General features: G+C 43.8%; 1 protein-coding gene and 1 pseudogene across 5 annotated transcripts; both read right to left on the reverse strand.

Annotated features, from left to right (window-relative positions):
• Positions 1-15,481: 15,481 nt before the first annotated feature.
• LOC136449966 (thiamine pyrophosphokinase 2-like) lies at positions 15,482-33,522 on the reverse strand. Of its 5 annotated transcripts, none has more exons than XM_066450206.1 (7): positions 33,503-33,522; positions 25,714-25,925; positions 25,529-25,625; positions 24,200-24,272; positions 16,646-16,747; positions 16,258-16,504; positions 15,482-15,900 (listed from the first exon to the last, which is right to left on the reverse strand). In XM_066450206.1, the coding sequence occupies exons 2-7, from the start codon at positions 25,871-25,873 to the stop codon at positions 15,779-15,781; spliced, it is 801 nt and encodes a 266-aa protein (XP_066306303.1). In that variant the 5' UTR covers positions 25,874-25,925; positions 33,503-33,522; the 3' UTR covers positions 15,482-15,778. The 5 variants fall into 5 exon arrangements, with proteins under 5 accessions (XP_066306303.1, XP_066306300.1, XP_066306301.1 ...); XM_066450203.1 differs by lacking the exon at positions 33,503-33,522 and adding an exon at positions 26,911-27,047; XM_066450204.1 differs by lacking the exon at positions 33,503-33,522 and adding an exon at positions 26,845-26,916.
• An 11,834-nt stretch (positions 33,523-45,356) lies between these two features.
• Positions 45,357-46,684, reverse strand: LOC136454640 (pollen-specific leucine-rich repeat extensin-like protein 1; annotated as a pseudogene).
• Positions 46,685-72,089: the final 25,405 nt, after the last annotated feature.

A 72,089-nucleotide genomic window follows, 5' to 3' on the forward strand; every position in this document is an offset into this window, starting at 1 on the left:
GGCCACAAATAAAGCAGAGGTCGCTTACTATAGGTGACATGTAGGTCAAGGCAATGCAGGTGAGCCTAGCCATATGAACGAGGAGGAAGAGAATGTGTTCTTGTCTTAGGCCACAGATGAAGTGAAGGCCGCTTACTATAGGCAAAAGGCAGATCAAGGCAATGTAGGTGACCCTAGCCATAGCAACAGGGTTGTGGTAGAGGATTGGTACCCAGACGATGAGTTGCTTACTCAGTGTGTTTCTGACTGAGGGTTTTTTATTGTGCCGTCTGTTAGTTCCATGGTTTATTAATGATCAATGTAGCTATATACTAGAACTTTCATTGTGTTGTCTTGTTTTCCATTTGAACTATTGATGTATTGTACCCATGTATCATGTACTTGGATTACCCATGGTCGATCTTAAGTGATCCCATCCATTTGACACCCTCCGACCTAGGTTTTGCCACGCCATAGCCCACGGCACGGCACTGACACGCCAAGGCCCACGGCGCGGCAGGACCTAGACGTAGATAGAAGCCGACCAACCTCAATTGCAATTGAACAGGAGCTGCTGTCAGTGATGTAAACAACTACAAGTGCTGCCACGACGCATTAAAACGAATATGAAGCAAATAAATGGAGTTCGTGTGCAAGTTGACAAGTTGCCACATAACATTTTTATTGGTTCATGAGTCTGCAAGTTTCAGCCAACAATATTCGTTCGACATAAGTTCGACATAACTAACTAAGTCCCAGGAGTGTAAGGATCCCTCAGAAGCCTCTGTCTCTTCATATTTGTAGGCAACACAGTGAGAGTGTAGCAAACATCAGTGTGGGGCCTCAAAGGAGGTAAGGGCACCTCTGCGTCGGTGTCAGTCAAGAAGTGTGCTCAGTGCGAGTTGTCGTACTCCACCTCAAGAAGGGGTACAACTAGTGCTGCGTGGGAGGGGCCATCCTATTACAAATTGATAAACAAAGGGTTAGAGTATTCAAATTAACAATATTCAAATTAGCAAAGCACATGTATATATTCAAAGTAACATTAACAGACATTAAACAACTTCACTAGGAAAATAAGCAACTTCTATGTATAAACATGATGCCCTCATCTTCTATGCCTGCTAGCCTTGTGACCAGGGTCTTTGCAAATGGAGAAAAGATTCCTGCCACGGGTCTCGTTGAAGTCTCCCCCTCCGTACATGTCTTTGCCTTACCCTCTCATAGCATCCATGTCCCCCTTGGGTCGCTTCTTCTTCCTCCTATCCTTCCCTACCTTCATTAGATCCGGATGCGGCACATAGTCATAACCATTATAAGGTGGCCACTATGTCGGGTCAAGGTATGGCTCGAAGCTCATCTCTCAAATACTAACGGTGTTCGAATGGAGATACAAGGGTGACATATATGGCAGATCCTCAAAGTTGTACCCACGAACCCTACAGGCCATGATCATATGAGAGCAAGGGGCATGCATGATCTGTGGGACATTGCAACTGCACTCTACCTTTTCAAGATCAACTCGGTAGTTTCATCCACCATAATGTTCGCCGCCCAAGCTTGTGCCACCCTTGCCCCGTACACTAAAGATATGGCAATAGGGTCCATATGGCTCGACGGTGTGCTGCTTGGCCAACTCCTCGACCTCCTTCAAATGTTCTGCTCTGGCCTTTCCAAAATGCCCTTGCTCAGCTATATTCCTCTACGCAAGTTCCCACCTCTTGACAAAATATTTGTTGCACTTATGAAAGGAGAACTCAATAATTCAAGACACAGGCAATGATCAAACTCTAGTGAATACATAGATGAAGGACTCCGGGGAGTTAGTGGTCATGATGCCATACCTGAAACCCCCCTCATCATATGCTAACGACCACTGAGCCTTTTGTTCCATCTGTGCCTCTAACTAGGACTTTCTCGCTTCATTTAGCATCTTGTCTAGTTCTCTCTTTGTGTCCTTGAACTGGTGTTCTGTACGTACACAACATAGAGCATTTACCTTGTCACATACCTCCTGCTTCCTCTAACGCCACCAAAAATTAATGACAAAGTGTCTCATGCACCATCTATGCACTAGAGGTGGGAACCCATCTATATGCTCAGCTACAGCATTAAGAAGCCCTAGGTGATGGTCCGAGATCAAACATATAGTGCAAGATGGGCCAAGCACTTGTACACATAGAAGTCGCATGAACCATGACCATGATTCATTGTTCTCTCCCTCTACCAAAGCAAATGCCATGGGTACTATCTAGTCCTCAAGATCAATAGCAGCAGCCATCATCAAGGTGCCCCTGTACTTTCCTATCAGGAAAGTGCCATCAACAAGTACGACTGGCCGATAAAACTAGAATGCATGTTCTGTTTGTGCGAACGACCAGAACACACGATAGAGGACATGCCTCAACGGGCCTCAAAAACACATCCCTATGGTGTCCATAAACCATTTCAAGCCAAGGTTGTAGTAATGCATTGCACATAAGATGTGGGGCACCTTATTGTACGCTTCCTCCCAACTACCCCATCGAATCGCCAGGGCAATCTGCTTAGCACGCCAAGCCTTTTCATACGTCACATCGTACTTAACGAATCTAGATATGGACTGTTGTAAAGAAGACACCGAAATGTCGTTATTGTCATCAACGAGCCCCAATATACAATGGGCAAGGTAACGTGCAGTGAGCTGCTGATGATTTTCTTTCCCCCTATTTGTTAGGCAAGTGTGGGGCTCGACAACTTTACTTATCCTCCACTTGCCATCACTCTGTCTCTTTCATGCATTTAACCTCTACATACAACCATTTTTGGACATCACATGGTACCTCAACTCCTGGTCCAAATGAATGACGCTGTACAGCCTATGGTGATACACAGCATAGTCCTGAAGGAAGAGCTTCATCTTTGACATTGTATTGAATATCATCCCCTTCCTAAGGGTTTCTTTCTCATGGTCATACAATGATTTCCTACACATCTGGAAACCGGTGTCACAAACTGCCATATCTATCATGCTAACATCCCTATAGTTTGGAACGCCCCTGAAAGGTATGTTCATTGACCTTAGTTGCTCAAGCTCAGTCGCTGTGTAAGGTGGTGGTGGAACATACTGCTGCACTTCGCTAATTCTACCCCATGAATCATAGGGGATATCATCTGCTAGCAAATCTGTGACTAGTCTACCCTAAGCCTCGATAGCATGCAAAACCTCAGTTGGTACTAGTAAAGGCATACCATGAACAGGTACTGGAATGGCATCAACTGGTGTGGGCATAACATGCCTATCTCCCTAGTCACCATCTGAATTGTCTAAATCACTGCTAACTACATCACCGATCCTATCCTCCTCCTCCTCCTCCTCTTCCACTAGGAGGAGCTGCCCCTCGGTTTATGCCAACCAGAGGGACATGGCGGAGACTGAGGAGGCGAAGGCGTCAGAGAGGCCGAGGAGGCTGAGAGGCAGGCCTAGGCGGGAGCCATTGACTGACCATGGGCGTAGCTCCTCACGTGACCCTGTGCACGACGACGACCTTCAGCACATGGTGGACAGGGACAGGGGTCCATAGATGGAGGATGAGGAGGCGGTTCTAGCGATGGAGGACGAGGAGGCGGCGACGGTAGGGGGTTCCACTTCTTCTGGTACATCGAAGCCCTACCAGCGAGGTCCCACAAAGCTCCCAAAGCGACCGATACATGTTGAGAGGCGCCCACTGATTGCACCCGAGGGCGATAAGTAAGTAACTTCATATGTTCTTCATTTGATATGTTGAAAAATCATAATAACAACTAATAACTATTGTGGACCACTTGTGCAGGAACTGGGTGCTTGTGGACCAGGCGGCCCCAGCACGCAATGTGAATGGCATCCTAGGACTTCTGTGCAAGGAACACTTCCCTGGCCTGGTTAGGAAAGGAGATCAGGATTGGGAGCCGGCCTGGACGTTCGACCACTATGCCCTCATGCAGGATGCTCTAGATCATAATGGCATCCACTGTAGAAACAAGGTAGATCGAGTGATTAGGGAGTTGTGGGTAAGTCTTTCTTGCACTACATTCCTCAATTCCTCGCATTCATTGGACATTCTTGAAATAAAATAATGGATACCACGTGTCTTTATGCAGGACTTCTTCAGAATCAAGGAGGGACATGAGGAAAGTGCGTATCAGGTGGCTTACGCTTCCTGTAAAAGGCGTGTCATGGACTTGCACTACAAGTCCTGCATCTAGGCCCACATAGACTACAACGCCAAGTTCCTACTCAGGCGTGTCAACAAAGAGGAGGCAAGACGGATGACGCTGACAAGGGAGCAGTACATATAGGTAAATACAAAACATGAATATTCATTTCTTTTGAGATTAAGTATGCCTAATTTGATCTTCTGATATGTCGTCTACTTGATGTCCTGTAGGCGATTCCAAGCTGGTGCGCCACCCACCCCGATTGCTGGGAATATATTGTGGACACCTGGTTGGACGGGGACTGGCAAAAGAAGCATGAGGAGGCCCGCGACAGGCGTTTATAGATGCTAGGTGTACCTCACCATTAGGGCAGCCATAGCCTCAGCAAATATGCAAAGGCATATGTAAGTCTCCGCCATTGCTCTAATCTAGCCGTGCTCAATTCTGCATCATTTCTAACCACATGTTGTTGTCTTTCTCATAGTCGGATGCACACGGTGGCCAGCCAGTTGGTCAACTCAAGGCATATGCTCTGGCTCACATGGGCAAGGCGACGGCCGACATCGAGTATGACCCAGATGCCCCAGTTGAGGCGTACACCAACTCCAGCATCCACACCCGCCTCTCTTCATACACAAAGGTGGCAAGGTCAGTCCATGGGCTGGGCTATGATCCGAGAACCGAGGAGCGCCTTGATCCTCAGCTTGTGATGAGGGTGAGGGCAAGGCAAAAGCATGGGCGGTTCTGGATTGGCGACGGTGTCCTCGACATGGCCTCTACTCCTCCTCTCCACCAGCTCCGAGCAGCGAGCACGAGCTCAAGCGTGCCCATACGCCAACGGCCGACCGTGGTGTCGGCACTCTAGGTAAGCATTCCTGTTTCATTCATCGTTCTTTGACTTTTACATACTTTATCTATGCATTATTGAAACATTGGGGTCAAATGCTGCAGGCCCAGGTGCAGGAACTGTAGGCCGAGCGGCAAAGGCTACAGGCTTTGGAGGCCCAGCGGGAGCAAGATCAGTGGCAGATGGCCGAGATGATCAAGTTCATGCAGCAAATTGGCCGGCAACAAGGTTGGGCGATCCCATAGACGCTGCTTGCTCCAGATCCACCTCCACAACGTCCTGATTCTACCCCGGTGAGTATAAGTACGAAGTTTTACTTTCTATGTTGAAACTTAGAGAAACCTAGTGAAACCTAGAGAAACCTAGTGGTGGTGGTGGTGGTGGTGGTGTGGTGGTGGTCATGGTGGTGTGGTGGTCATGGTGGTGGTGGTGGTGTGGTGTTGGTGGTGGTGGTCACGGTGTTGTGGTGCTCATGGTGGTGGTGGTGGTGTGGTGGTGGTGGTGGTGAAGTGTTGGTGGTGAAGTGTTGGTGATGGCGGTGATGTGGTGGTGGTGGTGGTAGTGGCGGATATTTATCTTGCATATTTATCTCTTCTCTTGTCGCTCACGTGCAATCTCTTCTATTTTATGCTGCATCAATCGGGGGTGGCGTCGAACCACCTCGGAGGGTCGCCGGGATCGCACTTTGGGCCATCCCAACCTGGACCGTCGCCGTGAGCTTCAAATGGCAGCTGTTGTGATATAATGCACTTGTGAACTTTGTGAACTATGCTTGTGTGTTTGGACTTTGGACTTGGGAGTCGAGATTGTGATACTTGTATGCTATGTTTGTGTTTGTGGTGGATTGTGATATACATTTGTATTATATATATATTTGTGTGATATATAGTTGTGTTATATATATATATATATATATATATGATGTATATCTTGTTTGCAATGATGGAAGACTAGAAATCAAAAAAAATGAATTTTTTTCACTTCTTTGCCGAGTGTCATGACCATGACACTCGGCAAAGCTGGGAATCTGGGACACTAAGCTTCCCAGCTTTGCCGAGTGCTATGGTCAAGGCACTCAGCAAAGAAAATTAAAAAAAACAAACTGCTTTGCCGAGTGCCTACCTACAACACTCGGCATAGAAAATCCAAAAAAAAAGAAAACAAGCTTTGTCGAGTGCCAGATGCGACACTCGGCAAAGCATTTTTTTAAAAAAATAAAAAACACATTTCTTTGCCGAATGCCGACGTGTGGCACTAGGCAAAGGGGCCGTCACCGTGACATAGCCATCACGGTGGCTTTTCTTTGCCGAGTGCCGTCGTGGCACTCGGCAAAGAAGCCTTTGCCGTGAGGGGATATGCCGACAGCTCTTTGCCGAGTGCAGCACTCGGCAAAGGCTTTGCTGAGTGCAAAGCCTTCTTTGCCGAGTGCAATTGCACTCGGCAAAGCACGCGTGTGCTGTAGTGATAGCTTGTATAACTATCGTACGTACGTGCAAACCCTTTGCATATATCCTGATAATCATGTAGGCTCTTAATCATCATTATGATATGATTCAAGTTGTATTTAAGTGTTAAATTCAATTGAATGTATGTTCCTTTTGATTTAGTCATCACTAGAGTTTTAAATTAAATATTGATGTTCTATTGGGGGAGTAGGGATCATATTTAATTTATGGCAGTTTACTGCTACTCCCTCCGTTCCTTAATATAAGCCATATAGTTTTTAGCACCAATATTAACGCACGGCTTGGGGAAGGATGTGAGACTGAGAAAAAAAAGGAAAATCAGGCCATCTTCTCTCTCCCAATCAGATTGCTTCCTAAATCTAAGGAATTGGTTGGGGCATGTGCTATGTACGATGGAAATGTTTTCCAAACTAATTGGCGTGGGAGCAGATACGTATCTATATTTTAAAATTTTCTTTAGAAATCTATATGGCTTGTATTAAGGAACGGAGGGAGTATTAGGCAATATCTGAATGTGGCTCATGCATTATGGCAAGTTTATTGCGAGATTCTAGTGTCTTGAGCATTCGTGGGAAGCGGAAATTACCTTTTTGACATTAATCTGTCCTTTAGCATCGCTGCATAAAATCTCTCTTATATTTTGACTTGTTTCCATTTTGTCTGATCAAAGACTAGAGTCTTTCATTTTTCCAACTAATAATGTATATGGCCTACTTCTTACTTTTATAATAAATTTATTTGAAGATACAAATACTGATACTATTTTTTATATAATAACTAGTCAAATTTAAAAGAGATTGACTTCTCATCTAGGGCTTTGCCGCTCCGCTTTGGCCCTAGGTGCTACGGCTGGCCAGTGGCCAGTAGCCAGTAGCCAGTAGCCAGTAGCCAGACAGGGGACGGGCGGACGCCGCCGGTGGAGGCACGGAGCGCCCAACACGGGGCGCGGCAGCGCCAGCAGCCAGGATATCGGCCACGCCCACTAGGCCTACTGCCTGTAGTGTGTGTTCAGCGGCGGATCTATAGGGGGGCTCCAGCCCCCCCCCCCTACAGCTGGTGCATCAATGGAAATATGGAGAAAGTGAGGGAGAAGAAGAGGTGGAGGAAAGAAGAAAAATTAAGAGAGAGAGAGAGGAAGAAGAGACCAACCCCTTCAATCATGTTCTGCACCGCCACTGCGTGTGTTTGGTGAAGGATTTAGTTAGTTACCGATTTGGATTTTGAATTTAGGAATTTGAATTGTGCTAGTGATTTTTATTTAATAGTGTGCATATATTTTTTGTGTAGATTACCCTTGGTTAATTGGTTTGCAAAATGAAGAAGAAATCAGTTGATTTGAAGAGTTTGTTCAGCAAAGACAAGAAAGGTAGATTTCTCTCACACCATCGTGGATTATAAACTGGAACAGTATTTTTCTCTCATACCAAACCAGCCAGTAGTAAATAATCCACGATCGTTTACGACGAAACGAACAGGTTGTTAGGTTCCACATCACTGCCAGTTACCGTGGGCATGGGTAGTGAGGCCCAACCTCAAGATCCGATTGTTCTATCTATTGTCCCATCTTCCACTCAAAAAAATCTATTGTTCCATCTATTTTGTAAGTTTCTTTTATTAGTTTATTACTTATTAGTTTGTTTCATACTTCCATGTCTAACTTATGTATGAACAACTTGTTATTTCGTTATTTTTGTGACTTTAATTATGGTAAAATACTACTATGAACTATATTTAAAACTTATTATGCTGCTATGCATTGGATTTTTTTCTAGAATGTTGGATATAATATGCGCTTGGCCCATATAATATTTAATAAATCAAATAAAACTCTATGGTACGTAACATTAAGTGTTGTATGGCTTAATACCATACGGGATTTTGACTGAACGCTGACTCGGCTTATATGGTTGGAAATTATTCATCTAAATTAAGAAGCTGAGAAAAGAATAAAGGCGTGCCACACGCGCGCGCGCCGCCGCCACAGGCCAGGCCGGGCCGAGGCCGTGCCGGACGATGAGCGGGCGGGCGTGGCCAGTCTTTTGCCACTTAAATCCACATTATAACGGGAGTTTCGCTCTTTGATGGTGTAGGCGAATAGACTGTGTCAGTTACCGTCCCTTCCGCTTCCTGTCTCTTGGGATTCTCCGCTGCCTTCGTCTCCTTCCCCGGTCATAGCCATATATCCGTAGTTCTCCGTCAGTTCAGCCCCTGTCTTCGCAACAAATCCACATTATCACGGGAGTTTCGCTCTTTGATGGTGGAGGCGAATAGACTATGTCAGTTACCGTCCCTTTCGCTTCCCATCTCTTGGGATTCTCCGTTGCCTTCGTCTCCTTCCCCGGTCACAGCCATATATCCGTAGTTCTCCGTCAGTTCAGCCCCTGTCTTCGCTGCCTTCGTCTCCTTCCTCGGTCACAGCCATATATCCGTAGTTCTCCGTCAGTTCAGCCCCTGTCTTCGCAACCGTTCCCGAGAGACTCCAAATCTCCATAGCCTTCTGTCTTCTCCATCCCGTTCCTCTACGCGCACGGAGTAGTGGGAGAGCAGGTGCCTCCGGAACTCTCATCCGCCAGAGAACCTTGCACGGGGTGATCCACGACTGCTCGTCTAGATCCCGTCTCCTTCCCGGTGATTGTCTGGGGAACATCAAGGTGTCTTCTTCATGATGATCCATTCGTGGGACTGCACTGCGAACATCTTCTTGCATCGACTATGGTCCGCGACTTCGAGCAACGCACTATATCGACTAGTGCGAATGGAGCCTCCGATGCCCTCGGCATGGAACCCTCCGCTAGGTACAGTCTAATCTCTGTGATTTTTGTACTTTGTGTTTTTACTGTATTCACCAGTATATCATCTCTGCATGATGTAGTGTTCATAAGAAATATACACATGCACATATATGTCGTCACAAACCTGCTGATGTTATTTTTCTAGATTAAACTGATAATGAAATTGTCTAAATTCCTAACAATCCAAAAACCTAATGTTAGGCAATTTTCTGTCAGTGGTTTTGCTGCTGCTTTGAAGCCAAATAATTTTGATGGCAAGAATTTCATGATGTGGCGTGCCAAGATGGTATTGTGGTTGACTACGATGAACTGCTATCACGCCGCACAGGGGAAGCCTGAACAGTTTACTCCTGAGGAGGAGCGAAAGTTCTTGGCTATCGATAACCTATTTCGAGGCGCCGTGATTAGTGCACTTCATCCCAAGTATGAGAAAAACTACATATCTTGCACATCAGGCAAAAATTTATGGATGCTCTTGAGGCAAAGTTTGGGGTTTCTGATGCTGGCAGTGCGTTGTACCTTATGGAGCAGTTGTATGACTACAAAATGGTTGAAAATCGTTCTGTGGTCGAACAGGCTCATGAGATACAGGTGCTAGTGAAGGAACTAGAACATTTCCCATGTCTGTTGCCTGACAAGTTTGTGGTCGGCGGTATAATCGCTAAGCTGCCACCTTCTTGGAGGGATTTTGCTACTTCCCTGAAACACAAAAGACAAGAGTTTAGCATGGCTGAGCTTATTGGATCTCTTGATGTTGAGGAGAGGGCGAGAGCAAAAGACAATCGTGGAAAAGGAGTTAAGTCTTCCGTAGCCAATATGATGCAGAAGAAAAACTCATTTGTATCTCGTAATAAAAAGAAGAAGAACATGCAAGAGAACAACAATGCAAAGCCTAAGCAGACTACATAGTTTAAGAAGAAAAACAACAAGAAAGGTGGAGGATGCTTTGTTTGCGGGAGTGATGAGCATTGGGCAAGTGTGTGCCCAGACCGCAAATATAAGCAAGAAAAGTAATCAGCAAACATGGTAATTAGCGAGACTGGAGGAGAAACATCTGGGTATGGTAATTCTTTACCTTTTATTCTTTCAGTTTGTCTTTCCCTGAGTGGTGGATGGACAACAGTGCTAATATTCATGTGTGTGCTGATGTTTCTTTGTTTATTTCCTATCAGGCCAGCAGGAGTGGAGCCTTGCTGATGGGAAACGGTTTGCATGCGCGTGTTCTTGGTGCTGGTACGGTCGTTCTGAAGTTTACTTTGGGAAAGACGGTGCTATTAAAGAACGTGCAGCATGTCCCCTCCATCAAAAAGAACCTTGTTAGCGCTTCTCAGATGTGTCGTGATGGCTTTAAAATTGTGCTTGAGTCCAAATGTGTTGTGTCGAGACATAGAACATTTGTTAGAAAAGGTTATGATTGCAGAGGCTTGTTTTGCTTATCTTTGCTTGATAATGTGTGTAATAAAGTGGCGAACAATGTTAATGTTTCGGATGAGTCGAATATATGATATTCATGACTTTGTCACATTAATTTTGACTGTCTCACGCAGCTTGCAAATCTAAATTTAATCCCAAAATTTAACTTAGTCAAAGATTCTAAGTGCCAGGTGTGTGTGCAATCAAAACAACCGCGCAAGCCTCACAAGGCTGCTGAGGCGAGGAACTTGGCACCATTAGAACTCGTTCATTCTGATTTATGCGAAATGAATGGCGAATTGACTAAAGGCAGTAGACGATACTTCATGACATTTATAGATGATTGCACTAGATTTTGCTACGTGTATTTATTAAAAACAAAAGATGAAGCGTTGCATTATTTTAAAGTTTATAAAGCTAAGGTAGAAAATCAACTTGAGAAGAAAATCAAGCGTTTACGGTCCGATCACGGGGGAGAATATTTGTCAAATGAATTTTCTGAGTTTTGCACGGTGCATGGAATTATTTATTAGAGGACGCCACCATACTCACCACAGTCCAATGGGATTGCAGAGAGAAAGAACCGCAGTCTAACTGATTTGGTTAATGCCATGTTGGAGACTGCGGGACTATCTAAGGAATGGTAGGATGAGGCTATATTGACAGCATGTCATGTCCTAAATAGAGTGCCCACAAAAAACAAAGAAATCACACCATTCGAGGAATGGGAGAAGAAGAGATTAAATCTCTCTTACCTACGAACTTAGGGTTGTTTGGCAAAGGTGAATATGCCAATAAACAAAAAGCGAAAGCTTGGACCAAAGATTGTTGATGGTGTCTTTCTTGGTTATGCCATTCACAGCGTGGGTTATAGATTTTTAATTATAAACTCTAGTGTTCCTAAGATGGTTGTTGATACAATCATGGAATCTAGAGACGCTACATTTTTTGAGAATGGGTTTTCCATAAAAAATGCACCTAGCACAACTGGTCATGAATTTATAATTCCCCATGAGCATAAAAATTTTATTCCGATAGAACAAATTGAGGAACCCTATGTGCAAAATCCTGAGGAGGATGACACTATAGTCACCAGGAAAAGCAAGAGACAGAGGACTGCAAAGTCTTTTGATGATGACTATATTGTGTACCTTGTGGATGACACACCAACGACCATTGAAGAGGCATATTCCTCTCCTGATGCTGATTTATGGAAGGAAGCAGTACGGAGTGAGATGGATTCTGTTATGTCTAATGGAACTTGGGAAATAGTTGATCATTCCTATGGGTGCAAGCCTATAGGTTGCAAATGGGTGTTTAAGAAAAAGCTCAGGCCTGATGGTACTATTGAGAGGTACAAGGCAAGGCTTGTGGCCAAGGATTATACTCAAAAGGAAGGTGGGGATTTCTTTGATACTTATTCACCGGTTGCCCGATTGACCACAATTTGAGTTTTGCTTTCCCTGGCAGCCTCTTATGGTCTTATCGTTCATCAAATGGACGTGAAGACAGCTTTCCTAAACGGAGAGTTGGAGGAGGAGATCTATATGGATCAGCCTGATGGGTTTGTAGCAAATGGTCAAGAAGGCAAGGTGTGTAAATTATTAAAGTCATTATATGGCCTAAAACAAGCTCCTAAGCAATGACATGAGAAGTTCGACAGAACTTTAACATCTGCTGGCTTTGTTGTGAATGAAGCTAACAAATATGTGTACTATCGGTATGGTGGGGGTGAAGGAGTCATTTTGTGCTTATATGTTGATGACATACTGATCTTTGGATCCAGCCTCAAAGTGATCGAGGAGGTGAAGGAATTTCTATCTAAAAATTTTGAGATGAAAGATTTGGGAGAGGCTGATGTTATTCTTAATATCAAGCTTCAAAGAGAAGGTGATGGTGGGGTAACTCTGTTACAAACCCACTATGTGGAAAAGGTGTTGCGTCGCTTTAGGTTCAGTGACTGTGCACCTGCTCCTACACCTTATGACCCTAGTGTGCTATTGAGGAAAAATCGAAGAATAGCAAGGGATCAGTTGAGATATTCCCAGATCATTGGTTCGCTCATGTATCTTGCCAGTGTAACAAGACCTGACATCTCATTTGCTGTGTGCAAGCTGAGCTGGTTTGTGTCAAACCCGGAAGATGATCACTGGCGTGCTCTTGAGAGAGTAATGCGCTATCTAAAAGGGACCATGGGCTATGGTATTTGTTATACTAGACATCCAAAAGTGCTGGAAGGCTACTGTGATGCCAACTGGATTTCTGATGCTGATGAGCTTTATGCCATAAGTGGATATGTGTTTTTGCTTGAAGGTGGTGTTGTTTTCTAGAAGTCTTGCAAGCAGACTATCTTAACGAAGTCTATAATGAAAGCAGAACTCACAGCATTAGACACTGCTGGATCTGAGGCTGAGTGGCTTCATGATCTCCTTATGGATTTACCGGTTGTTGAAAAACCCATACCGGCTATTTCTATGAACTGCGATAACCAGACTGTGATTATAAAGGTTAACAGTTCTAAGGACAACATGAAGTCCATAAGACATGTTAAGAGATGACTAAAATCTGTCAGAAAATTGAGAAACTCCAGAGTAATAGCGTTGGATTATGTTCACATGTCTAACAATCTAGTAGATCAGTTCACTAAGGGTCTGTCACGCAACGTGATAGAAAATGCATCGAGAGATGGGTTTGAGATCCACTTGAAATTTACTATAGTAGTAACCTGTTCTACATGATCGGAGATCCCGTGAAGTAGGATGGTGAAACAAGCTAGTAGTAAATTGTGAGGAAAGATCCTTAGTAAGACTCATTTTTGATACATATCTTTCCTTTCTATAAGATAGGCTGGCTTTTGCCTTAATGTGTTCCAAGTGGCTTGTCAAAGCAAAGATATTGTCCTACAGAACATCTTTTGAGGAACACACCTATATGAGTCAGACTGTTGGTCATAGTCTATGAGATTTGGATGATCTCTAAATACTCATGAAAGACACTGAAGTATGACTTTATGCTTCAAATAGAGGGGATGCCTTTTGCTGCCCAGTATCAGCTAAGGACTTTACTGACATTCATCTTGCACAAAACTGTCAATTCAAGGCTTAGTCTATTGTTTAGTTGTGACTGAGTGAAACTATTGTTCTAGATGGATGTTCAACTTAACAGTCTCTATCGAAACACTAGTATATAAAAGAAATGTGGTTCTAAGACTACTTTGTTATAAACCCTAAAGTTTGGTGAGGATTGTTGGATATAATATGGGCTTGGCCCATATAATATTTAATAAATCAAATAAAACTCTATGGTACGTAACATTAAGTGTTGTATGGCTTAATACCATACGAGATTTTGACTGAACGCTGACTCAGCTTATATGGTTGGAAATTATTCATTTAAATTGAGAAACTGGAAAAAGGATAAAGGCGTGCCACACGCGCGCGCGCCGCTGCCGCCGCCGACCGGGCCGAGCCGTGGGCGTGGGTGTGGGCCGTGCCAAGGCAGGCGGGCGGCGAGCGGGCGTGGCCAGTCTTTTGCCACTTAAATCCATATTATCACGGGAGTTTCGCTCTTTGATGGTGGAGGCAAATAGACTGCGTCAGTTACCGTCTCTTGGGATTCTCCGCTGCCTTCGTCTCCTTCCCCGGTCACAGCCATATATCCGTAGTTCTCCGTCAGTTCAGCCCCTGTCTTCGCAACCGTTTCCAAGAGACTCCACATCTCCGTAGCCTTCTGTCTTCCCTGTCCCGTTCCTCTGCGCGCACGGAGTAGCGGGAGAGCAGGTGCCTCCGCAACCCTCGTCCGCCAGAGAATCTTGCACAGGGTGCGCGGCGATTAGGTTTTTGGGGAACGATCCGCGACTGCCGGTCCAAATCCCGTCTCCTTCCCGGTGATTGTCTGCGGAACGTCAAGGTGTCTTCTTCCTGGTGATCCGTTCGTGGGACTGCACTGCGAACATCTTCCTGCATCGACTGTGGTCCGCGACTTCGAGCAACGCACTATGTTGACTAGTGCGAATGGAGCCTCCGATGCCCTCGGCATGGGACCCTCCGCTGGGTACAGTCTAATATCTGTGATTTCTGTACTTTGTGTTTTTACTGTATTCACCAGTAGTGTTCATAAGAAATATACATATGCACATATATATCGTCACAAACCTGCTGATATTATTTTTCTGGATTAAACTGATAATAAAATTGTGTAAATTCCTAACACAGAATTGGGAAACTCAAGTTCAGAATCCTCTATCCGCCGCTGTACGCCAGAGACAAGAGATTGACGAAGAGATGAATCCAAGATGAAATGACCCTCTACTCTTTAGCGGTGTGAGAGGCTCTTGTTGTAGCGGCCACCCAGGACATGACATTGGTCGTTTCCTTTGCCCGATAGTCGTAGCAGTAGCAGTTTTCTTATTTTTCTTCTTCTCTGCAGTGTGTGGTGTGTTATGTTTTTATTTGTAAAGGTTGGGTTTTTTTTCTCCCCTTCTAATAGATTTGCTCAGCAATTCTGTTGCTGAGTTTTTGAAAAAAAAAAGTTTACCCTTAATCTATTTTTCCTAACTAGATATTACAATTCCCTGACACCGTAAAATTTCTCAAAAAGAAAAGTAGGTAAGACCAAATTCTATCGTAAGCAATTAAGTATGTACTCCCTCCATTCCAATTATAAAGAGATTTTGGCCTTTTTAGACATGGTTTTCATTATGCACTTACATATACATTATATCTAGATGCATATCAAAAGCAATAAAGTGAGTAGCATATAGCACTGTACCCAATTGCCAGACTCATTATCACAACAAAATCCAACCAAACAGTGTGAACTGTTGAGAACTCTTTTTATACAAGAAACCCCCTTGCAAATACAACAATACAGTCATACAACTAGAGAGGAAACTACCATCATGCCTGCTTGTGTTATTCACATAATTCATCAGCAGTTCAAGATCGTGCTAGACATCCTATCTGATGATAAGACTTCATCGATTAGTCATCAGACGATATTTATTTACCAGACACACAACTCATAAACACAAAAACGGCTGTACAGGAGCTTGGTTGCCACTTGACAGGAAAGAGAAGGAAAAAGGATAACTATGTAGGAACTGTTTATGTCAGATTTCGCAGAGAAATTGTCCACAAAAGATCTGCATCAGATTCTACAGTTACCTTCTCCGACTGCACAATGTTGGATGTGCTTATCATGCTCCCAAATCTCATCTTTGATTCACCTGGAAGCGGGGAAAAGAATCAATACTACCTTTGATCTTAGTGGTCCAAATATAAATGAAACAAAACAAAAATCCTACTCTGTTCATGTACATCCCCCATGAAAACTGAGAGGGAAACTGATCATTACGGAATTAGATGCTTATGTAAATGTCAGCAAAGAGTATTCAATTTTGCACTAGATTAATATTTCATGAATAAACTTGATTTATATGTACTTCATTTTATTTCGTCCATTAAATCTTCAGTGTTTCCACACAATCTACATTAATTTGTTTTGTTAGATAAGTCCAGTAATCCGTGCAGTTCAATCCAGAACTTCCACAAGTTTATGACCAACAGAGCAAAAAGAAATTTACTTAGATTCCATTTCAGGCCAGTAGTTGTGGTGCTTGTTGATGGTGCTCCAACAGGAAAAAGCCCACAATGGGGTCCTTCAACAGACGACTCAATATAGAGCTCATGGTGATGTGTTCTCGGAAGAAGTCGAATCAAGCAATCATCTGATAGGACAATCCTCATGTCCGAAAACAGATACAGAACATTGATATTTGCCGCCTCATGATCAAACCTTCCACCTAGTGCTCCAGTAACAAGCACACAGAGCTACAGTATTTGATGGGAAAAGTAAGTTCCATTGCCAATGAATTTTGTACAGATGTGAGTCTAATATTGATAGAAAATATCAACAAGTAGGAAAAAGAAACAAGAGAAGTATCAAGACCAAATAATGCGATTGCTACTTACATTGGGTTTTGCATGATCAGGCGTACGATGATGGATACGAGAAATACATTTGTGTAGATCTGTTGTCTCCTGGTTATGTGTCTTATCAGAAATTTTGGATCCCTGAAAATAGAAGTTTACCAAAACCATGACATCCTGATAACATTTACAGTATAATTCATCAACTGGTAATAGATTCAAATTCTACACAGAACGACATGTGAATACTTGATTGTAAAATTTAGATGCCAAAGTATATAGTCAATAACTGACCAATAGCCAGCCAAGTACTTCAATGAATGAATAAAGTTTGTGTGCAGTATTGTTCAACATTTAGTAAAATCAAAAGTCTAGTCAAGTTCACCTTAAAAGTTCAGTTGATTGTTAAACACTTCAGGGAAAGTTCATATGTATGGAAACTAGAGTAATACAAAGAAAGGCCATGCTTTTGTTAATGCAGTATTTTATTATTTCAAACAGACATTTAGCAGCTCATTTCAGTTCAAGTATGCAATATATAGAAGCATAAAATCATTTATTTGTTCAGCTTTGCCAAGCTCTTAACCAAATTATTGGCTAATCGATTGGCAGGTCAATTAAACCAAGTGGTATCTCCTAATCAAAGTGCCTTCATCAAAGGGCGCTTCATACAAGATAATTTCATGTTAGTGCAGCAGATGGCGCGATTTCTGCATCAACAAAAACAGCCCCGTATTTTACTGAAACTTGACATTTCAAAGGCTTTTGATTCGGTCGCTTGGCCCTTCTTACTTGAGGTCATGCAACACTTGGGTTTCGGACAAATATGGAGGGACATCATCAGTGGACTGCTATGCTCTTCCTCTACTCAAGTGCTTTTGAATGGGCTCCCCGGTGAGCGAATATCTCATTGGCGAGGATTGAGACAAGGTGACCCCCTATCTCCAATGTTATTCATTTTGGTCATGGATGTGCTGGGGCATATGATTTCAAAAGCAGCTGAGCTAGGCTTGCTGCAACCATTATCAAGATGTGCTTTGCAACATCACATCTCAATGTATGCGGATGATGTGGTTTTATTTCTTCATCCAAATGCCGCTGATATTGCTGTCACTATGGACATCCTTCAGCTGTTTGGTGCAACATCTGGGCACAAGACTAATCTACAAAAAAGTAACATACTTCCTACGGATGTGGTGAACAAGAGATTGAGGTTGTGCAACAGCAACTCCCTTGTGCATTATCTGATTTTCCATGCAAATATCTGGGTTTACCCCTCTCATTGTGAAGATTAACAAAAGAGCATGTTCAGGTCATCATTGACCGAATAGCTGATCAACTACCGGGATGGAAAGCGGACTTGTTGACACGAGCTGGGAGGCGAATCCATGTGCAGTTTGTTCTTACTGCGATGCTCATTTATCTTGTGATGGCCATATTGATTTGCCTCAATGGGCCAATAAAGCGATTGACAAAATCCGAAGAAGCTATCTGTGGAGAGGGCGCAAGGAACCACGTAGAGAGCATTGTCTTGTGGCATGGGAGATAGCTTGCTCTCCAACTGAACTGGGTGGGTTGGGCATTTCCAATCTCAGAAATCTTGGCTGGGCGTTATGCGCAAGATGGCTCTGATTACAGAAAAAGGAGCCACACCGCCCTTGGTTTGCACTGTCTATACAGGTACCTTTTCAGGTTCAGAAGCTTTGTTCAATGGCAATTATTTCAGATGTTGGCAATGGTGAGAATACTTTGTTCTGGACTGATAGGTGGCTTCATGGGCATTGCATTAAGGATCTTGTGCCTCGACTCTTTGCTGTGATTCCGCAGAGAAAGAGAAAGTTGCGTACTGTGCAGCAGGCTCTAACCAACCGGACTTGGGTCTCGGACATCCAAGGTGCTCACACAGTGGGGGTCATCATGGAGTATTTTCAGCTCTGGGACCTCCTCTATGATTTTGAGTTACAACCTGAGGTGGAGGACAGGACTCTCACATTTGGAAATTATCAAATAGTGGACAGTACTCCACCAAATCCGCATATGATAGCTTATTCATGGGGAAAATTCTTTTTAGGCCATGGGAAAGAATTTGGAAAACTTGGGCGCCAGCTAAATGCCGATTCTTCCTATGGCTTGTAGCGCACAAGCGTTGCCGGACCTCAGATCGGCTTGCACGACGAGGACTGCCTCATCCTGAGAAGTGTCCACTTTGTGATCAAGCAGATGAAAGCATTGATCATCTCCTAATCGAATGTGTATTTTAAAGGAAATTTTGGTACTATATACTGAGACAGGTCGGTCTCCGCTCTCTAGCTCCACAGCCTTCTGACACTTCATTCGATGATTGGTGGGAAAAAGCAAGTGCAGCAACTTCTGGTTTAACACAAAAAGGTTTGAACTCCCTAATAGTTCTGGGAGCATGGATAATTTGGAATCATCGCAATAGCTGCGTCTTTGATGGAGCAATTCCTAACATTGCTGAAACCTTGAAGTTGGCCGGTGATGAGTGTCGACGGTGGACAATGGCTGGGGCTCGTGGGCTATCCCACTTGACTGCCCCTGCCAAAGCTGTTAGTTGATTTGTTGTAGGTGCAGGGTCGCTTTTTCTTTCTTTACCGGCTCAAATGTATCTTATGAGATAAAGATAAGTGTGTGTGGGTGTGTGTTGTACTAAGGGTTCTTTACCCCCTATTTCTTCTTAATATAATGAAGCGCAGCTCTCCTGCGTTTTCGAGAAAAAGAAAACAGAAAGTTTGTTGACATAATAACCAAAACAAATGACATTTCCTCCAGAGTCACCAAGCCAGCATCCATTCTGAGCTCTGACTATAGTCAGATAGGACCACGCAGAGGATCCTAAGGTGTACATAACGATAAAACAAGCTTCCATTCATAGGATTTCAAATTTCTGTAGTAAATATAGCAATTTGATTGAAGAGCCAGTCATTGACAGTGACCGATGGGCTCCTTGAGAAGTTAAGGATTAGTATTTTGTTTTCAAATAAGATGCCATCCACATTAGTCAATTGCCTGGTGCAAAGTTGATTTTAATTCTTTTTGCTGTCCATGAGTACAACAACAACAACAACAAAGCCTTTAAGTCCCAAACAAGTTGGGGTAGGCTAGAGTTGAAACCCAGCAGAAGCAATCAAGGTTCAGGCACGTGAATATCTGTTTTCCAAGCACTCCTATCTAAGGCTAAGTTTTTGGATATATTCCATCCTTTCAAGTCTTCTTTTATTGCCTCTACCCAAGTCCACTTCGGTCTTCCTCTGCCTCTCTTCACGTTACTATCCTGGCTTAGGATTCCACTACGCACCAGTGCCTCTGGAGGTCTCCGTTGGACATGTCCAAACCATCTCAACCGGTGTTGGACAAGCTTTTCTTCAATTGGTGCTACCTCTAATCTATCACGTATATCATCGTTCCGAACTCGATCCCTTCTTGTATGACCGCAAATCCAACGCAACATACGCATTTCCGCGACACTTATCTATTGAACATGTCGTCTTTTTGTAGGCCAATATTATGCACCATACAACATAGCAGGTCTAATCGTCATCGTATAAAACTTGCCTTTTAGCTTCTGTGGTACCCTTTTGTCACATAGGACACCAGATGCTTGGCGCCACTTCATCCACCCTGCTTTGATTCTATGGCTAACATCTTCATCAATATCCTCGTCTCTCTGTAGCATTGATCCTAAATATCGAAAGATATCCTTCCTAGTCACTACTTGACCTTCCAAACAAATATCTTCCTCCTCCCGAGTAGTAGTGCCGAAGTCATATCTCATATACTCAATTTTAGTTCTACTAAGTCTAAAACCTTTGGACTCTAAAGTCTCCCGCCATAACTCCAGTTTCTGATTCACTCATGTCCGGCTTTCATCAACTAGCACTACATCGTCCGCGAAAAGCATACACCAAGGAATGTCCCCCTGTATGTCCCTTGTGACCTCATCCATCACTAAGGCAAACAGATAAGGGCTCAAAGCTGACTCTTGATGTAGTCATATCCTAATCGGGAAGTCATCCGTGTCTCCATCACTTGTTCGAACACTAGTCACAACATTGTTGTACATGTCTTTAATGAGTTCGACGTACTTCGTTGGGACTTTATGTTTGTCCAAAGCCCACCGCATAACATTCCTTGGTATTTTATCATAAGTCTTCTCCAAGTCAATAAAAACCATGTGTAGGTCCTTCTTCTTCTCCCTATACCGCTTCATAACTTGTCTTATTAAGAAAATGGCTTCCATGGTTGACCTTCCGGGCATGAAACCAAATTGGTTCATAGAGACCCGCATTATTGCTTTCAAGCGATGCTCGATAACTCTCTCCCATAGCTTCATAGTATGGCTCTTCAACTTAATTCCCCGGTAATTAGTACAACTTTGAATATCCCCTTTATTCTTGTAGATCGCTACCAATATACTTCTCCACTCATCAGGCATCTTGTTCGATCGAAAAATATGGTTGAACAGCTTGGTTAGCCATACTATAGCAAAGTCCCTGAGGCATCTCCACACCTCGATTGGGATACCATCCGGTCCCATCGCCTTACCTCCTTTCATTCTTTTCAACGTCTCTCTGACCTCAGATTCTTGGATTCTCCGCACAAAACGCCTATTGGTGTCATCAAAAGAGTCATCCAACTGAAAGGTTGTGTCCGTATTCTCACCATTGAACAATTTGTCAAAATACTCTTGCCATCGATGTCGGATCTCATCCTCCTTCCCCAAGAGATGCTCCTTTTCATTCTTAATGCACTTAACTTGGTTGAAGTCCCTTGTCTTTCTCTAACGAACCCTAGCCATCCTATAAATGTCCTTCTCTCCTTCCTTCGTACTCAAATGATGGTAAAGATTCTCGTACGCTCTACCCTTTGCCACACTTACAGCTCGCTGTGCAGTATTCTTTGCCACCTTGTACTTCTCTATGTTGTCCACACTCCTATCATAGTACAAGCGTCTATAGCATTCTTTCTTCTCCTTAATAGCATTTTGGACTTCCTTGTTCCACCACCAAATATCTTTAGCCTCGCCTCCAGTTCCTTTGGTTACTCCACACATCTCTGAGGCCACCTTCCAAATGTTAGTTGCCATCTTCTCCCATATGTTGTTTATGTCCTCTTCTTCCTTCCAAGAGCCCTCTTTGATAACCCTTTCCCTGAATACCTCTGACGTCTCCCCTTTCAATTTTCACCACTTTGTTCTTTTAATCTTAGCTTGTTTATCCTTATAGGCACGCACCTGAAAACGAAAGTCTGCCACTAAAAGCTTATGTTGAGAAACAACACTCCCCTGGTATCACCATGCAACCCAAGCATGCTCGTTTGTCATTTCTTCTTGCGAGAACAAAGTCAATCTGGCTAGAGTGTTGTCCGCTACTGAAGGTCACTAGATGAGATTCTCTCTTTCTAAAGAAAGTGTTGGTTATCATCAGGTCAAAAGCTACCGCGAAGTCCAGAACTTCCTCCCCCTCCTAATTCCTACTACCATACTCAAAACCTCCATGAACTGCCTCGAAACCTACGCTTGTAGTACCTACATGCCCATTAAGATCTCCTCCTATAAAAAGCTTATCACTACTAGGTACAGCTCTAATCAGACCATCTAAGTCTTCCCAGAACTATCTTTTAGCACTCTTGTCGAGGCCTACTTGGGGGGCATACGTACTAATTACGTTAAGATCATATCACCAATGGCAAGCTTGACTAAGATAATCATATCTCCTTGCCTTCTCACTCCCACCACACCATTCTTGAGGCTCTTATCAATCAAAACTCCTACTCCATTTCTATTCGCGGCTGTCCATGAGTACAATGGTGCATTAAAAGGTGTTAGGATAAGTGATAGTACTACTGCATGTGTAATTCTTACGGGAGTTACAACTAACTTAACATCCAGTATGAACTGATTGCAATGCAGAAACCTGACTAGGATGATCAGGTAAACACAGGCACAGTCCTGGGGGCGGGCGAGAGGGGTGGCCGCCCTAGGCCCCTGAGCTGTCAGGGCCCCCAGTATGTATACGGTATTCGATCGTCCATTATGACTGCATGCATGCCCGTATCCCGGCGCCTCCCGCAGACTTTTGCATGCTCACAATATTTGGAATAAAAGTGACTGCATGCAGGTATGTATTTTTGGAATAAAAGCCTGAGAGAAACAAGGCATCCCTAGTAACAGTATGCTTTGCCCTAGTTTTCAATTACTAAATATATTTTAAAAATTTCAGCACACGTCTTCTATACACGATGCTGTTAGTAGGTAGAAAATACAAAGAGGGAAACAAGTGATCACACAGAGGCAGTGTTTTCAGATCGGACGACTAATCGTGATTAGTCGTCCTTATCGTAACCAGGTGCTCGATAAGGGCCCTCGAATAGTTTAGACCGATTGGAAAACATATCGTCCGATAAGTTGCGACTAATCACGATTAGTCGTCCGATCAGACTAGCCGGACGACTAGTTCGGGGGAGGGAGAATTTGTCCCAGCTAAAGAATTCGGCCCACCTGGCTACTGGCCCATTAGGGTAAGAAGAGGAGTGAGTGACCTAGTGGGAGTTGCAGCCGCATTTCTAGCTCCAGCTGCTCTCTCTCGCAGCCGCTGCTCTCTCTCGCAGCCGGCGGCGGCCGGCCTCTGGATCTCCCTCGCCGGCGTCCACAGCTCCGTTCGCGCCTCTCGCCGGCGTCCGCAGCTCCGCCCACGCCTCTCGCCGGCGTCCGCAGCTCCGCCCGCGCCTCCACCTCCGCTCGCTCCTGTCTCCTCCCCTGCTGGGACCCAGTAGATCCGCCCGCCTCTGAGGCTCCTTCCTCGACGCCTGGAAGACGGACACGGGAGGCCTCAAGCATCAAGATGAGCCACCATGATACAGGTAAGTGGCCAAATCAGCAAGCAGCAGTTACAGGTAAGTGGCCAAATCACCATGATAATGATTCATTGCAAACATGATTACATGCCAAACTGTGCTTGGTTGCTTGCCTCTAACATTTACCTATTTATTATGGCCATGTTTACGTATATTTACATCATATATATAGTATATACATGGTCGATCAGGCCATCTAGGCACAAGGACGACTAAATGTCCCACTAGCCGATTAGACCGATTAGGACCGACTAATCGACCCTTATCGACGACTAATCGCGATTAGTCGTCTGATCGGTGGTCATACGACTAGCCTCGATAATACGATCTGAAAACATTGCACAGAGGACGCATCTGATTTTTTAAAAAAAAAATAATATGAACATAGGGGAAATATAGATGAATCAGTAATTATTGGGCGTAGGAGCAAACAAATACTACTAATCCCGATAGCAAGGCCTTACAGTAGACAATAATTTGGACATCGATGAGGATGATAACCAGTATGTGACAAGATAATTTTTTAAAAAGTATATGGTGCAAGGAGAATAGGTAATGCATGCTAGATAACTACTTTTAGCTTAGCATCCAAACTAATACAAGCGATAACAGATGTACATATGTTCTAAGGGGCCTCAATTTTTAGTCTTGCCCTGGGCCCCCAAAATCTCAGGGCCGGCCCTGGGTAAACAATGTAGAAAAAGAAAGCGCAAGTAAAAGAACCTGACTGGAGTAGAACAGTTTTACTTCAGGTCTTATAGAATCCATGTCCCCCTCAATTATTTCTGGAACATACCTGGATAATAGCAATAATTATGATATTAGGTAAGATGAATCCTAAAAATTCTTGTTTCCTGTTTTTCAGGGAAGAGGAGAGAACAAGCATATATAAACAGTTTAGTATGCAAACCCTAATTAAAATGACATCAAAGGATGAAAAGCAATCATGCTAGAATCAAACTAGAGTCATAACATACAAGCTTCCAGAAAATAAACACTAGTAATCAAAGTTCATTTTCTGCTCTAACCAGTTACCAGATAATAAAGATGTAGGAAGGCACAGGCGGGGGCTGACGGCAAGCAGATGTATCAAATGCCACCCCCCCCCCCCCCCCCCCCCCCACACCCACCCAACCACACACACACACACACACAATGTGCAATGGGAACGTGCACGGGGTTTAACGTTGGGAGTTGGCATGAGCAAAAAACAGAGATCGTGCGGCACGGGAGAACCGGCAGCGCAGGTTGGAGAGAGCTAGCGCAGGAATTGAGAGAATTACACGTCACACCCATTGTGTGTGTGCGGGGGGGGCTGCCCTTTGATATATATAATGACATACAACTTGGACAACAAGTAGGATTACAATTGTGATCTATACATATCTCAAAATTCTCTAATAAAAGAGTTCAACTTCTGTGCCTCATTAGCGAGGGATCTGCAATCATCTAAAAGCAATTGGATAGTAGGACGTATGTGTACTCGACATGAAAAATGAATTTAAAAATGCTTGGGATGTACAACTGCCAGTAATGCTTAGGCACTTAGCATATAGATTGAAGGCTTCAAGCAAGAGCAAGAGGTATCTCCTCACATATATCCTTCTTTTCATATATTCTGCAACAACCCCCACACAGGTCGCCACCCCACCACATATTCAGCCATTCTGATTCACTGGGACAAGGGAACCTATGATATCCTTCTTTTTTTCTAAATAAATGTTCAATGAGATCTAGAAAGAACTTAACCTGCTACACGATATTGGCCCACAACTTAAGCGAACCCAGTGAAACTCAATTGTTTAAGAAACAAAATCCAATATAACCATCACAACTCACCATCAAACCCATAAGATACTAATCCATGCTAGCTATTTTTGCATAAGGCACAACTATCTAGTGAAGAAACCTATTTCGGAGTAAATGGCAATCATTAGTTTTTTAACATCAATAAAAATGGCAACATATGGCAGTTCCTATTATAATAAGATCTTAAGAATGTTGAAAAATCAATAAGCACTTCAGTATGAAATGATGGAGAAAAAACTTCACTTATTTCTGGTGCTTTTTTTGTCTTCATCATTGGTCATCTGATACATCTCATCAAAAATATGATTAGCTCCTCCGTCGGCGCAGATCCTCAAGTTTGCTGTTCTACATCAAAATGCAAAGGTGTTTTAAGGATACTTTCCTACAAAAATATAAAAGGGAAAGACAAATGAGCTATGTCTAGTTACCATGATCCCAGAGTCGAGGCATGAATCGTGGAAGTTGCTGGTTTAGAACAACTAAAGCATAGTTCTTGACTGGTTTGTTGACAGGTTGATGCCGTTTCGGAAGAAGGAAACTCGAAGAATGCATTATTACATCCATACAGCGTACTGTGCGCCACAACATCTTGACCTTTGAATTTGTACCTCAATCAAGGGCAAATCTAACACTGTTTTTGCTGCCAATACCGATATACAAAAGCCAACTGTTATTGATGCCAATGCCATTATATGACAATCATTTTCTTTCTTCTGTGCAGTACTGCTCAAAAGGGTCTCTTATGTTTCCTAAAAAGGTCTGTCTTGAGATGTGGGACTCTAGGTATTAATAGGTTTTTAGTCAAGTACCAAATAAAACTGCACTGCACAATTTGATTGACTCTCAGGCAACAATAACCACATATTTTAAGCAGTAACATTTAGTTACATCTAGATATTTCTTTCCATTATCTAAGAAAAAGAAGAAGAAAAATACGCCTATACCCCCAGTTAAGAATTCAATTAGTGCAGGATTTTTCAGTGTAACAGAATGGAAGAGAGGATGGATTCTTGTAGCGCTTACTCATCTTGAGCATTATTCTTTTGTTTATTCCATCATCTAAAAAAGTTGAGGCAATGTTTGCTTGCACCAAGACCTATGTTCCCATGGCATTGATATAAATAGTTTAGTAATACAAGCTAACTATCCTGACATATACCCTGATTACTCCATTTGCTTTCGTACTAGCAAATTCAGACTCTGGAGAACTCCTATGCAGAAACGACATCTTCATCAGAACTAACCATACCATCTTATATTCATTGATTAGAATGCCAAAATCTCCCCAAAAGGAGAACTTCCCTCCGTATTCATGTGGGGAATATTCTTTAGAACACCCAGCCAAAGAATAACCTGAAATTCTGCACCTCCCCGCCCAAATTCGACACCATATGCCTGGAACTACTCCGCAATCCCGGTGAGATCGATTTGACTCAGTAGCCGTAACCCTGGCAGGCACCAAAATCGATTCGCAAGGACTGGACTCGTCCTTCGGAACCCAGAATCGAAGAAACTCAAGGACAACAGAACTAGCCCGAGAAGGAAATGAAAGGAGAGACCTCACGTACGACATCGCAGGCAACCGTAATCGGCGCAGGAAACACAGAGGCGCATGCAGATCTCACCTGAGGACTGGCGTTACGCGCCGAAGAGGGAGGATGAGGATCAGAGCTGGCCAAGCCGCCGCTGTACAGGCAGAGACGGAGGAAGAATAAAAACGGCAAAGGTCTCCGCTGCCGTTATCACGGTGCGTCGCTTTTTCAGACAGAAGTTTGTTGTAGCCGCTCAATGTGCGGCGATGATATGGACTGTTCTCACGGGCGCCGTCAAGCAGGACCACGCCAAAAGTTTCTAACGGGTATACAAGGTCTTCTTTAATGACAGTTTCGTTCTCAGGACATCTCGTATAATAACAATATAATAAAGACAGATTGTCCTTAAAAATATTATATATATATAGACAATATTAATTAATGGATTATTATGTCTTGAGAGTAAATTTTACTGGCGTTACTAGACTTGTTCCGAGTTTTTATTCAGATCTTGGTATTTTCAAATTGCACATTCGACCTAAATTTGTCCTAAATTTTCATTCAAGTCTCGGTACTTTCACTTGCACATTGAGTCCTTAAACTTGTCTCGAGTTCTCACCTAGATCCAGGTACTTTTATATTGCGCATGTAGCTCCCTAAAATTATCTCGAGTTCTCGTCTAGGCCACGATACTTTTAAATTGCACATTCAGATCCCCAAAGTTGTATTATTGTATCATTATGGTCCATCCACCTACACACCGTCATCCTCACCTCCGCTACATCGCACATGCCCGCCTTACCCACATAGCCATGTAGCGATGCACCACGCTCACCTTGCTAGCCGCATCTGCCTATATTGCATCGTCAGTGTGGTACGTGTTGCATCCATGTTGCCATGCTAGGCCATGTTGTATGCCTCTGCACTGTCATGTCGCGTGCTACACTCACCCTACTCTGTTGTAGCACAACCCTACCATTATTGAGGAAGATGAGAAGGCTAGGAGAATGGGAAACTGAGTGCGAGTAGATGGCGAGAATAACCATGAGCTCTTGCTTAACGAGGGCTTGGGGAAGCGTCGGAATTGTAGGGTTGTGCCACAAAACAAGGGTTATCCGTCTCTATCAGGGCCCTTCCACTATTCTACTAGCTATATAGGGCCTAAGACCTTGGGGTGTTGCTCAAAAGTGAAGAAGCTCTTTGCCTTCTATGTGTGTTGTAGAGGAGGGGTACCCTTCTATTTATACAAGAACCTACGTAGTGCTGGAGGCTATTCTTGGCGTGAAACAGGAGCTCCACTGCCCTAGCATGGAGTCATGCCACCACCAGAGCGAGGAGAGGCAGGGAGGTGCTCATAGGGGGTCGCCCGCCCCCTAGGGTTGGCCACCCCTTGACCACCGCCTCTGGCCACCGCCTTCACGTGGCAGGCTTTGAGCTAGACCTGGATCACATCTCGGTGGTCCTTTGCTCCATTTGAGTTGAGTTGGTAAGCACCTTTGTCATTCCTTTGCGCAATTCAGCGTCGGAAAGCGCCTTTCGATGAATTTCTCTATGCATTTTATGTTTGGGACCTACAAAACATGCTTGTACCAAAACTTGTGGAAAGTGTGAGTAAAAATCCTGAATTCTAAGTTTTGGTGTGCACATTTGTTTATTTTGTTTAAATGTTGGTGGTAGAAATGTGAGTTAAGCACCACCAACAAGCTCCCCCACACTTACTCCTTTGCTCGTCCTCGAGCAAAGTTTAGAGATAAAAGTAATCATGAGCATAACATCCTAATATATATGTCTTACATAAAAGTTATTCCAACACATTCCTTATACAAGTGGGATATGTGGCTTTAGCTAACATATTTCCTTTTGTTGTTGAAAACAAAGTCATCTTCCCAATTTCACATCTCAATAACTCGAAGTTTTGAAAGTTTTTTTTTCTCAAGAAAAAAGCATAGTTCACTTTATACTCCTCAATTGGCACTCTCAAATCACTCAATGGTGTATAACTCCTTACCAATATATAGCAAAGTTTTGTCTTCTTTCGTTTTCTCCTACTTCTAAAAAGGTTTTATGTGGAGCTTTAGGTAGGGATGAACAATATAGCATACTTGTATTGCATTGTGTTGTAAAGTTAAATCAAGAATCCGAGGAGAGAAGTGTCATACTCTTAGATCAAGATGTGCATGTATGTGGAAAAAGGTAAACTGAAATTATACTCCTTTTGTAGACATGATCTCTCTATATAACTTATTATTTTGAAACATGGCTATCTTTCTTCCTTCTTTTTTCAATGCATGAGCCTTCATGTGCTCATCCTTTTTTTTCTTTTGTACTTGGACCTTTATGTGTCCATATTTTTTTTTCTTTAAGCCTTTTGCATAGCCCATGTCTCTTCTTTTAAACCATTTATTTAGAGAGAGATCATTATCTATTAGAACATGGAGTATTTCCCTAACCAACATATTTTTTGTCTACTCCCAGTGTAGGAGCAGATTTTTTAGTGGATTTGGATGGAAGCATGTTTTTGGGTACTCCCAGTGTAGGAGCAGCATGTGTATGTGGAGTGTACATGATCCTGATCTTGGGATCATGGTAAATCTCTCAACAAGGGTCAACAAGACTTGACCAAACTCAATACAATAACAAGCAGCTTATGTAGAAGGCTTAAAACTTGTAAGATGTCAAATTTGGCTTTGGTAGGAATTTCTCATCAATTGAGGAGTATCTGATACTATGGTTTTATATTTTTATTAAAACAAATTCTCCAAGTACTTTGAATAGAAATGGTAGGATTTCTAGGTCAAAACTATACCACACCTCACAACAACTTAGTCAACATGATTGTCCTATTAGAATATTTTCCCGCAAGCATAAGTGTATGTATATGGAACAAACTTTTATGCAAGCTTATATCTTAAACATATTATGAACATGTCACTTTTCAAAATTTTAAATGAAGTGTGGTTTGTAAAATTGCATAAGGACATAGTTCATCATGAGGAGAATAGCAAGGATAAAATGAGTTTAGTTTTAGTGATCAAGATTTATGTTTGTTCAAACTCAAATTTGGAGGGAGTTGAGGGTAGTCTTGCACAAACCATCGTTGAAGAGGAAGGAGCTAAGTCAGAGGTGGTTTGGCTAAACCAAAAGTTTAGCCAACCCTCTCCGGGACTATCTGTCTGTCCTTCTTGTCTGTTGGATCATTCGATGATTGTGTAATATGTTGGTGGGAGATCTCTAATGTGTGTTTGGCATGCTTGAGAGATCTCCCCCACACTTATTCTTGTACCTATTTTATTTGATAAAGAGAAACAACAGTGGAAACAAACAAGGGTTCTCCCAGCTGAAAACACTAGGGAGCCTTAATTTCATTATAATCATTATTACTCTCTTTTTTATTTATTAATTAATTTTTTTATGTGTTCACCCAACTTTTTATCATTTAGCATAAACAAGGCTAAAGTAAAGTTTGCAACAATAAAGATAGCCTTGATTTATCTCTATAGTAGATTACTTCTATTGTTTATGAAAATAATGACTCAAAGTTCATTAACCAAGATTAAACATCATGTCTAATTTTGATTAAAGGATGCCATTTTAACTTAAGCACCATGCTTAATTCAAAAATGACCAATGGATGTACCACATGGGCCCATGTGAACACACCCAAAATTAGAGCATATGACATAAACAAGAGATGCATAAATTTGAATGATTGTATTCTTATGGAGACAAAAATGAGTTAAAGGAATTGGAGAACACCTTTTATTTAACATAATCATTTTTTTATAATTAATTTTTTTTATATATAGCAAGGTAGGGCTAACATCTTCATTTCTCTATTCTTTTAAGCAAGATGATCATTGGTGTATATGGAACTATGGGACTCACCATCCTCCCCCACACTTGGACTTTTGTGTGAAAGTCAAGTGTGCAGGATTAGGGTCTTCTTACCAAAGATCATCAAGGCATGTAGTCAATGCAGCTATCATGTTTTCAGGCATCGTATGTCCCTGTTCTTCATGATCTTAACCTAAAATGGTTAACACACAAGAATCCTGAAGGTGCATACAATCCTGACAACAAGTCTTTGCTTTTTATTGATAAGGAAGTTGCTTTTTTATAAATGGTATACATATGTTTTTATGATAATCCGGGGTATCTCTCGGCAGTGCTTAATTTATAGTCTTAAGCTTGACCGTGGGAACTTCGTCCTATAGCTAACAATGGTGGTTTAGTTCCTAGCTTCACCACCAGGCATTTAGCATTATCATTCAAGCTGTAAGGTTAGTACCATAGTGCATCCATAAGATTTGCAATATTTGTGATAAACATATGCATCCACAACCATCCTTCCAAAAAGTTTATAAACTAAGAGAGGGTTGTGGTCCTTATAAAAGCGTGTGGCACTAAGCGTGATCAACTCTAGAGATTCAAGAAGTGAGCATGAAATGTAGGGGGTCTCAAGAGAGGAACCTCCATGCTTGTTAGTGGAATCATTCTTTTTGAGGTCCAGAATTGGTGCTCTAAGATTGTCCATGGCATAGAGGTTTTGGCTAGAGAGACATGATTTTGGTTCGAGTGAGGTTGATGATGGACGTTCGGTTTTATAAGCAATCTTGGATGAAACAAATGGAGATAAGAATTTCACCTCCTCGAGCGGGTCATTGTTGGGATGATGCTCCGCCATCAGGATTTTTGGGTGAGGGATAGAAGTGGCGGAAGCAGTTATTTTCAATTTTTCATCAAGGCTCCCATGGTAAGATTTTTCTTGAAAAAGTTTTTTGGAGGGGTAGCCTATAAGAAGATCAAAATCGAGGATGGCATAGATGTGGAAGTCTAGGTGTACCTCTGCTTCGTTGATTTCAATCGGCACGTCCCTAAAGATCCCACAACACTCGAAAATGAGTCTTGAGGGACTTTTGAAGCGTTTGTTGGTTAGGACTAGCGGCATGTTACCCAAAAGGTTTTTCACTAGGAATTCTAATATGATACTGGTCCTGACTATGGGGTTGTATAGGGCTTTTATGTTTGTTCCCCTTAATGAACAAGGCATGGTCGTGGAAGGTCAAAGAATCTGAATTGCTTCGAAAGAACGTTTTACTTCCAACAATCATTCCTTTAATTGCTCTATTTTAGGGGAAACTTTCTCAGAAGGCCATGTAAGCTTTTCGTGCTCAAAATATTTTGAGGTATTGCCGAAATCCTCGAAGTCGATAGGGAACACCGAATGATAAATCACTCTTTCCTTCAGTGTTTGTGGTTCAGGTGAGGGCTTATTAGTCAAATCTAGGGATGGTACAAGTTTGGATTTGGCTAATGAGGACTCCTCAATGCTTGACATGACTTTTGCCTGGAGGATTCTATTTCTCATGATGGGGGAAATGTAACTTTCTATGAAGTTTTCAAGGAATCTCACTTGTTCTATCATGGGTTTGTGTGTAAACCGACCTCCGGCTATCACGTCTAGGCATAGGTCAGCATTTATGTCAATACCTAAACAAAAGAGACGCAACAATACGCCATCGGGTAAAGACAAGTCTAGGCCGGCATGTATTAACATTGAAAACCTAGCCTAGGCTACACCTATAGACTCCTTCTTACACTGCTCAAAGTCGAGGATTGCCCTTGGTAGAGAGTTGATATGGGACATAGGGAAGAATGCAACATAAAATTTGTCTTTAAGTTCATCCTAGTCCCCATTCGTACTTTCTAAGACATGTGTGTACCATTGCTTCGCCTTCCTCATGAGAGAGATGGGAAACAATTTCCACTTTAGAGTTTCTTGTGCCATGCCTGAGATGCTCAGGCACGAACACATTTCCTTGAACTCGTGCATGTGATGGCAGGGGTTTTCATTATAGTGCCCTGAGAAGGGTTGTGCTCGAACCATGGCTATTAAGCTAGCGCAGAGTTCATAGCTAGATGAAAATTTTTATTTTGAAGCTGGCTCAGGGAACTCGCCTTTTGAAGCGGAAAGGGTTGGATTTTGAGTTGGCTTCATGATAGAAAAGATAAAAGAAAATATTTTTGTTTTTTATATAAAAAGGAAAAGATAAAGATATGAGGACAAACTAGGTTCGAAGAAAATACGGCAACCATTCCCCGGCAATAACGCCAGAAATGCTTGTTGGTATTTCTTAACGTGGACAGAAATAATCCGCAAGCGCACGGAAGTACCATTGTAGCACTTCACCTGGAAGTATTTAGGGTCTCATATTTTCCACAGGGAATGGAGGTACTCTTCTAGCTAATTCATCCAAGGACAACACTAGGTAGAGATGGTAGAGGTAAAGATGGATTCCTATGATTATAGGGTGTATGGATAGATAAACTCTACCATTACTTGCTCACTTCGAACACCAGATCATGCCTGGTCTACCAAGCAAGGTTGGTCTGTAGCCTATGTCGAACCCGGATATGGTGGAATACGAGGGACGGATAGGGCTATCACCACCTGCCTCCTACCCCTCAATCATGGGGAACAAGGTAAACAAAGATAGCTTCTAGCGTAGACACCATGTCTACGCTATCGACTATTACTCTAGCGTGCATGCAAGGGTTATTCGTCTCTATCAAGGCCCTTCTACTAGAGCAACCACCATAAGGACGGATGACGAACCCACAAACAAGTAAGAGTATAGCTTAACTGATCAAAGACTTTATAACCAAAAGAACCACAAACACTTACTTAGCGGGAGAACCCATTGAAGTAAAGATGCTCGTCGAGGTACAAGTTAGGGAGACACCGACAAGTCCAACGCTTCTCCAAGCTCTCCCTCACATCTCTCCCTTACTACTCTACTAGCTATCTAGGGCCTAAGCCCTTGGGGTGTTGGTCAAAAGTGAAGAAGATCTTTGCCTTCTGTGTGTGTTGTAGAGGAGGGGTACCTTTCTATTTATACCAGAGCCTAGGCAGTGTTGGAGGCTATTCTTGGCGCAAAATAGGAGCACCATCGCCTTAGCATGGAGGCATGCCACCGCTAGAACGAGGAGAGGCAGGGAGGCACCCGGAGGGGGTCGCCCGCCCCCTAGGGTTGGCCGCCCCTTGACCACCGGCTCTGGCGACCGCCTTCACATGGTAGGCTTTGGGTTGGACCTAGATCGTGTCCCGGTGGTGCTTTGCTCTATTTGAGTTGAGTTGGTAGGCGCCTTTGTCATTCCTTTACGCAATTTAGCGTCGAAAATCACCTTTCTTTGAATTTATCTATGCATTTTATGTTTGTGACTGCAAAACATGCTTGTACTAAAACTTGTGGAAAGTGTGAGTAAAAATCCCTAATTCTAAGTTTTGGTCTGCACATTTGTTTATTTTGTTTAAATGTTGGCGGTAGAAATGTGAGTTAAGCACCGCCAACACTTGCTCACCAGGATACAAACCGTATTCATGGAAAACTATAGCCCTCGGCCATGCCTCGACTATCTCACCTACACCGCCAATGGCGAGCACAATGTGGCGGCCTATCTGGTCGCCATATTCCTCTATAGGCAAAATGGCAATGCCGGCAACAACAACACTGCGAGGCCATACATAAGACGGGTTGAGGTTGAGGAAGAATCACGGGCAGCGGTGGTGGCGGACCAACGAGTAGGAGGCTAAGCAACAAGGGGTGTCAGCTATGCTGTAAGGCAGCCGCGAATGTGATCCACGAAATGATGTGGTGGCACAACAAGTGGTTGCCGCCACCGACACAGCTGTGCGGCGATCTTTCATGCGCAAGCGGCAACTATGGCTTTCCAAAAGGATGGGAACAAAGGACTTTATTTTTTAGCTAGGACTATAGGCTTCACCGTGAAATTATTTTGTTCCAAAAGGCAATTGGAATAAGAAACTAATTCACTCTTTACATGCGTGAATTAGTTATGTTTTGATTTTCTATATAAGTGTTCTACTACAATACTCTTCAATATAAGTGTTCTACTACAGTACTCCGTAATTCAATATACGTGTTCTACTATGAATTAGATAGGAAACTATCCCGTAATTCAATATAAGTGTTCTACTATAGTACTCTTTGTGCTACCAACGCTGAATCACTGTATGAAAATGGCGATGGGAGCTATCACACCGCCAAGAATTGATGTCTAATTCTAGATTCATCACATAACAGAGTTCATCTGATCAAGTCTCGTGTCACATTTTTTTTGTGAGGAATTAAATTAAAAGCCAAGTAGAAGACAGTACATGTGACCACATCCCTCTATTAAATGCCAAGAAGAGGAGCCATTGTGTCGGATTGTTTTGCTCTAGCAATATCCAGCAACGTGATCGCGTAGATGAAATCATATGGTAGCACATGAGGCATAGGCATTTATACTGGTTCGAGACGTGGTGCGTGCTAAACCCTACTCTAGTGGTGCGGCTGCTCTTGTATTCATATGCTCAATTACTATGAGTACATAGTGAGCATCTTCGAGTGCCGAAGTTTTGAGCAGTGCACTTAGATATTCCCAAGTATTAGGGAGCCAGTATATTGCCATTCGAGTACCAAGGGCATTTCTCGGGCAGCGAAAATCTTCTTCAAGCATTGAGAGAGGCAGTGGTACATCGTACATCAAGGAATGTTGTTCCTAAGCAGCTATAAGTGCCTAGCTCAGGTGGTGCACCCCATATCGAGAAATGTAGTTTCCTAGGCGTAGCCCTCGGGACATTGTTAATGTTGCGATCGGGTGGTGTACTCGATAACCGGAAGCATAGCTCCTAGGACATTGTAGATGCCGTGCTAGGGTAAAAATACTGCTCTACTCGAGAAGTTGGTTCCCGACGTATTCCGACGTGTAAATAGTGGTTGCGCATCATTAAGTCCTAGTTGTAAAATAATAATGAGAATGGGGTAGGTGCACCTCCATCGCCCGCGCGTCAATATGCTAGTTGATTTTTAGGGTGACCTGTTGTAGCTCAAGCACTAAGGGTGTCATGTTTTTCTTCAAGATCCATTGAGTAATGTGATTCGAATTTTCATGAACCTCATTAGTGGAAGAGTGAGGAAGTTGTCCTAGAGCCCTAAGGCCAATATAACAGTGTCCTGATGCAGGCACCACTGTGGGCGAGTAACGAACATGTGAGCAGCTGTCGACAATTATGTTTATTACTCTTCGAGCTGGTAACGGGTAGAATGAGTGAATGTCTACTATCACTAAAAGGAAGTAGTAGGGTTAAGCCTGACTAGCGGGGGCACGTCATAAACTCTTTTTCTAGATTTTAGGAGCTCATACTTTGGGTACATCCATGGGCCAACCATTTTTCTGGTTTCCCCCGAAGGGGCACACATCCGCTGAAATAAGGTACTTCGAGCCTGTCCGAGTATTGGGAGATTTATGTGACACATAGTGTTAGTGGTTTTAGGATCAGACTGGTGACCCTCCCAAATACCCCCTAACTCTAGAGGGGCAGGGTTGATAGTGAATGAATCACCACCGCTTACACCTATTGAGGGGGTGAGCCAGGCCGAGTACCCAATCTGAGTGTTAGATCACTTGCCTCCACCAGCTTAGGTGACGGTGCATCAAATTTTAGGCCAAGAGGCCCCATGGTTTCCATGGTTGTGGAGATGGGTTCCTTCTCAGCGAAGCTGAGGCATTAGTTTCGGTGGCCTGTTTCCCCATGTATGTCTCTCAGGAGGCGTCCCTAAGAAAATCGTGGGGACATGGCATGACCTTAATGGCACCACTGCTCGGAGAGACGACTAGAATCCCATTGGCCATTTGTGTTCCCTGTCTATAAGAATAGAGGAAGCAGAGGGAGGTTAGTAAGCCTACGTTGTAGCTTTTTGTATTTTTACCTTTAATCGTTTGCTGTGGTTTTCCTCGAGCTTCTGCTCATCACCCATGGCCGGTGATGAACGTACGAGGGCAGAGATGGAGGAGGGGGAGATCGCTAGGAAGCATGCATTCTAGGGTCCTGTTCTTCTTCGTGAGGCGTAGGTGCGACTCGGGTGAGTATGGATCTACCTCTTGTTCTTGTTGGTAGGAGGATGGATCTAAGCGTGTCATCCATTGCAGGGCGATCTCGATGGCACATCCTGCTCTGAGGCCCCCCACTGATGGTGGTGCTCCATCGTCATCACGAGTCCCATTAGGACAGCGCGGTGATGGGGGAGGGGTTCTTACCATGGTATAGGAGGCTAATGTGATGCGTGAAATCCTTCGTGATGTCACTCAAAAGAAGAGGCAACTAAGGGAGTATACCTCGGTCACGAGGGTGGCGTTTAATGCCGCAAATGAGGAGGTTGGCAAGGCTAAGGCCGCAGCAGCGGCGGCCTAGGCAGAGCTCGTCGATAGGTTGGATTCCGCCTTCTTTGGGTTTTATCCGATCTAGATGGGGGCGGTTCTGAGTTTTCCCCTTCTTTTTTAGGCATTAGAGAACAATTGGCTGCCACGCGGGCTAAGGTGGTGGAGTTGCGATAGGCTAGTGAAGGTCTAGCCGGGCAGTTGGTGGAGGCTGCCTGCGCGCTAGACAGTGCGGCTGCTTGGGCGCGCTCATCCGCTGCCCTAGTATAGTCCAATAGTCAGCATTAGTTGACGCTTCATAAGGCAACGATCACCGCCATTACGATGGTGCTGCTAGTGGGGACGAGCATTCTCAATCGACTCCGATGCCTCCCGGCGCAGATCCGGGAGGTGGTGGCTCATGGAGTCTGCCATGGGGTCATAGGAGCTTTGACGGTAGCTCATCTCTATCTTAGTCATAAGATGGATCTGCGCGAGATGGCACCTAGGTTCTCGACGGCGGACGAGATTCCCGACGACATCGGCATCTGTTGGTTGATTGTTGAGTTTAGCGATTATGCTGAGGCGATTGCTGCCATTGTTGATGTGGAAGAGGTCATCAAGGACGCCCCCCTTTAGGACTAGATTATGTACCTCTTTGTAAAAGAAGGTGTAATAACATTCGGATTTTGCAGTTATTTGATGTCTTTGCAAATCGAATTCTCTGTGCATGGTGATTAGTTGTGATGGTATGTAGCCCTCGAATGCTCGGGTGGGTCGGCGTGGCACACCCAAGTGTTGGAGTCACATCACAATCGTCATGAACCCATGGGGTAGTTGACATCCTGAGACCATCATTTGATTTTGTGACAAGTATTATCATGCACATATAGCCCTCGAGCAGTTTGCTCGGGCGTCATTCGACTGGTTATCATTGAACTTTAGCTGACATGCTGATCGGTTAGCGTAGCTACACCGATATTGGCATCATGACCCAAAGATATCTCGTGATACTTTTAGGCTCGAGATGCTTGAAGGTGTTTATCACATAGGACCAAGGCTTTACTCGGTCCAGGGAGAGAGCATGAAGCTTTGGTTCATAGTGAGTTTTGATCAAATTCGGGTGGTTCACTCGACTTGTTTCGGGCAGAACAATATTGCTTGGGGCAACTTCTTGTTCGGCATAGTCTACGCACCTTTTCATTTCCCGTCTTTCTTTGTCTTTAGTGTTTGATGCCGGTTTAAGCTTTTAGACCGACTACCTAGGGATTATTCGACCAGAACAAAATGTCCTAGTAGAGTCCACGCAAGGTCTTGTTAAGTCACTTATACCATTTCAAGGCCTATGAGACTTCGATCGGCGGAAGAAAAGGGGAACATGTGTGCGGTCCGTAGGACGGCCTCTGTGGTTCCCTGATTGTAATGGTAGGTTAGTGTAACCTTTGATCATAACAACTATAGATGTTCATAACTTGGTTAGTCTGATATAGCCAGCCCCCGAGTGGTTCGAGGATATCCTCCTCGAGGTGCCCGGGAGGTATCGATATACATTTGCATCAAATGGATATATGTGAATTCTCGCAGAATGTAATGCAATGAGAAAAAACATGAAACAAAAAGGGTGAATTAGACATAAATGATGGTTGTCGACTGTCGTCCTGATGCTCGCTGAGTTCTTGCTACCAGGCTATGCCCTCAGGGGCAGGTGTCGCCATTGGATCCATCCTTGTCACCCTTCACCGTCCGACTCGCTTGAGGGTAGCCTCTTCATCGATGAAGCAAGATCTGTTTTGGTTCCTTATCCTGAACAACAGACGAGTCAAGAGTGATCGGACCCTTTGGTAGGCAAGAACATAATAAGATGACTAGTGCAGCCATGTAGTTATGCGTGTAGGCCGACTCATAGAGCTTTCAGCCATGCTTGGCTTGGGGGTGGTACCGGTTGTACGGGCCCTCCCCTTGGGTGATCTGGCTTGGCAATTTGTTGGCTAATGGGGGTTCCCTTCTCATTGAGGGAGAGATGATGGTCCCCTCTTACCCATGGTCGTCGGCCATAGATGCAAGTGAGCAGCTTGGATCGGGAGTATCCCGAAACAGGGTCAGCGCTCGAGTAGTCGACTGCGTTGTCACATTACCCTTTCTAGTTATGGAAAAGGTCTTAGCCTTTTATCGGTGAGGACTATCCGAGTTTTGGCTGCTTGTCCAGTGATGATTTAGCGTTAGTGCCCGGCGTACGTGGGATGGCCTCATCGTCATCGCCGTTAGAGTCCAAGTTCTCGAGTAGATTTTCGTACTACAGAGAAAATGGTGGAAGGCCTCCAGATCAATGAGTTCAGATACGTCGGCATCGTCCCACCAATCTTGTTGATCGTGGGTGCCGCTAGCATTGTCATGGTCTATCAGTTTCTGTGGCTGGAGATCCTCCGTGGGAGGTTCAATGGGTTCCACCGTAGCTTGCGAGAGTGTCTCGCCATGAGTTATCATTGTACGCCCCGATCTTGTCGAAGATTGGGGGGCATGGCGGTGAGGTATTGGTATTAGATCTGAAGCAGAGTCAAGATATGTGGTTTTGCTAATGTGAAAAGTGGGGATGACCTCACCTTCTCATCCATCTTCGACGAAAAGATGAGCGTAACGCTTTAGGTATACCACGAGGGCGTCTGGTCCGGCGTCCACAGCCTCCTCCAGCCTGGCAGCGAAAGCATGGATCTAGAGGGACTGTTCACCTTCCTCGGTCGGCTCAAGTTCCTAAACGCACAGGTCCCTGAGTTGGTCGATGATGAAGTTGAGCTTGCTAAAGGTGATCCTCTTGCCCGGCTACTCCTGTTCCAACTCATCACTGATGTTGAAGATGACTCCCATCTAAAACACAAGATTAGTCTGAACACGAAAGGCCCCTCCCTGGCATGCCAACTATCGAATTGTTTTGCTCTGGCAATATCCAGCAACGTGATCGCATAGACAGAATCAGATGGTAGCACACGAGACATATAGATTTATACTGGTTCAGGGAGTGGTGCGCGCTAAACCCTACTCCAGTGTGCGGCTGCCCTTGTATTTGTATGCTCAATTATAGGGGTTGTTGCTCCTAGCTACAAGGTAGATGGAATAGGCAGAAGATTGGATCTTGTGCCTGAGGTTCCTACCCTCCTTTATATAGATAGGAGAGATAGGGTTATAAAGAGGGCAATCGGGCTAATAGATTGTGTTCCTAGTTTGTTACACGATATGCACAATAGATTTATCCTAGCTATCGTCCAGATACGCCCGCCTTGGTTTGCCTTGATCTCCACATTGGTTGATCGCGTCAGCCCTTGCGGGCCTCCTTGACAGTTGCCGGGCCAATAGCTTGGTGGTAGTCATATATATGGGCAGTGCAGGTACCCCTGGCCCATATCTCTAACACATTGGTGTTGAAATGTTATTGTAACACCACCATAACACAAGTGTGCACCAAAATAAATAATTCAATTTACAAACAAAACAAAGATGACACACTAGTTTAGCTGAAATAATGACAACATCCATCATTGAGGAAATTAACATGTACATAGACAAGCAAACAACATGAATTGCTATCACATCAAATTCATTCCTGATGCAATAATACCCACCTATTGCATCAGATTTGCAAAATTGATGCAATATCAGCCACCTATTGCATCAAATTTGTGTTTGATGCAAGGCGAAGCGATGCGATAGGGTCAAAAATTAGTAGTGTCCATTTAAAATGCATGATAGATAGATACATCAAATGCAGTTTTATATATTGATCTGCTAATAAATCCAAGAACAAGAGAACATAAGGAAGATAGAATGGTCTGTAGTTGAACTCTTTTTTAACGCTACGTCTAACATACCGAAAGACACAGGCAAGGATGACATGAACTCTTATGTTGTCCATGTCATATGTGATGATTGTTCCATCCTCTCCAGCAAAGAAAATCATATTCCATTCTAGGAGAATTGTAATCACTGTGTACTTGGTAACCCAATCCACAAAACTAAATCTAATATTAATCCTTCCAAACAGGATCCACGTGCTAACCTTATGCCTCAATGTCCAATTATTAGAACCATAGTCTTCAAGGATCCAGATTGAAAGCTTGGAATCATTAGGACCAGCATAGTACATACACACAAGTGATCCTGAGCTTGATGCATGGAGTGTTAAAGACCACTAGGCCTATCAATTTTCCTCCATGTGTTTCCCTCCAAATTCACAATAAGTATCATAGAGTACCCCCAGAGTGCCCCATAATGTGCAGACAACCGTTAAGAAACATACTTGGTTGTCTATAAAATGTCACATCAGTATCCTCGTCCCATTCAGATTCCTTATAGATCCATGTTGTAGTTTCAGATGAGTAGATCTCCACACCTGCGCACAAACCGTCGATATCCACATACTCAATCACATGGAAGTGCGCGAAGGCTGTCAGATCAAACCCCAAGCGAGCCTCACTAATAGAATGGCCAACATCATGGGTGCTAGGTGGCAGTATATTAAACTTCTAGGTCATTGGATTGCAGACGACATAGCGGTATCCATCAGCCCCAAGGCACAAGCATAGGATGAGGCCGTTGCAGCAATCTGAGATAGCTACATTGTTAGGGTTGAAGGGCAAGAATTCGAAGGAAAGGGCATACACTAGAGATGTTGGTGAAGTTTTGATTGTCGTTCTCACTATCGTAGAAGAAGCCATCAATAGTCTAGGCAGCACTTGATGATTATCGGAGATGAGGCGCTTCCAGGAGCGATAGACACATTTGTAGGAGAATAAGGAGCGGGCGGGGAGGCGGTGGAGGATCTTCAGAACAAGATCCTCTGTGAGGTTGGCTAGTACATTCCTGTTGTTGGGGGTCGCCTCTATTTCGAAGAGCCTACAATCGTCATTGTGTAGTAGGATGAGAGCTTCCTTAGTAATAAGATCACTAAAGAGGAAAATAATCCAACAAAGATCCATCAGTGAAGTGCAAGCCTTTGGATCTAGCGGTGGCTCGGCACGAGGTGTGCAATGGTTCACACAAATTGTGAGAGGAACAATGCGCTAGCCGTGTGGGAGGTGGCAGCGGCACGGCACGAGGCATGCAATGTTCACATAAACTAGGAGAGAGGAATAATGCGCCAACCTTGAAGATGGAGAAGTGGAAGTTCTACGGAGTAATATTGGTGATGCAACTATGTTGTGGGTAGTTGGGAAATAGGGAAATAACTCACGTTGAATTTACTACCACCAGTAGACCAAACGGTCATGTAGGGCCAGCGGCCAGAACGCCTATCCCAGTCGGCTCGACTTTTCATGCGACGGAGAAAATACCACTGTTGTATCTATTGTTAACCCATGGGTGGTAGAAGTTTCAATGGCTGGTTTCCTTTGCTACGAGGCCTCCCTATCGGTCCAACTGGCGGTGGAAGTATGCCACCGTCGCTTCTATCGCTACGGCTGTGAAAGTGGAGACAGTGATAAATGTAGTAGTGGTACCCTACGTCCAGTGTAGATGAGGATCTTGGGTTGGTTGTGAGTAGGGGCTTGCAACTATATGTTTGTGGGTTGAGGATCTATTCAGATATGTTGATCAACGGCTTCCTACCCCTCCTTATATAATCTAGGGGTAGGTTTATAGATAGACTATGGTCAGTTTATAAGTAAGTTTCCTAGTCAGTTATAATAGATGAAATCAGTTTCCATGTATATCTTCTTATGCTCTGTTCACCAAGTAGTTGAGGTATCCCCGTCCGGTTAGACCTCTTGAGTAGTTGGATTGGGCCAACCTCTCCTGATTGGATGATTTCCCTTGAGGTGAGGGTGCACGGGTACCATGTAGTCGATAGTAGCCCCCGAGCCATTGTGCGATTCAGAAAATTAGATGATGGGTTAGTTGTAATTGAAGTTCGAGTGCGAGTACGTTCTGCGTCTAAGTATTTTTTGTATAGTCATAGTCGATTGGGTTCACATGAGTGGACCCGATAGGTGTAGCCCTTGAGTCTCTGAGTGATTTGAAGAATCAGTTGGAGGGAAAATTTGAAGCCAGTGGCTTCTTCTGATCTTAAGCATTCGATGAGCACACCCAATTGGCGTGATGTGATGAGTTAGGTGAATCCTAGCAGCGACATGCCCGAGTGGTCATGGCTAGAGACGTTGCTAGCGGTGGTGTGGCTGGCTTGTGTAACCCAACAAAAGCGTACTTGAGTGGTCATAGCCAGCGACGTTGTTGGATGTAGCTTGACTGACTTGAATGAAACCTGCGGAAGTGTGCACGAGCAGATGTGTAGTCATGATCTGAGATGTTGTTGCACAACAGCGTGACTGACTCAGCTTGCCGATGTACATCATGTTAGGTTTAGCCCCTGACAATATTGGCATAGCGGGAGAGTAGGAGATGTCGTGGGGATGCCGTGTCGCGTTGCGGGGGATCAAGAGATGCCCTGGATGTGGCATTCATGAGAGAGGAACACAAGGACAAGCGTGACTCACTCAGCTTGGCGACCAGCCTACCTAACCCTAGGAGTGAGACCCCCCACCTCCTCGGCACTGGAGCTCACATCTTGAACTTGTGCAGCAGCAGCAGGAATGGCATTTGTGAGAGAGGAAGGCAGGGACATGGGCTCTGAAATTCATATGAATTTCTCACTAACAGGATTTCTTATGTAATTTAGCAATTTTTGTTTTATTCATAGCATATATCTTTTATGAATGTGCTTGTTCTTTTATCATAATTTGAATTTTCAAAATTCTCTTGTAAAAAGAATCCAAAAGGAGCTTTTTTTGGAATGAAGTAAAAAACATATATGGCTGGTCATATAATCGTGGTTATGTTTTCTATACTAGGGTTTTTATACTTGGCATAAGAAAAATAACTAAACGAATACATTTTTTTATGAATTTGTTATTGATGGAATTACCAATAGAGTAGATCTTGTTAGTACATGGTGCAATACGCGTGAGAAGCGGAGGGGATGCAAGCACGGGGCCTACAGGGGCACATGAGACCCAGGCGCAGACGGGGCATGCTGGTTTTTTTTTTGTGAGCGCGGAACGCGGGCCTCAGGCCGGATGTCCGGACGCTAGTCGTCCCGTTTACCGAATGTCTAAAATCACTTATCCTCTTATATGTGTGGTACCATTTTGGATGTCGTATATCCTGAATATATGAATTGTTTTTGTAATTAATCTATTCTCCGCCCTAACTAAATTTTACAGCTAGATCGTCGGCCACTGAAGAAGAGAGACGTGCAATCCTCGTCATCAAATCCAGCACCAGCTGAATCAGAACCAGTGCTAGGGGAGTCGCATAGTCCAACAAGTCAACGTGCAGATGGCCAGGCGAACCTGGTAAGATAGCGAAGAAAGGTGGCATCAAAGGTTGAGCATGGACGATGAAGCTCGAGATGCAGGTGGCGACCCCAACAAGCTAGAACGGGAAGGGGGTGCAGGCCCCGAGAGACTGACATCGAGCGACATCGAGAACACCTCCCCAAGGAGCCGAAGGGGGCAGCAACAGTGGACACCGAGCCCAGGGTGGACGGGATGGCAGGAAAGAGCTAGCACGATTCTAGATACACCGAGGACGTGCTTGGTAACTATATGGGAAGAGGTATGGTGAGAGTTGATGGACGGATTTAAGGTGGAAGTTTGATTTTTAATCACAAATCCTTGTTTGGTTCATGTGGGGAAATAAGATGTGGAGAATCGAAGGGAGAATTCATATCTACTGATTGATGTGGAGGGTTTTTGAGTGAGAAATTATAGGGCAAGTTATAATGGATGATGAGGATATTTTTTTATTAAAGCATAATTCATGAAAATTGTAAACCTTAATATATAGTAGCTAGTTATCAACACCAAATTAGATACGTTGATCCATGGAAAAGCCTATTGAGACGTGTAGACTCATCAAATTCTCATCACAACATCAGTATATAGAGCACACGCCAATTGTTTGCTTATTCTTTTGTTTTGTCATCGAAGTGTTAGCTTCATGATTGTATCCTTTACGTCTCCCATGCTAGCTTTCAATGGTGGAGCTCGCAGATACCCTTCGTTCTAAATTTTAAGACATTTTGGCTTACATTTTAAGGACCGTAGAAATGATGAGTGGATAAATTTTTTAATGCTTTGGCAAATCGGATGATTGAATTTGAAATGCTTCCATGTAGCGGTTGAGGGATGTAGTCGTTTTCAAGTAGGCAGAGTGTAATGCCAAAGTAAGCGTAAACAATGTCAGAATTTTAAGAAAGACTATATGGGCACCCTCAATTTGGAAAAGTATGGGCTCAAATTTCATCCCATTTCTCCTATGTTCTAATAGTGAAACAATTGCAACTTCTGTACACATCATGAATTCATGCTCTCTGCTTTTAATTAGTAGCTGGAAAAAGCGGTGGCCGCGGCGACTGGTACTTGGTTCCTCGTACTGGTGGGATGATAATCGGTGGCGGCGGCGGTGATGCTCTAGGTGGCGGTGGTGGTGGTGGTGGCGGTGATGGCCACCCACATTGTTGGACCTTGGTACAGTCTACGGGTTGGCTCACGACTGGCGTACACTCATCTGCACCCTTCTGCATCGGCCTTGATTGTCCCATGCAATTTGCATCGTCATGAAAGGACGATGCATCCGCTGTGCTGCTGCACTCGGAGGCCTCGCGCGTGAAGTTGTATGAGACCGAGAGGTTCGCCAACGCCTGCAGCTTGCAGACGTGACTGGGCACATCCCCGGTAAACATGTTACGCGACAGGTCCAGCTGCTCGACCTTGGACAACCCGGTCAGAGTCGGCGGGATCGAGCCTGTGAGAGCGTTGTCGCTCACGTCGAACCCCGTGACGTTGGTGAGGAGCCCCGTCTCGACAGGCAGGCAACCAATGCTGTTGTTGATGAAGATGAACTGGTCCAGCGTGGCGGCGGGCTAGCCGATGCTCCGGGGGATGCAGCCGCCGAGCTGGTTGTTGGCGAGGACGATCACCGTCGCCTTCGTCCTGCCGATGGTCTCCGGGATACCAGAGGTGAAGCGATTGTTGTTGAGGAAAATTGCGTCGTAGGGTTTGAGGAAGACCTCCGGCGGGATTGGGCCGTCGAAATCGTTGAACCGGATGTCGAGGTAGCTGAGCTTGGGGACGCCGAGCACCGCGGTAGGGAAGGGCCCGACGAAGCGGTTGTTGCTGGCGTCGAGCTCGTAGAGCTCCGTCATGTTCCAGATCTCCTCCGGGATGACCCCGCAGAAGCGGATGGAGTTGAGGTGGAGCACGGCGAGGTCGGACATGAGGCCGATCTCCCTGGGCAGGTACCCCGCGACGTCGGCGGCGTTCATGTCGAGCAACGCGACGGCGCTCTCCGACTCGTTGTGCGGCGACGGGACGCAGGACACGCCGTTGTAGGCGCACACGTCAGGGCCGACCCAGTTGCCGGTGAAGTTGTTTGGGCCAGAGTAGAGCGCCTGCTTCAATGCGTGCAGCGCCTTGTGCGCCACAAGGTGGCGCGGGTTGTTGATCTTGATGTCGATGCCAATGTCGATGTGGACGTGGTCATTCGGGTGCTGCTCCTCGAAGGCGACCAGCTGTGGATGGGCAATGGCGGCCGCCTCGTCGGTGGTCAGCGCCAACGACGACAAGGGGAATAATAGGAGGGTGGTGACGATGAGTAGCACAAAACGAAGGGTGCCCATGGTCAGAAATGCATGGATCATCAGCCTTGACCGAAGCCAACGCCTGGTGGAGGGATTAAGGAACAGGAGAGAGAAAATCCATAGCGACATGTGTGGCAGTGGAGGTTTTTGTATATGCATGAGGTTGCTTAGAGTAATTTGGATGGTCGCGAGGATTAAGAGGAACGAAAGTCGGTTTTGTGTTGATAATTGGGTTGCCAAAGAAGGTAAAACAGCTGGTCTTTTTCTTTTCTTTTCATTTTGGGATAGTATAGCATTCAGCTTTTAGGTGCAGAAAGAAACATTGTATTTTCTTTACCAGAGCACAAGAAGGTTAAGGCAAAGGCATGTTTTCTAAGGGAAAATGAGGCAATGAGCTGAACAATGCATCTGTGATTGCAGAGGAAACAAAACAGAGAAAGGGTTGGTAAATTATGCTCGTGCATTTAGAGAAAGACAGGCGCATGTTTTTTTTAAGGAAGTCGGGAGTGGAGGCCCTACCTAATTTGTATTAATATTAAAATAAGCTGTAGATATGCAATGCCAAGGTGGCAAAGAAAAGAGAAGGATGTAAGCAGAAAAATAGAGGGAAAGAAAAAGAAGTAAGGTTCAAACCTGCTTTTGCTTTTGCAAAAGCCAAACGTCAGCTAAAGGGCCCAAAAGCCATATGAGCTTTTGCCTAAAATCAACTTTCACTGCAGTACAAATCCAAAAGCACCTCTTTTCCTGCTTTCACTAGCTTTTAAGCCCCAAAATTACCCACATATCTTGTTTGGCAAGGCACGTGTTAGTGGGCCTTCTGCATCCTGTCTTCGAGATATATCCTCCAATGAGGCAAGTGATGAGGATGTGGATGACATACCAAAATCCGTAGAAGAGAAGGAAAAGACAGTAAAACCAGGCAAAAGGAAACGCAAGGGGACCTGCAATGCTGTTGAAGAGAAGAGTTGTCGGGGTCAAGATACCCTGAGTATCTCAAGGCATCGAATGCTAAGCCGCTTGGGCGGCCCAGCTAGCCAAAGCCTAGCAACTATGGCCCGCTTAAGCCGTGCAGATCCCGGGTTAAACACCAAGACATGCAGCCCATCATGGCCTCTTCCTTCTCCTTCCGCTGCATGCCTCGCAGTCACGCTCGACCTCTTCCCCGTCTTGACCCGTGAGAAAGGACAGGGAGAGGCTGGACGCCATCGAGTATGCCTGCCCTGACAGAGACTGGCACGCTCTACACACTTTGTTAGAACGGAGAGGGCAGCCATCTCTCGAGACGTGAGATCTCGAGGCAGACGCCATCCCTGCGCACCTATTGGTATTAGTTAACGCAAACAGAGAAATCCACAAGCGCACGAATACCTTGTAGCTTTCAGCCATGAGAATTCTGATTTTTTTTAATTTTAACACTTTTTGAAAACTAATTTTAAATCAAACACTACCTATTTAAAAAAAAACTAACACTTTTGGCCACGTCTATTGCCCTGGCGCGGCCAAATGCCTGTGCCGCACCATGCATGGTGGCGCGGCAGCGGGCTGACGTGGCAACGACCGGAATCGCGACCGGTGACATGGTAGGGCTCTGCCACGCCATCGATCTTGGCGTGGCTGTGCCACGCCAAGGAGCATGACGCGGCAGGGCCAAATAAATATCGCGCGTGAGCCCGCCCGCCCGCACGCACCTCTGCCTGCCCGCCCGCCGCCAGCGCCCGCACGCGCCCTTGCTCGCCCACGCCGTGCCTGGCCACTCCCGCCACGTAGCGCCCGCGCCGGCCGCGCCACGAACGCCGGCGCATCAAGGCCACCCGCTCCTAAGGTACCTCCTTCTCGATTTCATGTTATTTTGATTATTATTGTTTTAGGATAATTAGTGATTTAGGATAATTAGTGATTTAGGATAGTTAGTGATTTAGGATAGTTAGGGTTTTATGATTGTTATTGATTTATGATAGTTTATCAAATTTAGGATAATTAGTGATTTAGGATAGTTAGGTTAGTGAATTTGTTTGTGATTTACGTAGGTAGTTTTTAGGTTTGAGGTTGTGTGTTCTAGTATAGTTAGGATTTTGGGTTTAGGGTTTGATTAGGTATTTTGGGTATAGATACTAGTTTACAAATGTCAGTACTTACTAGTGCGTGATACGTTGATTTTGATGACTTCATAAAATTTCGTCAAATGCATATATTCCTAATGAAGTTGTTTATGTTACTAGTGTGTGATATATCTGTTAATGTTACTTTGAATATATACATGTGCTTTCATATTGTGTTCGTAGTGCATAACAAGTAGTTCAAATTTTACAATGCTACATAATGTTAATTTGAATTTTGTTAATTTAAATACTCTAACGCTTAGTTTATCAATTTGTAACAGGATGACCCCTCCCACAAGCACCCATTGTACCCTATTCTTGAGGTGGAGTACGACGACCATCGCCGAGCACACATCTTGAGTGACAACGACGCAGAGGTAGCCTTGCCTACTTTAAGGCCCCACACGCACACCAGGGCGCACCAGTGGGACGAGTGTTATGCGCCATACATACGGCGTGCCGGCTTCCTCGAGCTTGTCCGTGTTGTCAACCACGGTCTTCCGCCCCTTGACCCAGCACTACTTACTGCAGCTGTAGACAGGTGCGAATGCATTCTTTGTACGTAAACTTTCTTGTAACAAATTTGAGGCAACTAATAGTCGTTCTATTCTTATAACAGGTGAAGGCCTGAGACCCACACGTTCCACCTACCTTGTGGCGAGATGACCTTGACCATGCAGGACGTGAAGGCTATTTTTGGCCTTCGGTTGGGGGGACTTCCAGTGACAATGATAGTTGACAACGATCACTGGAGGGAGCTAGTGGCTCAATTTACTGGCTTTCTTCCACCGGACGATGAGGCTTCCAAGAAAAATAAGTGAGAAATTAAAGCCTATTTAATACTTGCATTGCTTTCCTGCAGCCATCGGGTCTCATTTTCTTTGGTAAATTTTAGAAAAACTTCTGGTGTTTCGTCATCCTGGATCATGGAGCGCTTTAATTACTTGGACCCATAGGCTGAGGAGGCTCAGATCGACAGGTTCGCTCGAGTGTGGCTCTAGCACTTTTTTGGTGCTTTTCTCTTCCTAGACGCCTCGGGCAACACCATAAGCTAGATCTTCCTTGACATACTACGCCAGCCGTAGGAGAACATAGCGGTGTACAGCTGGGGTAGCGCAGTCCTGGCATGGACGTATCGACAGCTATGCGTTGCATGTCGTCACACCTCAGGGTATGCGAACCTTGGAGGTTGCTCATACCTACTCCAGGTTTGGTGTTGGGAACGATGGCCCGTTGGGAGGCCCCTTAGTACTGGTTTACCGGTAAGTACTTCGGTTTATTATATTCTTCGATATGGTGAGTTTATTAATGCTAATTCATTATCGTGTTCAATGCAGCAATGGAACAGGCAGGATACACTCCCTACAGCTCTGTTTATCTGGACGGAATCAGAGTTAGTTAGAGGGAATGTGAGGCGCGAGTACAGGGAGTACACGGACGGTCTCGACGCCTAACACAGCACCAGGTTACGCTCTCTTTACTATCATACATGTGTCTTGTTCGATCTACACTACATCATAGCCTAACTCAATTACAAAATGTTTAGGTGCATTGGTGTCCTTGGGATGCTCCGGAGCTCTAGTACTATCTCAGTCCTATCACTAGGGATGAGTCAGAGGAGTATCGCTGCAATGTCCAGCTTATTTTCTTCCATGTGGTCAAGATTCACTTGCCTGTTAGGGTCTTCAGACAGTTTGGAAGAATGACAGGCTCCCCACCACCGCTTTACTCCACCAACCAAGGATTGCACGGGTGCGTTATCGATTAATAACAAAGCTACAATTCAGAGGAGTGTGTGGTACAACTAACATCGTTTTGTTGCAGGTATGACCGTAGGAAGAGTTACAAGACCAAGGATTGGCGCGTGACACACAATGCGCACATTCACTTGTGGGAGACCAGGGAATGGTAGCCGGTCCATGCGGGTCCTCCACACGACCAGCACACCTTCGATGAGTACCTGTGCTGGCTTCACAGGTCTATGAGGATACATATCAAGCCCCCATACACTGAGGAGGTGATTGATGAGGACTCGGAGGAAGATGTGATCGAAGATGTGTACGACGTTGTCACTAGAGAGGACACACAGCTACAGAGAGCCCTGCTATAAAGATACATGGTAAGATACTTGAATGGTACAATTTGTTATCCATTTGGTATTAAGTATGTATACTAAAACTATTCAACCGTGTTTCTGTACCCAGACGACACAATTGTCGAGGTTGTCCAACGAAGCAGCGTCCTAGCTTCACGAGTCTAGAGGGCAGGGGCCAGGAATTCTCAAGGCTTTTGTGGAGGTAAACATAAACTAGTCTGTTCTGAAATTGTTTCTTTAGTGTATATGCGTTTGGGAAATGCACTAACTTTAATGTCTATTTATGCAGAAGGTGAAGAAGAGCTGCAGGAAGCTAGCTCAAAAGCTGAGCTGCATGGACACTCCTTATGAGGAACCACCACTCCCAGTATGGTCCGGTGGCACGTCTTCAGCCTCTTTGAGGGCACCAGTCGGCTCTTCTTAGCCAATGATAGGTGCCACTTCCGCGGTGCATACACCACCACATTATAGCACTAGGAAGGACCCTGCAACCGAGGACAACAATGACGATAATGATGACCCCTCGGGCTTCTACAGACAGCACGACCAGTGGGACGATTGGCCACAGGATGAGATCAACATGTCTCAGCTAGGTGGTGCCCCGCTTGGTACCCAAGGAGCCTCACAGGTACTAACAAAGGTAGTTTCTTTAAATATGTAGGCTACATGAACTAACGATCATAAAGAATTCTAAGTAATCATGCATATCATATACTTGCAGGGTACGAGCCATACGCACTGGCAACACGACCACACCGACATTGGCTACACTCCTAATGTGTTGCCAACAAATCCAAATAGACATAGGCGTCTGAGGGATCCTTACACTCCTGGGTCTTAGTTTGTTAGGTCAAACTATTATTGGCATCCAAAACTTGTAGGCTTAGTTGGTTATGTTATGTCGAACTTATGTCAAACCAATGAAAATGTTATGTGGTAGCTTGTCAACTTGCACACGGACTTCATTTATTTGCTTTATATTCATTTCAATGCGTCGCGACATCACTGCATGCGAGATTAAGTAGCAACTAGTTCAGAAACTGACAATCCCAGGGTATCTCGACGCCGGTGGCCAGCGTCTTGCGTGAGGGGTCGAGGAAGCCGGGGTCCATGGTCACGTCGCCGCCGATCCTCCAATATGGGGCCAAAAAGCCAAATAAATAAGTTCCCTTAAAAATATATTTGTTTCGATCTAATCTAATTTTTCGTAATCGATTAGTTAGCATGGTGGTTAACCGTATTATGAAAGACAGAAAAAATATCATTGGCTTATCAAATTCTCTATTCGGCCATGAAAAAAATTCAACAAAAGACAGAAACAAATCCACTATTGATTTTACGTCAAGCAATACTTAGAATAACTCCCACTATCGGCACGACGCGTTTCGATTAAACCGTCCAGGTACCGCTGGGCGGGCGGTGGGCGCGGCGGCCAGGTGGGCTTGCTGCTCGGGCAGGCGGGACTGGCTGTGGGGTTTCATTCGGCTCTGCCGCTCCACAGATCAGGGCACGGCACTGCCGCGCCAAGGTCGATGGCACGACAGACCCTGCCACATCATCGGTCAGCGATTCTAGTCGCCACCACGTCAGCCCTCTGTCGTGCCACCATGCATGGCACGCCATAGGCATTTGGCCACGCCAGGACAATAGGCGTGGCCAAAAGTGTTAGTTTAAAAAATAGATTTAAAATTAGTTTTCAAAAAGTGTTAAAATTAAAAAAACGAGAATTCTAGGGTATCGTATTTATCGTCAAGGAAGCAATGGTTAAAGAAGTTGATAAATAACCATCATGTATCTACAAAGTAGTATACCGACTAGACTAGTGTGGGGGTAAGTGATAAAGATAAGGTTTTTGTATAATGACACACACAGGGAAACTCCATGGTAAGATAAAAGAGTAGACAAGCTAAGCTGGGAGACAATGGATGAGTTCAAGGTTCCTTTATACTTCTCTATTATTGTGGTTCTATTCTAGAGCAGACCAAAGGGATTTACTAAACAATGGGTAAACATAGTGATCACACCATAGCACTGCGGCAGGTGGGACCGTACGCAGACAAGATAACACTGTGGGGCGGTGATGACTGGTACGGTACCGCACCACCCAAATTCAACCTGACAAGATGGGCATATGGTCCCACCTACCACAGGATGGGTCACACGACCCTAGTCTTGTCCTCACAAGATTAACCAGGCCACCAGGAGCCTCGACCCTACGATCTAGGGTCGAGGTCTACAGCGCCATGACCTAGGGAGGCGACCAGTGACTCGAGAGCGGCTACCTACTCCTTCACTGTCGCACGACGCCACCTAGAGAATAGGGAACGATGACAAAGGCCATGGCATGACCACATCATGTAGGACAATTGGTGAACCACCACCATACCATTAGTGTTGTCATGACCGGCACTGTAGCATAATGCCATGCCATGCCTTGACGTAGGGAGCAAGATCATGTCGACCATGAGGACGACTATTGACGATCACTAACACATGTTTTGACCATCAACATTTCACCCAAAAGCATGATAAAGTGAGGTAAAATAGCATCACATGTGTTGTATTTTGTTTATAATTCACCTAGTTCCACTTGTACTTGTAGAATTATTTGTATGCATGAAATTATAGCAAAAGTTGTAAAAAATGGTGATAAAAATGGACAAAGGGAGCAAGTGGACGTGGCTGGGGGCTAGGGGCCCACATGCCATGCCGGTTGACCCCACAAGGGCACCACCTCGAGTGTCAAGTGGCCCTACCATGTCACTGATCCATGGGAGCTGCTCCACAAGCCTTCCTAAGCATCCATTCAACGTCAGTTTACATCAAGGGATGAGATGCAGTGGCTTTGGATCCATGGGCCCACTGTCATACACATGGAGGCCTCCAACCGACCTTGAAACCAACCTTCTATCTGAATTTTGATATGTGCTGCCTCTACAACCGCCATTGGGAACCAACCAGCGTCGTAGGATGCAAAGGCGGTGCATCCTAGGATCGGCCAGCGCCACCTTGCCACCGCTCGGTGCCCTAGGTGCCCCCACCAACCTCCTGGCTACCTACAAGTAACCCCACTACCTCTCCACACTACAAATAGGGGCAGTGGTGCTTGTTGGCGGTCTTTACCAACCAAATTCGACCGCCAATTAAGATACAAAAAGAAGAGAAATTGGCAAACTTAAACACATATGCATTTACTATTAACCAAGTACCACATGTTTTTTAGAACATTATTTTACAGGTCACAAACAGAAATACATGGAATAATTCACCGAAAGGCATTTTTCGACCCTGATTTGCGTAAAGGAACAAGGGAGACGCCAATCAACTTAGTGCCAACCGGGCAAAACACCACCAGGCTCTGATCCAGGTTTAGCCCAGAGCCTGCCACGAGAAGGTGATGGCAAGGCAGCTCAGTCAGCGGGCAGCCGACCCCTAGTGGCACCTGCCCCCCTGCTAACGCTGCTCAGCCACCCCTTCAGCAGGTGGTGGCATGCCTCCATGCTAAGGCGGTGCGAGCCGCTCCATGCACTAGGAATAGCCGAAGCACCTCCCTTGAGCCATGTACAAATAGAGGGGTACCTCCACTCTCTAAACACACTTCACTTGAGTAACACCCCACTCCCTTACTCTCTAGTAGTAGCTTTACTTTCTTTTAGTAGTTTAGAGCAAGGCAAAGCTACCTTGGAGAGCTTGGCTCCTTGGAAGAAGAGATCTTTGGGTATGAATAGAGATATGAGTTCTTCCAAAGTCATGCTTTCATCTTACATTTATAGTCATACTTATTAACTAGAGTATAGTTATTGTGTTATAATCTTGATATATGAACTAGTCTATAGTTTATGTGTCATGAGAGTAGCACACTGATCTTTTTGCTTAAACACTCATATAACTTATATAATCGGAATTAGAGCTAAGTTGGGGTGGCGGTTCATCATGCCGTTAGGTGTGCCCAAGTCCTTTACCTGTTGATCCGTTGGGTCGGGAAACCGGGGGGATTTGGGTAGTTTCTGTATACGCAAGCGTGGTGCTTGGGTATGGAGAGACAGGTGAATGCATTGTCCCTTTCCATGGTTGAGGGGTAGACGGCAGGTGGTGATAGCTCTGTCCGTCCCTTGTAATCCCCCACGTTCGACTAGAGTGTAAGAGTCTAAATTGTCACATGAAGTTGCTGGCAGACTAGTACTCGGTGGCCTCCCAACCTACTTCAAACTTAGCCCTAAAACTAATTATGTAACTTGTATGATCATTAACTAATATTTGTATGACTATACTAGACCAATGCCTGCTCGACTTAGAATTATTCTTTTATTTTTCTCTCTTTATTTTATCCTTCGAGGAATGCCAAGTGTGTGTCCACTATCTTGAAATCACCATTCTTACCCCTATTATACTTGCAAGCATTATTATTCAAGTTCATATCCATACTCGACTTTTAATCAAATGCCTTCCTTTGGGAAAATATAAATAACGATACCCTAACTACTTCAGGGTGAAATGCTACAATGGTAGCTCTGTGCGCTTGCGGATAAATATCTAAAATTGTAAAGGAACTATCAAGGCTATTACTTAGTGGCATTATTAATCATTAGAGATGATGCTAAGAAATACCAACAAGGCACTTCTGGAGCAATTGTTGGGGATACAAACCTAGTAGCTACGCTAAGAAGTGCCAACATGCATTTTTGGCACTGTTGCCGTGGAAGGCATATTGATTAAAGAATCTAGCAGGACACATGTTCATGATAATATGCATGTAAGTTAGCCATTGTTTATGCAGCCTAACTTTGCTTGTTTTCTCCTATTGTGGATGAAAACAGGATAGTGTATGACCGGTTTCGACTTGCCGAACAACTATACTCAAAATATGGAGGCCCTCCTAAGGAAGAAATGGTCTCTTGCCGCTTCTTCTTCTGCTACTCTTCCGATAGTCGAACTAGTCACCTCTGCACCATCCGCTACTCCAATTATGGCCAAGACGCTCCGTGACTACTCCACCCCCGTTGTAGCCAACGTGCCCATTGGGCCTACTGTTAACATTAGGGATGGGAACTTCGAGCTCTGTATCAGCCTCATCACGATGATGTAGGCAAACCAGTTCCATGGTTTGCCAAACGAGGACGCAAACGCGCATCTCCAACACTTCATCAAGTTGTGCGACACGATCGTGATCAAGGACGTTGCACCTGAGAGCATTAGGCTCTGCTTGTTTTCCTTCTCCCTCTTGGGGAAGGTGAAGCAGTGATTCTACAAGGAAAAGGAAGCTATCAAAACATGGGATAAATATTCCACGATGTTCCTCGCCAAGTTCTTCCCCATGGGTAAAACCAAGCCCTAAGGGGACAAATTTTGAACTTCCAGCAAAGCTAGATGGAAACCATTCCTAAGGCATGTGAAAGGCTGCAGGACTACATCCAAGCATGCTCGCACCATGGGATTGAAAATTGGTTAGTGCTCCAAAAATTTTATGATGGATTAATACCCATGTCTAGGGGCCACCTCGACGCTGCTGCAGGAGGCACCTTCCTTTCCCTCACCATTGATGGAGCCATGGCTCTCATCAATAAAATGGTGTCGAATCAAAGCTAGGGGGAACAAAATACTAAAAGGAATGCATACCATGAAGGAGACGGATATGCTTCCCGCAAAAATAGATTTATTAATGAAAAGACTAGAGGAACGGGTCCACGATAAAGAAGCCGTGATGGGTGTAACACCCCGGTGTTATGTCTGCATTTAGGCACTGCAAATCACGCATGTCATGCATCATAAAGCATAATAATCATACATGCCTAATCGTGTGAATAATAATTGAAACATTGCTTCGAAACATCTGAAACATGCGTGAAACCTAGATGTTGCATACACTTGTTCAAGGATTGTTTTACCCTAAATTTTTCTTGCTAGGTTAGCAAAACATGTTTGGCTACTGTTGTAAATCATCTAGAATTGTTTATCACAATTTTTGGAGCAAGGTTTGTATTTGAATTATTGCCAAATTTTGCTTTAAAAATAATTCTCCAAAAATTAGGGTTTGAGTCAAAATTGACTTTAATTTTATAATTCAAAATCTATAATAAATCGAACGTTGGTCTTAAAATCAAAGTTGTAGAGGATAAAATTTTGAGCAACTTTTATTTTTGGTCCAAAGTTTGAAACTGCTTTGATTTAGTCCAAAAATTCGTTTGAATGAAAAAGGAATTCAAATTAAATTGAAAAAAATCTTGTTTTTACCTTCGTGGGCCTTGCGCCTCACTTCCCGGCCCAGTTCGCAAGCCGGCCCGGCCTAACTCGGCCTCCCTCCCGCGTGCCGCACGCCGCGCGCCATGCCCCGACCGCGCTCAGGCAATGGCCACCGCGTGGCGACCGTACGCCGGCGCCGCCCGCCGGGTGGCGCTCCTGCGGGTCCCACCGCCTGCTCGCCTCGCTTAAGCTGCCGCCAGCGCCCCGCTTCTCCCCACTCGCCTCATTCCGCTCGCTCCCTCCTACTCGCAGTAGGCAGCAGCAGCAGCCACGGCGCAGCTCAGCGCCGCCACGCCCTTCGCCGCCGCATTCCACCCCAGCCACCGCACCATTCCCCGCCTTCTCGCGCCACAAGCACTGCCATCTCGCGCGCCACGCTGTTGACCCGCTCGCCTCGCGAATCGACCGGAGGTGAGGCCTCGCCTTGAGTTTTCCTTCACGCCATCACTCGCCGGAGCTCGGCCGCCGCGCGCGCCTCCGTGGCCAGCCCTGCTCCGCCTTCCTCTCTTCCTATTTTCGTGCGCACCGTGCCCGCCTCGCAATGGCGAAGCTCGGTCGCGAGCCGAAGTCGCCGCTCCAGCCACCTTTGCGCCGGAACAGGCCCGCACCGCCACCCTGCAGCGCCGCCGCGCGCCATGACCGTCGGTCACCTCGCTCTGGGGGTCCTCTGGCCGCGCAAGTAGCACCAGCAGGTGCGCCTCCCCTTGTGGAGTCCGTAGGTAGCAACCACACCGCCAGCGACCTCACCGCCGGTGAAAATCCGGCCGGGCAAGGCCATCCCCTGCCTCTGGTCGGCTGACCAGTGGGGCCGGGTGACCCGCTGGGTCCCGCCTGTCTGTCTCTCTGGCGCGGGTTGTGGGTGGATAACCGGGTGTATCTAGCAGTTTTGAGCATGAATTTCAAAAATGATTTTTCAGAATTCTATTTAAATGCTTTAGAAAATGGTTGTGTACTCCTTTTAGCTCCAAATTTGTTGAAACAAATTTTTCTAGGTTCCTTATCAGCAGATCTACTTGGAAAAAATTGTGCATGTCATTTTTGAGATACTTTGCTGTAGAATTTTATTTAATCTTGAATATTGCTGATAACTTGAAAAATCTGTAGAAAATTCTATAGGCTTCAGAAAAATATGATTCCAAGTTTGTTAATCTTCTTATGTCATGTACTTCCTAGGAAAAATATGTTTCATGCATGTGCTGTGGGAAAATTTTGAGGTGTAGTTCAAGTACCTTTAATGGCTGATTTTTGTTATTTTTGCTAGAGCACAAATTTTGTATAAAACATGCATGTGACAATTTTTGTACAGTGATTATATACTATAAAGAACATAGGAAAAATACTCAATCTGTTGTTTGACACTTTTCATAGTACAAAGTAATTTCATGCTCATTTTTATGCTATAGCTTGTCATTTTTATGTAGGATAGTTTACTTATCCAAATGCCATGAAATTTTTATGGTAGTCCATTTAGGGTAGTATTATGCTACTGTATTTTTCTCAGATTTTTAGGAGCATCAGAAATATATGTTGCTATTCAAACCTATTATTAATTAGGGTTTAAGCAAGTGTTGCTTTAAGTGTGATTAAGAAATTAGTGAAACTTTGGTGTATCTTTGAAGCATTTCATAAGATATGTTAACTTAACATATTGGTAGTAGAAGAGAATGCAGTAGATGACATGTGCTTGTAGCATAGTTTCTTGAATGATGTTGACTACCTTGCATTTCAACATATCCATTGCATTCATCTCCTTCGATGCACCGATTGCATAGGCACTTACACGCATTGCATCATACAGGATCGCAAACCGAGAACCCAGTCATCATACCCGAGCAGCCCGAGGAGTAGCTCGAGGTGCAGCAGCAGGAAGTGCCAGAAGCCGACGAGGAGGACGTTGAGGAACTTCCGGAGTGCCCCGATCACCGTCCGAGCTCCTTCGAGAGAGGCAAGCCCCGGAGCATTTTTCTCCTGGTTTGCAATTATTTAATTAAATGCTTTACTTTAATTGATGCATTACGTTCAGGAGTTGTTTGCAACCGTTGCTGCATTATACCTTGTTTACCTTTGTTATACTATATCCTTGTTACCCTGGTATCCGCAGTCGAGTCAATGCTTAGCTGGCTTAGACCGGTAGAAGTCGGGTGATTTCCTGTCACCTGCGAGCTATAGGTGGTTACCTGGATCTGATTGGATGACTATGAAGTCATGGTATAACTAAGTGTTAAATGAAGTTGAGACCGGACGGAGACTTGTAGAGTTTTGGACTGTAGTGTTTCCGCCTATGTCGATTAAGGACCGACCGTTGTTGGGCCTCGAGTCATGTTGAACGCATGCCTTACATTTAGCTGGCCGGATAAAGTACCTTCCGACCGCGAAGCTGGGAGATTTTTCGAGCCGAGTAGATTGCCCGCAGCGCACTGTGCCGGAGCAGGTGTGGTAGGACACGGGGGCGAGATGATAAGACCAAAGTGCAGTCGGTCGGCCCCCGGGTACATGTGGTTCCTGGCAAACTCGAGATACCTGGAAAGTTGGCTCGGTGATCAATATCTCACTTTAGCGGGTGAGTGAGGTTTGTGTAAGGAATAAATCACCAGCTGGTTAGGAATCGATTCGAATCGCCATCGCTCCTAGATAGTGAGCACTTGACTTGAGTGACTTCATCGTAGTAAATGTTATGGAACACTTGGACAGTTATAATGAATATGACAGTATGGAAGTTGCTTAATGATCATTGGTTATCATTATCTGCTTAATCACATGTTTACTCTAGTATAGGTGCAAATGCTTTTAGAAAGGTTCTTGAAATGCTAAAAATGCTTCTTTTTGCAAATGAGTCAGCTACCCTACTATAAAGCCCTTCATAATCCTTGGTGTCATTTATTTTCGGTTATGTCGGGTAAGTCTGGCTGAGTACATTCTCGTACTCAGGGTTTTATTCCCACTTGTTGCAGATGGGCAGATGTATTACGGCTACTGTATCAACTGCCTTTATCCTGCGATGGGTGATGCTTAGGACCATGGGCAGGGTCGTTCCTTATGTCTCATCTGATGCTTTTGTTGGAGATGATCATTCGCTGGCACTCTATTTAAACTCCGTGTGTGTGTGTAGTTTGAACAAATGACTTCCGCTATTTTCATTCGAACTGGTTTGTAATAACTATGTTGAAACTCTGATGTATTTGAGATCGCGAACTTTTATGTAATATGTGATGGTGACCGCTAAACTTATTACGATCATGGCTGGGACACGAGTTGGTTTGAAATCCTTCGTGATTTCACGGACTACCGGGTTATACGGGCTTAAGTTTGCTCAATCGTCTGCTCTGGTGGATGATTTTCTTACTTAATTTCGTATAATTGGTCGGTTCTGTTACAATGGGTACTGTCCAAGCCATGGACTCACACATGATGTGTGAGGTCTATGGGAATGTTGGCCATTCGAAGAATGATTGCCCCGAAACCCGCGAAGAAGCTACCTTCATCAACAACGGGTTTTGCCAACTAGGTAATAACGGGTGGAACAACCAGTTCCGCCCGCAAGGTAATACGAACTACAATTCCAATTACAGTTCGAATCATCTCGGCCATCACTGCATCTTCCTCCACTCCACCTCCTGGACCTCTCGCTCTATCTCTTTGACCCTTTGGTAAGGCACATTTTGATTTTCGCCGCCAGGGACTTCACCGGAGTACGCCGCGCATACGGTTCATGTGGTTGTGGCACTTCACCGCACCACACACTGTCTCTTCCTCCAATCCAGCACTGTGCTAACTTGCAGATGCTCTAGTAGGAATAGCTTTAGACACTACCGAGCGTGTGCCTAGGAACACACCGGTGCGCCTCACCGTGTACGCCATGGCCATGAGCACGAGCTCATCGTGGCCAGCCACCTCCGAACCCTTCCTGCCTCTTCTAGTGCGCGTATGAGGACCCATATGAGCCATAGTGTCTACCTTGAAGACATAGTCCTAGGATTCACCGCCGTTGAGCCGGAACATCAATGCCGCCGTGATGCTCGGGGCACCGTCGTGTGACCGTGCATGCGGCCAGGCTCACCGGCGCTACCCTAGCCGCCCTTACCTTAGGTTACCTCTATGTTAGGTCTCTAGGTAGCTCTAGCGCCTTTTGCCAGGTTATATCGTGGCTAGAATTGGCCGGTGTGCCATCGGGCATCACCGCTGTCCGCCATGGCCGCTGCCGTCCATGCTCCGAGGAACCATCCGCCGTGCCCCATACCTCCCTCGACGTGGTTCGGCTTGAAGATGGCGTCGGTGATGACGCAACCACCTGAGCCCTCCACGGTGGTGAGGAAAAGACGCGTTGGCCAGCTGACATGTGGACCCCGCCTGATAGTGACTGTGTATTCAAAAGATAGTTCAATTAGCTCAGATTTGATTGGTGTTTTGTAAAAATTGTATCTCTAGTTTTGTAAATCCAAATTGGGTGGTTCCAATTTTGTTAGGATCATGGTGAAGTGTAGTATTTAGGAAAAATATAACATGAACACTTGTAGTGGAATTTTTGGATGAATTAAATTGAAACTTGAAATGTGTTTTTAAATGCATGCAATCTTGTTTAAATTATATCTTGAGTTCCTGTGCTCCAAAAATTATGAAATATTGTTGGTGAGCTCTTCTGGCTGAGTAGAAGCTTTGGTAATAATTTGAGAGTCATTGCATGTATGGTTTTTGAGTTATAGATTTTCATTTTATCATTGAATGATCCTTGTGTGAATTTTAGTAATTTATCTATGAATCCAATGACCATGAAATTTATTGGAGGATGTCCTAGTACCTTAAGGATGCTAGAAAAAATATAAAATCTGTTGCTTGACACTTTTCAATAGGGTTTCCTAATTATGTCATTTTAAGCCTTTATGCCTTGTCATTTTTGTGTAGGATGTTATACTTGCTCAAATGGTGTGAAATTTTTACAGTAGTCTACTTGGAGCATGTAGTACCTACTGTAATTTTTGTAGATTAAATGGTGCAGTTTTCATATATGTTAATCATTCCTCTTAATTAATTAAATAAATTGAGAAAGGCATTAAAAGAAATGAATTGGGAGGGAACACTTTACTTTCTGGTGTTCTTGTGATATGTGTGATAAGTGAGTAAAGTTGGTTTTGTCCAATTATTTGTTTGCAACATAAGTTAATAAATATTTCCTTGCATTATGTCTTTCTGGATAGTTCTCGGGACTTTACAAAGTTCCCCATGATATTTTGGTTTTCTGGGAAAGTGGTGAATACAAAAGTTGTATATAAATTATGTATCAAGCTCCTGTCAAACTTTGGTGGCATTTGGCCTAGTAGTTTAGGATCTACAGTCGTTCAAAGTTAGATCACAGTTTTGCTTGTTCTCTGTCTTGTTTGGACCTGATTATGTAGTTCTGTAAATTCGACCTGATAAAGGTTGGAATCAGGCCTTGAGGTTTCAAAATGAATTGTAGGAAATTTCATAAGCTTTCCAAATTGTCTAGTTGCCTGTCATTTTGATTTGTAGATCTCTGGTTATGATTAGTTTACTATACCGCTATATAAGTTCCTGTTTCGCTGAATTTTGAATGATTGTGTGTGTGCTCAGTTGCAATGTTCTTGTTGATTGTTTAGGTGCTAGCCTAACTTGAGAGCATGCTTAGGTGCAGGTGCTAGGTCCTTAACTGAAGATGAGCAATTGTACATTAGATTGTACAAACTTGGTAAGTTAAAGTGATTTGAATAGAGCTTAAGTCGGAAAATGCGGATTGCAGTAGGCATGTGCATTCCCCGAGCATTTCTAACTTCGTTCATGTGCATCCATGATATTTATCTTGCACATACATGCAATAGGTGTGCTGGAGGGAGTGACGCTTCTGGAGTTCGAGGGAGTGAGCCAGGAGGAGGAGCCCGAGGTTTAGGCAATCGACGAAGCAGCCGCCGAGGAGGAGTTGCCCGAGTGCCCTGACCACCATCCTTCCTCTTTCCTGAAAGGCAAGCCCCGGAGCATATTAAGTCTCCCATGTTTTTACAAATATCTTGAGTATCTTTTATTCGTTGATGATGCATTAAGTATAGGAATTGATTAGAACCAATTGTTGCATTATATATCTATCCTTGTCCAGATATCGCAATTGAATCCTAATTAAGTTCAGGAATGGACTAAATGCTTAGCCATGCTTAGTGCAGTAGAAGTCGGGTGATTCCTGTCACCTACGAGCTTTAGGATGAGGTGGATCATGGTTGGCTATATTTGCTATCGTGGAAAAGAACCATGTTAATAATGAATTGAGACCGGGCGGAGTCTTGTGTAGGTTTGGACATAGTGACTCCATCTATGTTGTTTAAGGACCAATACGATGTACGTCCTTATGTCATGTTGAACGCAGCCTAACATTTAGCTGGTCGGATAACTCATTCCGACCGTAAAGCCTAGTAGCTCAATTCAGGCTAGGGACACGAGCAGGGGTCACAATCTAGATGGCAGTAAGGATGTGTGGAGAGCCATTAGCATAAGCCCAAGGGCAGGTTAAGTCACCGAGCACTCATGGCAGAGTGGTTCTCTGATTTTGCGGCACTGATCGGACTCGCGACTCCTGAATTGTACCAAATGTGACTTGTTTGCGACCCTAACGTGGGAAGCAAGGTTTGTGTTTGGAATAACCCTCTAGCTGGATAGGAATCGATTCAAATCGTTGTCTCTCCCGGATAGTGAGAACTTGACTAAACAGCGGCAACGTAGATTCAATTAATTTAACGGTATGGTTAAATGGATGATGATGATAAAGGTTGCCACAATTTATACCTGCTATGGTTATTAATGTTTGTAACTTAATCAAATGATTGTTTAGTACAGGTGCCAATATAGATGATAGGTTAATGGCTAAAAGTCACTGCTCGTTCAGGTTAAGAGTTGATCATTATTACTTATGTTTTCCGCAAAAAGAAAGTGTCAGCCAGATCCACTAAATCAAGCTATGCATGATCCTTGGTGTCTTTTGTTTTGGTTTCCAACGGGTAAGTCTACCTGAGTACATTCTCGTACTCAGGGTTTATTCCCTCTTGTTGCAGATGACCTTCTTTATCAGGGCTTCTGTAAGTATTGTCTCCACCCGACGGGTGACGAAGACTAGATCACGGGCATGACCTCTATTTATCTTATCTGAATGCTTTTGTGGGTTGTGATCAGCAAACTGGTACTTGTATTTGAACTCAGGTGTGTAAGTTAAACTATTTGCTTTCGCTACTTTACAAGACCTGTTTTATAATAACGATGACTCTGAGGTGTTGTAATCTATTTGCAAACCGTCTGTGAAATGTTGTAACGTATGATGTGTTATGTTGAATTACTGTGATCTTGGTTGTATGCAAGTTGGTTTGAAATCCTTCGTGGTTTCAGTTGACTACCGGGTTTATATGGGCTCAAGTGCGAGAATTTGATCATTTTGGCGATTGTTTTTGTACTTGTGCAAATTATAAATTGGTCGGTTCTGTGACACAGACCGTGGACGAGCAATTCACACATTTTGTTGAGATGATCGAGAAGATACATGTAAGCACCCCCCTGATGAAAGTCTTGCATGTACCTTCCTATGCCAAGTACATCAAGGACATCATCAACAACAAGCGAACACTACCATCCACAACAGTTGTCAAGCTGACAGAACAGTGTAGCGCTGCTATACTTGACTTCCCTAAAAACAAGAAGGATCCTGGGTGCCCCACAATCTCATGTTCCATCAGGATCTAATATTTTGACCAAGCCTTGTGTGACCTTGGGGCTAGTGTAAGCGTTATGCCCAAGGCCGTCTTCGACAAGCTGAACCTCATGCAATTGACGCCAACACCAATGATGCTTCAGCTGGCTAATTCGATGGTCCACTACCCGGTAGGGATAGCCGAAGATTTCTGGTGAAAATCTAGGATTGCTGCATCCCTATTGACTTCGTGGTGCTCGACATGGAGGTCGCAAAAGAATCGACCCTCATCCTTGGGCGACCCTTCTTGAGCACTGTAGGAGCCCAAATTGATGTTGGAGCCGGAGAAATCCACTTCAATATCCATGGTAATGAAGAAAAATTTGCCTTTAGGCCTAGAAAGGAGCAATGCTCCATGATTTGTATCAAGTACGGGCCAAACCCACAAGGCCTAAGGGAGGTCCATATCTAACCTCAAATGGTGGACAGGCCAGTGAAAAAGAACAAAGAAATCAAAAAGAAGCCAGAGTAGAAAAAAATTAAACAAATGACAAAAGATAATATCCCAAAAGCCATACCCACACCACCAAAGAAGAATGAGCCTATGTGGAAACCAAAAGAAGAAACTCCGAAGTTCACCACCACACCACCAAGAACAAACAAGATGGTGTAGAGGCCAAAGAAAGAGCAGCCCTCCACATCCACTTCTCTAGGATCGGGCACTCCATCAAGCAAGAATTGAACGAAGAAGGGTCCTACTCATTGGACCTTAAAAGGTGAGTCCTTGCCAAAGGTAAATTAGTAGTTACCTTTTATAATTATGCTAAAACTTTGAATTCTTAGTTTATGTGTTAATAAGTTCAAAAATAAGATAAAATACATATATAAAAATTTGCCTTTAATTTACCTTTGTGTTGAATCCTAGTTGTCTTCCCATGTTCTATACAAAGTATATTTTGGCTTGAGGTACGGTTAGTGTACGATCATGTTTTCATAGGCTTTTTAAAATAAGCAAGGTGCTTAGGTTAATTAGCCGACCTTGATCAAATATTTAATCATTGAACCAAAACTGCTGAGTATAGACGATGGTAGAAATAAACAACATAAATTTTAGCAAACCAAAGTTTACCTTTTGTCTCCATTAAATAAAACCTAGCTATCGTCTGACGTTCTTCATGAAGTAAGCTTTGGCATAGAGTATGGGTTCTGGTCGACCACACTTTTGTAGACTCTTTAAATTAAGCAAGGTGCTTAGGTTTCAGTCTATCATGATCAAAACGCTAGCTTGATCATTGTGCCAAAACTACTAAATACAAACATTGGTTGATACACTGAATAAATCACCTCGGAGTCGACACCAAGCATCATGTTACACACCATAGATGACAAGCTAGCCTGGGGGAGGACCCTCGCAAAGGTAAGTAGTATCTTTTATTTTCCACATTTTAATTTTTGTATTATTTAATTTCTGCATTTATTTAATTATTAGCATTTAAAAAATCAAAAAATATAAAAATCCAAAAAATGAAATATGATAAAAACAACAAAAATATTTATTCAACTCTCATATGTGATTTAAGAATGTAGTTTCTGTATACACAAGCGTGGTGCTTGGGTATGGAGAGACAGTTGAATGCATTTCCTTCTCTCCGGTTGAGGAGTAGGCGGCAGGTGGTGACAGCCATGTCCGTCATTCGCAATCCCCCATGTTCATTTAGGGTATAGGAGTCTAAATTGTCACATGAGGTTGCTGGCAGACCAGTACTCTGTGGCCTCCTGGCCTGCTTCATACTTAGCCCTAAAACTAATTATGTAATTTGTATGATTAACAACTAATCTTTGTATGACTACACTAGACCAATGCCTGTTTGACTTAGGATTATTCTTTTATCCTTTCTTTTCTATTTTATCATTTAAGGAATGCCAAGTGTGTGTACACTGTCTTGGAATTACTATTATTGCCCCTGTTATAAGCATTGGTGTACTTGCAAGCATTATTATTCAAGTTCATATCCATACTAGACTCTTAATCAAATGCCTTCCTTTAGGAAAATATAAATAACGATGCCTTGAATACTTCTAGGTGAAATGCTACAAAGATAGCTCTGTGCGCTTGCGGATAAATATCTAAAATTGTTAAGGAACTATCAAGGCTATTTCTTAGTAGCATGGCTACACATTCGTTATGTTGCTAAGAAGTACCAACATGGTGTTTTTGGTGCCATTGCTGAGGATGGATTCAAACCCCGTACTTAGTAGTTACGTTAAGAAATACCAACAAGCATTTCTGGCACCGTTGCTGGGGAAGGCATATTGATTAAAGAATCTAGTAGGACATCTTCATGATAATGTGCATGTAAGGTAGCCATTGTTTATGCAGGGTAACTTTGCTTGTTTTTTCCTATTGTGGATGAAACAAGATAGTGTATGACCAGTTACAAACTGCCGGAAAACTAAATCAAAAATCTAGAGGCACTCCTAAGGAAGAAACAGTCGTGTATAGCTTTCTTCTTCTACTACTACTCCGACAGTCAAACCAGTCACCCCGCACCATCCGCTACTCCAATCATGGCCAAGACCCTCCACGACTACTCCACCTCAGTTGTTGCCAACGTGCCCATTGGGCCCGCTGTCAACGTTGGGGATGGGAACTTCAAGCTCTACACCGGCCTCATCATGATGGTGCAGGCAAACCAATTCCATGGTTTGTCAAGCGAGATTGCGAACGCGTATCTCTAATACTTCCTCGAGTTGTGCAACACGATAGTCATCAAGGACGTCGCACCTAAGAGCATTAGACTCCTCTTGTTTCCCTTCTCCCTCTCGGGGAAGGTGAAGCAGTGGTCTTACTAGGAAAAGAAATATGTCAAGATATGTGACAAATGTTTCGTGGCATTCCTCACCAAGTTCTTCCCCATGGGCAAAACCAATGCCCTAAGGGGATGAATTTCAAACTTCCAGCAAAGCTCCATGGAGACCATTCCCGAGGCGTGGGAAAGGCTACAGGACTATATCCAAGCATGCCCACACCATGGGATTAAAAACTGGTTAGTGCTCCAAAATTTTTATGATGGATTAATACCCATGTCTAGGGGCCACCTTGACGCTGCTGCTGGAGGCGCTTTCCCTTCCCTCATGATTGATGGAGCCACGGCTCTCATCAACAAAATGATGTCGATTCTAAGCTGGGGGAGGAAAAGAAAACACAAAAAGAAAAGCATACCATGAAGGAGACAGACATGCTTTCTGCAAAAATAGATTTATTGATAAAAAGAATTGATGAACGGGCCCAAGAAAAAGAAGCCATGATGGGCACCGTCCAAGCCATGGACTCACACATGATGTGTGAGGTATGTGGAAATGTTGGCCATTCGGGGATTGATTGCCCCAAAACTCACGAAGAAGTTGCCTTCATCAACAATGGGTTTCGCCAACCAGGTATTAACGGGTGGAACAACCAATCCTGCCCGCAGTTAAAATTATAATTACTACAAAGTTAAAATTAGGCCAAGTTAATTCGAACTTGAAATCTAATTATAATTCGAATCAACCTTCCTTCAAAGAATTGGTTTTAGGCCAAGTTAAAATTAATGAAAATATTACTACAAAGTTGATGTATAATGATAAAATGTTAGAGAACATCAACTCTCAAACTATCCTCCGCAGTGAAAAAGCAATTAAGTTTTAACAAAATGATAGAAACTCAAATTTCGCAAATAGTTGTCGCCATTCATGTCGATCATTCAGGGAAACCCTCAGGGCAACCCGAGAAATCCCTCGAAAATGTTCATGCTGCTACAGATCAATGAAGGAGGAAAAGTCTTGCCCGATAGACTATAAACATCGAGCCCTTGCCAAAGGTAAATCAGAAGCTATCTTAAAATTTTAAAATTTGAAATAAATTTATGCTTCAAAATTCAAAATTTAAAATTTTGCCTCATAATCAACTTTTTTTAAATAATAATTATTATAATAATAATAAATGTTTTGAATTTCTAGTTCGCCTTTTAATGCCTTCACTTCCATTGGATGAATCTTGGTTTGAAATATGGTTTGTGTTCAATCATACTTTCATGGGCTTTTAAAATTAAGCATGGTGCCTAGGTTAATTAGTCTACCTTCGTCAAACAAAACTTAATGTCTAGTTTGATCATTGAATCAAAACTACTGAGTGTAGTTTTTGATTGGGTATTTAGACAAACCCCTACAGAGAACCACTCAAATCCATAAGGGTAAGTCATGAATGAAGACAAGGTCAAAACCTTTTGGTGAACCCAAAATAATATAGTATGAATAATAAATAGCTATAGTAACAAATCCTTGAGTTTTTGCATATGTAATATAATAAAAGCAGCTGAAGGACTGTATGCGACAAACTAGCTTGGGGGAGGACCCCCGCAGAGGTAAGTAGTATCTTTTATTTTCCGCATTTTAAATTTCCACATTATTTATTTTCTGCATTCATTTAATTATTAGCATTTAAAAATGAAAAATATAGAAACAAAAAAAAGTTATATGATAAAAAACAATTATTCCACTCTCATATGTGATTTAAGAATGTTTAGTTTCTCTCTTGTTGAAATGATGAATAGTTACTCTATCTATAATTCATGTGTGCCTAGGATATAACTTAGTATTCCACAAGATTTAAGTTTGTTGGCTAAAAATGTCTCATCCTAAAAGCTTGATACGTGTGGGTTGCAAAAGCATGATCCTTTTCTAAGTTGTTGCAAGTTATGATATGGTAAATTAAATATGCTATGACTTTATTCTAAAAGAAATTTGACATCCGAAGTTTTCATCTTAAAAATGCTAAAATCAAAAGTTCCTCAATGATTATGAATTCCTACCACGGCTGTATGACATGATTCAAATGCAAACCTTAGTCATATGCTACTTATATTCACATTGAGTTTTCTCAAATTGTTGTGACCCTTGTAGAGATTCTAGTCATGCCCATGATCAAGATTCATGTACACCCACAAATAAATGCTGACTCTTACACTGAGAGTTACGCAAAAACATGTTTTCCATCCACCTAAATATAAAAACTCCATTCATTTGTCATGAGTCCTTCACTCGAAAGTTTTCATATGCCAAAAAGAGTATGGGGCTATACTAAAAAAAAGAGAGACATATGAAGCTCTCAAATTAGCAAAAGAAAAGAAGAAAAAAGAATGGAACACATGAAGGTTCCAAAGTATTGAAAAAAGAGAGATAGCCCATACTTCTAAGGTAATTATTCAAAAGAGAGAAAGTCATGATTAAAGGAGTATCAAAAATATTAGGAATCACTTTTATATTCCACACACTTGCACATCTTGATCAAAGTGTATGAGTTGCATCTCCTTGGATCTGGTCTTTGACTTAGCAATATATGTGATGTAAGTATGCCTCTCATTCATACCTACCTAAAACTCCACTCAAAGCTTTTTAGAGATAGGATGAAAAGAAGGCAAAACAAATGCCTTGGTAAGGAACATACACATTGAGCGATCGAGTGAATCATTTGAGGAACTTACATTTTATTTTAGCAAAACATATAAAACCTCCGAATAGAAGGTTGATAAAAGAATGAATGATTGGTAATTCTGTTAAATCCATTCTATCTTGCAACCACCTAAGACTTGGAAAAGCAATAAGACCCATAGGGATTAAGTTAAAAGGGTGGATAGAATGCCAAACTTATTTAAATTGACAAAGAATACTTTGTTATAGGCATGGCACTTGTGAATTATATTCGTCATTGTAGCAACTACTGATCAACAACCAATAACTTAGCTATTTGCTTGGGATGCGCAAAGGTTAAGCTTGGGGGATCTTGTTGGTTGTCTTTACCAATCAAATGTGACCGCCAACTAAGATACAAAAAGAGGAGAAATTAGCAAACTTAAATACATATGCATTTACTATTAACCAAATTCCACATGTATCAGTCAGCCCTTCGACAGGCGGTGACATGCGTCCATGCTAAGGCGGTGGGAGCCGATCCTTGCACCAGGAATAGCCGAAGCACCATCCTTGAGCCCTGTATAAATAGAGGGGTATCCCCTCTCTAAACACAGTTCACTTAAGCAACACCTCACTCCCTAACTCTCTAGTAGTACCTTTACTTTCTTTTAGTTGTTTAGAGCAAGGCAAAGCTACCTTGGAGAGCTTGGCTCCTTGGAAGAAGAGACCTTTGGGTATGAATAGAGATATGAGTTCTTCCAAAGTCATGCTCTCATCTTACATTTATAGTAATACTTATGAACTAGAGTATAGTTATTGTCTTATAATTTTGATATATGAACTAGTCTATAGTTTATGTATCATGAGAGTAGCACACTTAACATTATGCTTAAACACTCAAATAACTTATATAATCAGAATTAGAGATAAGTTGAGGTGGTGGTTCATCGTGCTGTTAGGTGTGCCCAAGTCATTTACCTGTCGATCCGTAGGGTCAAGGACCCAGGGGATTTGGGTAGTTTCTATATACGCAAGCGTGGTGCTTGGGTATGGAGAGACAGGTGAATGCATTGTCTCTTTCCACAGTTAAGGGGTAGGCGGCAGGTGGTGATAGCCTTGTTCGTCCCTTGTAATCCTCCATGTTCAACTGGGGTGTAGGAGTCTAAATTGTCACATGAGGTTGCTGGCAAACAAGTACTCGGTGGCCTCCCAACCTGCTTCACTTTTAGCCCTAAAACTAATTATGTAACTTGTATGATCATTAACTAATATTTGTATGACTATACTAGACCAATGCCTGCTCGACTTAGGATTATTCTTTTATTCTTTCTCTTTATTTTATCCTTTGAGGAATGCCAAGTGTGTGTCCACTATCTTGAAATCATCTTTCTTACCCCTGTTATAAACATTTGGTGTACTTGCAAGCATTATTATTCAAGTTCATATCCATACTTGACTCTTAATCAAATGTCTTCCTTTGAGAAAATATAAATAGCGATACCTTGAATACTTTCAGGTGAAATGCTACAATGATAGCTCCATGCGCTTGCGGATAAATATCTAAAATTGTAAAGGAACTATCAAGGCTATTACTTAGTGGCATTACTAATCTTTAGTGATGGTGCTAAGAAATACCAACAAGTCACTTCTAGCATAGTTGCTGGGGATACAAACCTAGTAGCTACGCTAAAAAGTGCCAACAGTGCTTGGTGGAGAAGTGCCCCCATTCATTTCCAAGCTTCTCCAAGCTTTGTAACTTAGTAGCTTAGTAGTAGAAGTAGTCTAGTAGTGGAGTACAGCATGAGCGGAGCTTGTCTTGAGTTCAGAAGAGTCTTTTGGGTCTAGTATAGCTCATTTGTAATTCTTTTATTTTCGCATTTACTT

Source organism: Miscanthus floridulus, chromosome 5 (genome assembly GCF_019320115.1).
Source record: "Miscanthus floridulus cultivar M001 chromosome 5, ASM1932011v1, whole genome shotgun sequence".
Lineage (NCBI taxonomy): Eukaryota > Viridiplantae > Streptophyta > Magnoliopsida > Poales > Poaceae > Miscanthus > Miscanthus floridulus.

Coding starts and splice junctions, on each gene's coding strand:
- LOC136449966 (XM_066450206.1), bottom strand. CDS start 25,873: ATGTTGTGGCGCACAGTACGCTGTATGGATGTAATAATGCATTCTTCG. Junction 25,626..25,713: donor GCCTCGACTCTGGGATCATG/GTAACTAGACAT, acceptor GATGTAGAACAG/CAAACTTGAGGATCTGCGCC. Junction 16,748..24,199: donor AACTGTTCTACTCCAGTCAG/GTTCTTTTACTT, acceptor TTCTATTTTCAG/GGATCCAAAATTTCTGATAA.